Source organism: Triticum aestivum, chromosome 4B, assembly GCF_018294505.1.
Source record: "Triticum aestivum cultivar Chinese Spring chromosome 4B, IWGSC CS RefSeq v2.1, whole genome shotgun sequence".
NCBI lineage: Eukaryota > Viridiplantae > Streptophyta > Magnoliopsida > Poales > Poaceae > Triticum > Triticum aestivum.
Genome location: NC_057804.1, coordinates 189,607,056 through 189,679,144, shown reverse-complemented (window position 1 = coordinate 189,679,144; position 72,089 = coordinate 189,607,056).

Sequence of the window (72,089 nt, the reverse complement as noted above, 5' to 3'; positions counted from 1 at the left end):
CTATGCATAGGGATTTTGTGATCAAACAACTTATGGGACCAATAATCAACTTGCATAGGAAGGTAAAACAAGCATAACTTCAAGATTTTAAGCACATAGAGAGGAAACTTGACATTATTGCAACTCCTACAAGCATATGTTCCTCCCTCATAATAATTTTCAGTAGCATCATGAATGAATTCAACAATATAACCAGGACCTAAATCATTCTTTTCATGATCTACAAGCAAAATTCTTCTCATCAATAGTAGTGGGAGCAAACTCAACAAAATAACTATCATATGATTTAAAATTAGGATCAAGATGACATTTTCATGGTTATCATTATTCCTTAAAGCATATGTGTCATCAAAATAATCATCATAGATAGGAGGCATGCTTTCATCATAGTAAATTTGCTCATCAAAGCTTTGGGGACAAAAAATATCATCTTCATCAAACATAGCTTCCCCAAGCTTGTGGCTTTGCATATCATTAGCATCATGGATATTCAAGGAATTCAAACTAACAACATTGCAATCATGCTCATCATTCACATATTTCATGCCAAGAATTATATGTAATTCTTCTTCTAGTACTTGAGCACAATTTTCCTTCCCATCATACTCACGAAAGATATTAAAAAGGTGAAGCGTATGAGACAAACTCAATTCCATTTTTTGTAGTTTTATTTATAAACTAAACTAGTGCTAAAACAAGAAACAAAAAGATTCGATTGCAAGATCTAAAGATATACCTTCACTTACCTAGCCTCCCCGGCAACGGCGCCAGAAAAGAGCTTGATGTCTACTACACAACCTTCTTCTTGTAGACGTTGTTGGGCCTGCAAGTGCACAGGATTGTAGGACAGTAGCAAATTTCCCTCAAGTGGATGACCTAAGGTTTATCAATCCGTAGGAGGCTTAGGATGAAGATGGTCTCTCTCAAACAACCCTGCAACCAAATAACAAAAAGTCTCTTGTGTCCCCCACACACCCAATACAATGGTAAATTGTATAGGTGCACTAGTTCGGCGAAGAGATGGTGATACAAGTGCAAAATAGATAGTAGATATAGGTTTTTGTAATCTGAAAATATAAAAACAGCAAGGTAACTAATGGTAAAAGTGAGTGTAAACGGAATTGCAATGATAGGAAACAAGGCCTAGGGTTCATACTTTCACTAGTGCAAGTTCTCTCAACAAAAATAACATATATAGATCATATAACAAGCCATCAACATGCAACAAAGAGTCACTCCGAAGCCGCTAATAGCGGAGAACAAACGTAGAGATTATGGTAGGGTACGAAACCACCTCAAAGTTATTCTTTCGGGTCAATCTACAAAAGAGTTCATACTAGAATAACACCTTAAGACACAAATCAACCAAAACCCTAATGTCACCTAGATACTCCATTGTCACCTCAAGTATCCGTGGGCATGATTATACGATATGCATCACACAATCTCAGATTCATCCAACCAACATAAAAGTACTTCAAAGAGTGCCCCAAAGTTTCTATCAGAGAGTCAAGAACGTGTGCCAACCCCTATGCATAGGTTCCCAATGTCACGAAACCCGCAAGTTGATCACCAAAACATACATCAAGTGGCACATGATATCCCATTGTCACCATAAATAATCACGGCAAGACATACATCAAATGTTCTCATAGAAGACTCAATCCGATAAGATAACTTCAAAGGGGAAACTCAATTCATCACAAGAGAGTAGAGGGGGAGAAACATCATAAGATCCAACTACAATAGCAAAGCTCGGGATACATCAAGATCGTGCCTTCGAGGGAACATGAGAGAGAACATGAGAGAGAGAGAGAGAGAGATCAAACACATAGCTACTGGTACATACCCTCAGCCCCGAGGGTGAACTACTCCCTCCTCGTCATGGATAGCACCGGGATGATGAAGATGGCCACCGATGGTGGGATCCCCCTCTAGCAGGGTGCCGGAACGGGCTCCCAAGAGGTTTTTGGTGGCTACAGAGGCTTGCGGCGGCGGAACTCCCGATCTATCTTCTGTTTTGGAAGTTTTAGGATACAAGAGTATATATGGGTGCAGGGGGTACGTCGGAGGAGCTACGGGGGCCCCACGAGGCAGGGGGCGTGCCCGGGGGGGTGGGCGCGCCCCCCACCCTCGTGGGCAGCCCGTATCTCCCCTGACGTGCACTCCAAGTTCCCTTGGTTGCTTTCCTTCCAAAAATAACTTCTCCAGTTGATTTCGTTCCGTTTTGACTCCGTCTGATATTCGTTTTCCTCGAAACACTGAAATAGGCATAAAACAACAAGTTTGGGCTGGGCCTCCGGTTAATAGGTTAGTCCCAAAAATAATATAAAAGTGGATAATAAAGCCCAATATTCCCTAAAACAGTAGATAAAGTAGCATGGAGCAATCAAAAATTATAGATACGTTGGAGACGTATCACCCTGTCCATTGTGTTCCTAAAAAGGGAGGTATTACTGTCGTTCCTAATGACAAAGATGAATTGATCCCGCAAAGAATTATTACAGGTTATAGGATGGTAATTGATTTCCTTAAATTAAATAAAGCTACTAAGAAAGATCATTACCCTTTACCTTTTGTTGATCAAATGCTAGAAAGATTATCCAAACACACACATTTCTGCTTTCTCTCAAATACCCGTGTCAGCGGGGGATCAATCAAAAACTACTTTTACTTGCCCTTTCGGTACTTTTGCTTATAGACGTATGCCTTTTGGTTTATGTAATGCACCTCCTACCTTTCAAAGATGCATGATGGCTATATTCTCTGACTTTTGTGAAAAGATTTGTGAGGTATTCATGGATGATTTCTCCGTTTATGGATCCTCTTTTGATGATTGCTTGAGCAACCTTGATTGAGTTTTGCAGAGATGTGAAGACACTAGTGTCGTCTTGAATTGGGAAAAGTCCCACTTTATGGTTAATGAAGGCATTGTCTTGGGGCATAAGATTTCTGAGAGAGGTATTGAAGTTGATAAAGCTAAAGTTGATGCTATTGAAAAGATGCCATGTCCCAAGGACATAAAAGGTATAAGAAGTTTCCTTGGTCATGCCGATTTTTATAGGAGGTTCATTAAGGACTTTTCTAAAATCTCTAGGCCTCTGACTAATTTATTGCAAAAAGATATTCCTTTTGTCTTTGATGATGATTGTGTAGAAGCATTTGAAATACTTAAGAAAGCTTTGATCACTGCACCTATTGTTCAGCCACCTGATTGGAATTTACCCTTTGAAATTATGTGTGATGCTAGTGATTATGCTGTAGGTGCTGTTCTAGGGCAAAGAGTTCATAAGAAATTGAATGTTATCTAGTATGCTAGTAAGACTCTTGATACTGCCTAGAGAAATTATGCTACTACTGAAAAGGAGTTTTTAGCAGGTGTGTTTGCATGTGATAAGTTTAGACCTTATATTGTCGATTCCAAAGTTACTATTCACACTGATCATGCTGCTATTAAATATCTTATGGAAAAGAAAGATGCTAAGCCTAGACTTATTAGATGGGTTCTCTTGATCCAAGAATTTGATTTTCATATTATTGATAGAAAGGGAGCCGAGAACCCCTTTGCAGACAACTTGTCTAGGTTAGAGAATGTTCTTGATGACCCACTTCCTATTGATGATAGCTTTCCTGATGAACAATTAGCAATCGTTAATGCTTCTCGTACTGCTCCTTGGTATGCTGATTATGCTAATTACATTGTTGCTAAATTTATACCACCTAGTTTCACATACCAGCAAAAGAAAAAGTTCTTTTATGATTTTAGACATTACTTCTGGGATGACCACACCTTTCTAAAGAAGGAGTAGATGGTGTTATTAGACGTTGTGTACCTGAGCATGAACATGAACAGATCCTACGCAAGTGTCACTCTGAATCATATGGAGGACACCACGCTGGAGATAGAACTGCACATAAGGTATTGGAATCTGGTTTTTATTGGCCTACTCTCTTCAAAGATGCTCGTAAGTTTGTCTTATCTTGTGATGAATGTCAAAGAATTGGTAACATTAGTAGACGTCAAGAAATGCCTATGAATTATTCTCTTGTTATTGAACCGTTTGACGTTTGGGGATTTGATTATATGGGACCTTTTCCTGCCTCTAATGGTTACACACATATTTTAGTTGCTGTTGATTACGTTACTAAGTGGGTAGAAGCTATTCCAACTAGTAGTGTTGATCATAACACCTCTATTAAGATGCTTAAAGAAGTTATTTTTCTGAGGTTTGGAGTCCCTAGATATTTTATGACTGATGGTGGTTCACATTTTATTCATGGTGCTTTCCGTAAGATGCTTGCTAAGTATGATGTTAATCATAGAATCGCATCTCCTTATCACCCGCAGTCTAGTGGTCAAGTAGAGTTGAGCAATAGAGATCTCAAATTAATTTTGCAAAAGACTATGAATAGATCTAGAAAGAATTGGTCCAAAAAACTTGATGATGCATTATGGGCCTATAGAACTGTATATAAAAATCCTATGGGTATGTCTCCGTATAAGATGGTTTATGGAAAAGTATGTCACTTACCTCTTGAACTTGAACATAAAGCACATTGGGCTATTAAAGAGCTCAACTATGACTTCAAACTTGCCGGTGAGAAGAGGCTATTTAATATTAGCTCACTTGATGAATGGAGAACCCAAGCCTATGAGAATGCCAAGCTATTCAAAGAAAAAGTCAAACGCTGGCATGACAAAAGGATACAAAATCGTGAGTTTAACGTAGGTGATTATGTGTTATTATTCAACTATCGTTTAAGACTTTTTGCAGCAAAACTTCTCTCTAAATGGGAAGGTCCTTACGTTATCGAGGAGGTCTATCATTCCGGTGCCATAAAAATCAACAACTTCGAAGGCACAAGTCTGAGGGTGGTGAACGGTCAAAGAATTAAGCATTATATCTCAGGTAATCCTATCAATGTTGAAACTAATATTGTTGAGACCGTAACCCCGGAGGAATACATAAGGGAAACTTTCCAGAATGATCCAGACTCCGAAAAGGAATAGGTATGTGGTACGGTAAGTAAACCGACTCCAAAACAATTCTAATGGCAATTTTTATCAGTTTTGGAATATTTAAGAATTTTGGAAAGAAAGAAGTAGTCAGGGAAGGACAAGAGGCCTCCACGAGGGTGGAGGGCGCGCCCACCCTTCCTAGGCGCGCCCCCCTATCTCGTGGCCACCTTGTGTGCCTCCCGGACTCCGTTTTCTTGCACGTTATGTATTTTCGTCGGTAAAAATTCATTATATAATCTCCCAAAGGCTTTGACCATCGTATCACACAAATGTCCGCTGTTTTTGTTTCAGTTGTTCCTGTTGCAGATTAAGAGCAAGATGTCTTCTCAAGAGTCAGTCAGGGAGAGTCGGGTGTCTCACCCGACACCAGGTCCAGGAGCAAATAGCGATGCTTAACACTTTGGACCATCAACGGAGGTTTAGATGGAGGCCGACTTGAAAAGGATAGATGCCATGGAGGAAGATCAAGAAGTTACTTCTCGCTTCTGTCGGATTTTGGGTTCCGGCAGACCCTCAAGGTTCGAACACCGGGGTGCACGCGGAGATCACACCTCTAGCCTAACCATGTCTCACCGCCTCGCCAGGATCTAAACTACACAAAGAACAACACAAGGGACACGAGATTTATACTGGTTCAGGCCACCATTGTGGTGTAATACCCTACTCCAGTTTGTGGTGTGTGGATTGCCTCTGGGGCTGACGAGGAACAGTACAAGGGGAGAACAGCCTCGCGAGGGTCTGTTCTTGGCTGGTGCGATGAACTGCTAGGGGGAGTTCAGTCGCTTCTCTCTCTCTCTCTCTCTCTCTCTCTCTCTCTCTCTGTCTTTCTATCCTTGTTCTTTCAATCCGGATCCCCCTACCCTGTGGGTGGCTAGTCCTATTTATAGGCGGAGGCCCTGGGCCTCTCCCCAAATATCGAGCAGGAAGGGCGCCAAAAATTGGTCATTTTGAAGGGGAACATCTAGTACACTTATCCTGAATAAAGTTGGTCCTCGCCTGCCAAAGACCCTGACGATGACGCCGTCTTGGGCTCCACGATGACCTCCGTTCTGCCATCCTACTAGTCTTGGTCTTGTTGCACCGAAATGGTTGCCTTTGCTTGATACCCTTGCCTGCACTTGCCCCCTTTGCACCAAAGAGGAAACAAGGACTCTGCGCAGGCCGGCGCCCGCCTAGCCTTGGTCGTCATGGCTTGCATCACGGGCACCTCGTGAGGTACCCCGCCTTGATCTCTCCGCCTCCTCACGAGCCAGCCTGACGAGGCCGCGCCTGAGGAAGCCTCATGTCGTCCGCCCCGCGAGGCTTGGCCTCCCGGGAGGGTCTTGAGCATGTGCTGATGAAGATGGCCGTACCGGGCCACTCCTTGAGCCACGCCGCAGGCCGCAAGCAGGCAAGTCTAGGTACCCCCATTCCCAGAACGCCAACAAAGCCCCCGGGCCCTAGGCATGTTTGGACTTGGCTTAGCAGAGAAGCGAAGAGGCAAGTTCGAAGCGCCGCGGGCCCCAATAGCCTGCGGCCTTGCACGCCGCGAGGCGGTTGATTGGACATGGGCATCCCTGTTCCCCCACGCTTCCTTATTTTGCGCCCAGCTAGGCGGACCCGCGGTTGCACACAGTCACCCCTCTTGTCGCCGTGCACGCGCCTCCTGCTCTTCCTTCTCTCGAGCTTCAGTCTCCACTTCCAATCCTATCTCGAATCCTCCCCCTTCCTGCCGCCATGGCTCCGACGAAGAAAGGGAAAGGGAAAAAGCCTATGCCCTCGCCCCGCCCGTCGCCGTTGGCGGCTCCTGCTGTCGACCGGTCGATCATACTCAACCGGGAAGGCTCGGACAAGGTCAGTTCTGCCATCTCCACCATCTTCAAAGAGTGCGGGAGGACGACGGTCTAGCCCGCGTCTCACTTCTCCATTGACAGAACAATCACCGAGGTCTGGTACTTTGCCGATGCTCTATGGGCGGGACTGGTTCCCCCCTTTTCCGATTTCTTCAATGCCGTGCTTTCTCATTACCAGATCCACATGATGCATTTGGGTCCCAAATCCATTACTCTTCTTGCCGTTTTCACTTTTGTCAGTGAGGCGATGATGGGCATTCCTCCTTCAATTGCCTTGCTGCGCCACTTCTTCTCTTTGCGTCTCAGCGATCCCACCCAATGCTCGGGGTGCTTGAGCTTCCTTGCCGCACCAGAAACAGCGGCTTCGGGAATCGATTTAAGCCTTCCTCCGCCTGCGACCGGGTTTCGTGAGCGGTGGCTGTACATGGATGCCGAGGTGCCGAGCCCCCTGCTTTTGGAGCTAACCATGCCCGCTATCCCCAATTCGGGCTGGGGCCAGGAGATGCTCACGAGCCCCCGGCTCTTCTTCGTTTGCCATCGCTTCAAGAACTTGAGGGCGCTCGGTGTGACGGCACCCAAGGTGGTGAAGGAGTTCCTCCTATGCCGCATTGCCCCTCTCCAGCGCCATTCCCGCCGGATGTGGTCCTTTGGGGGGCGTGAAGACCGCACGAGGCTCCAGGAGGAAGATCTGACGCCTGAAGTGCTGAGGAAGGTTCTCATGATCCTAACTGGGGCCCCTTCCCCTGGCAGCGTCCGGCATGGGGGCGCCCTGCTGTACCTTTGCTCAAACAGGGGTGATTTTGTGAAGCAGACGCCCATCTTCGACGAATGGGGGCTGCGCCCCGCAGGCCTCGTGGGACCTCGTGAGAACCCAGTTGTGGTGGTTGCCCTTCCGGTTGCCCGCGACGGCCCTTCCTCGAGTGGTGGAGCTGGGAGGCAAGGGCCACCGGGGGCTGAGAGGGCCACCGCCGGGATGATGACTCCATGCGGCACTCCTGAGGCGGCAGCTCCTGAGGCCTGCCCTGCGGCGGCTGAAGGTGTTGAGCTGCGGCCCACGGCAGAGGACCCTGAGGCCCCGACCACCCTTCTTGGCGTGGCGTCGGCGGCATGCGCCACGATGATGTCCTCGACACCGGTCACCTTGGCGCTTCTTCCTCGTCGCAAGCTGACCCCTGTGCCGAGCTCCTGGGTCGCTTCCGTGTGGACTTCGAGGCTCTCTGAAAGAGAAGGGAGGCCTTGGGTGATGATTACCCTTGCCGCCTATTGAAGCGCAGGAAGTACTTCGCCACTAATGAGTAAGCCTTTCCCTTTCTCAATTCCTTACTTCCCTGCTGCTTCAGCTGATCATTGCCCTGCAGGGCCCTTCCCGCCGAGTTCACGGAGATGGCTGAGGAGCCATCCTTCCAGGCCATGCCCTCTCCACCTTCCCCGAGCGCCCCGAGCTCCAGCACTGCCCTTGTGGTGAGGCCGGTTGGAGAGGCGGGCCATCCTGTGATGCATCCTAATTCTGCGCACCTCGCGACCATCCTTCGCGAGCCCTCCCGGGTAATAGCCAGCCTGCCCTGGGCTCTTCAACTGGTTGTGGACGGCGACTGGCTGAGGTCGGCCTTGCGTTCTTCCTTGGAGGGCGAACCGGCTCTGGGCCAGGCTTCTGGCGAGGCGCGTTCAGCCATTGCGAGGGCGCCAGCCCCCAGCCCCCTGCCTAGAGGGGGAGTGCTAGTTCGTGGCCCTCCTCGCGCGCCCGAGGCGGAAGGTGATGTGGAAGACATGCTCGAGCGCGCTCGGGAGTGATGTGCCCTCCACCAAGGGTTCCTCCGGAGGGCGGCAGACGCGGTGATCCAGCTTGGTGTAGAGGTCGCTGACGAGGACGCATGCCTTGAGGCCGAGGGCCTGCGCCTAGCTGAGGAGAGGCGCAAGCTGAAGGTGGCCGTTGCCCTTGCGCGCCACCAGCGTGACCTCGACAATGAGAAGGCCGAGGTGTCACTAGCAGCTTCTCGGGAGGCCTGCTCCCGGGCCGTCTTGGAGGCTTAGGAGGCTGACTAGCAGCACAGGGTCGCAGAAGAGCGGTCGTGGGAGTTCCGGGCCTGGAGTAGCTCTCTAGAGCAACAGGTGGAGTTGCGTGAGGTGGCCCTTGCGTCGATGAAGGGGGGCTCGGTCGATCGGGCGGAGCTTCAGAAACGTGAGGAGGCACTGACGCTGGAGGCCACCGAGCGCACCCTGGACCTTGAGCGATTGGAGACGAGGGAGCGCCTGGTGGCACAGGCAGAGGATGATGTTGCCACGAGGGAAGCCTGAGCCTCAGAAGAGGTTGATCGCCGGGTGTCGGCGGCCCGCTCGAACCTTGAGTGCGAGTTCGAGGAAAGGCTGGAGTTGATCAAGGTCGAAGCAGAGGGCAGGACCGCCGCCCTGAAGGCCAAGCTGGATGAAGAGACGCGGCGTGCGGACGCTGCCGGGGCCGCCCTTCATGCGGCACAGGCGGAACTGGCTTCCTCCTATGCTGAGGTGCTTCTTCTCCATCAAAGGTGGACACGGCTGAGGCCGTTGCGCGGCGGAACGAGGACGAGATACGCTAGCGGCAGACCCTGGAGCACATGCACAGCCCCATGCTCCGTGAGCTCCGGGAAAGAGCTAACACGGCCTTGGGCATCATCTGCGAGGCAGCTATTGGGGAGCCTCGTGTGGTTAACTATGCTGGTAACCTTCAGTTCTTCACTGACGTGGTGACGCAGCTGGAGACTCGTTCGGGCAGAGTCGACAGGTTGGTGGAGGAGAGGAGCCGTGCCCTACTTGGGCGTGCTTTTTCTCGTGTCTTCAGTCATCTTCAGAACATGGACTCCCACTTCGACTTTGATGCCGCCATCGCACCGGTACCCCTGGCAGTCCGGGACAATCTGGCGCGTTGGGTGGAAGACAACATGGACGCCCTTGTTAGGGCCTTCACCGCTGATGACGACGGTGTGGTCGTAGCTGCTGATGAGGGCGGAGTGGTGAATGGCCCAGGTGCTGGTGAGGGCGGAGTGGTGAATGGCCTAGGTGCTGATGGCGGCGGCGTAGAAGGCGATGGCGAGGCCAGCGACGCCAGTGGCAACTCCGGAGGTGCCCCCGAGGATGCATTGGGGGATTTATCCGATTGACCGCATGTTGTTCCTGCTTTTACCCTGCGCAGAGAGAGTTCGGGCTCGACCCAGAAGGTTGTAAGAGCATTTTGGGAGGGGGAGCCCCTCGTGTAAAAACTTGCAGTTAGCGTATTTATAGACATGATATCATCTGTGTGCCTGCGCCTGACGACTATTTCCTCGCGAGCCGACTGGCTTGTTTACCTTCGACCCGCATGGGCCCTGAGCAAGCCTACGGAGGGCCGTGGTGTCCTGAGTGTCTCCTGAATGAGCCTGTTGAACCTGCAAGGAGAACCTCCTGAGATGGCGTGGCGATGGCAGTCTGGGCTGCGCGCATGCTGGGCCTGGCCCGGCTCGCGAGGGGCTCACAAGGGGAGGCGAATGAGGCCGGATGGACGCAAAGCGGTGACCAGAGCACGAGAGATTGCTCGAACGAGACTAAACACCCCTTCCCCGAACACACGCAAGTCTCAAGCTCAAATCCAACTTAAATCTGAATGGGGGGAAAACGACAACCAAAGGCAAAAAAAGTAGAAAGGCCGCGTCCGGCACCTAGTCTAGTCTTCGACGTCTTCTCACCAGCGCGGAGCTAAGTGCTGCGATTGGGCGTGGGCGGGAGCCCCCGAGGCCCGAGGGTGGCTCTCCGGAGACTCCGGGGCGTGTACAGCCCCACTCATTATTACGTGAGAGTGTCACGGGGCGGCGAGCTTCACAGGCACTGGGCCTTCTTCACAGGTACCGGCCTTGCTTCATATCGCCAGACAAGGGCCCCGCCTTGCACCACACTCTATTGCCATCAACGACGGACGGAGACCGAGGACGCCGCCGATGGGATAGAGCGGTCGCCAGCGGTTCCCCCGACGACCACGGGTCCTCTACAGGGGGTAGGCCCTGGGGCACCTCCCCGGCAGAGGGCCTACCTCCTAAGGACGCCTTGGTCCGAGCGCCGCGTGGGCGAGGCCGGATCTCGGCCCCTCTCTTGCAGCCCCCGGTGCCCTCCTCCTAAGGGGTGGGGAGCTGCTGGATTGGGGCAGCCACCCGCTGCGACGACCTGTACCTCCTGCGATCCATGGTTAGCGTATGCCTGTTCCTAAGGGATTAGCGGTACCTGATAGTCGCTACCTCCAGCGCGGTCGATGGGGCCTTCCCTGGGCTCCTGAAAGAGCTCAGCCTCGGGTGTTTCTTCTCCCCAGCCTGGGCTGAGGAACGAGCCATGGTCTTCCTCCTGCGTGTGTCCTTGATCCACCATGTGGGGCACATACGCTTTCGGGGCCGCCGCCCCGAACGCCTCGCTGTAGTGCCCAGTGTGCCGCGCAGCCTCGCTCGAGGTGCCTACCTGGGGGTGGTAGTGCGGCGGCCCACCGGGTTCGTGGGTTGTAGTGGATCCCCCTTCGCTGGTCGGAGGCGAAGGCGGCAACATCGGCAGCCAGGCACCGACGGCCGGGTTGGCTTTGGAGTGGCCCTGGAATCCGCTCGGAGCTGTGCAGGCACGTGTGGGGCCTCCACGCAGTCCACCTTGGGCCTGAAGCGGTGGCTGGGCGCCGAAGGGGTGAGCCCCCGAGGCGGCGGAGCCCAGGAGCTCCGCCACCCGCTCCAGAAGCACGTCGCGGCCGCCCTCCAGCAGCCTGCATCGCAACAGCTCTCGGGCCATAGTGAGTGCGGCCTTTGAGTTTGCCTCCTCCCGCCGAGTGTACGGCGCCGTGGCCGCGGCGTGGCTTGAGGCCCTCGCTGCCGACCGCACCTGCCACGGCGTGAGAGCTGGCGCCGTCTGGCCGCGTCTCCCACGGCCCGCAGCGCCCTGCAGGACACGGGCTACCTGGGGCACAGGGTTGAGGTCGCCTGGGCAAGCGGCTCTGCACGGGTGGGCCAGGCCGCCCAGGGATCGGGATTGCTCGTTGGGTCACCGGACATGATGATTATGATGCGATGGGCGGCGAAACACGAGGCGATGGAAGGCGGATTCCGGCGCACCCCTACCTGGCACCCCAAATGTCGGATTTCGGGTTCTGGCAGACCCTCAAGGTTCGAACACTGGGGTGCACGCGGAGATCACACCTCCAGCCTAACCATGTCTCACCGCCTGTCCAGGATCTAAACTACACGAAGAACAACACAAGGGACACGAGATTTATACTGGTTCAGGCCACCATTGAGGTTTAATACCCTACTCCAGTTTGTGGTGTGTGGATTGCCTCTGGGGTTGACGAGGAACAGTACAAGGGGAGAACAGCCTCGCGAGGGTCTGTTCTTGGCTGGTGCAATGAACTGCTAGGGGGAGTTCAGTCGCTTCTCTCTCTCTCTCTGTCTTTCTATCCTTGTTCTTTCGATCCGGATCCCCCTACCCTGTGGGTGGCTAGTCCTATTTATAGGCGGAGGCCCTGGGCGTCTCCCCAAATATTGAGCGGGAAGGGTGCCAACAATTGGCCATTTTGAAGGGGAACATCTAGTACACTTATCCTAACTAAAGTTGGTCCTCGCCTGCCAAAGACCCTGACGATGACGCCGGCTTGCGCTCCACGATGACCTCCGTTCTGCCATCCTGCTAGTCTTGGTCTTGTTGCACCGAAATGGTTGCCTTTGCTCAATACCCTTGCCTGCGCTTGCCCCCTTTGCACCAAAGAGGAAACAATGACTCTACGCAGGCCGACGCCCGCCTGGCGCCCGCCTGGCCTTGGTCGTCATGGCTTGCATCACCTCCTTGATCTCTCCGCCTCCTCGCCAGCCAGCCTGACGAGGCCGCGCCTGAGGAAGCCTCCTGTCGTCCGCCCCGCGAGGCTTGGCCCCTCGCGAGGTTCTTGAGCATGTGCTGATGAAGGTGGGCCGTACTGGGCAACTCCTTGAGCCACACCGCAGGCCGCAGGCAGGCAAGTCTGTGTACCTCCGTTCCCAGAACGCCGACAACTTCCAAGCAGGATTCATGATGGGGGAACTACATAGCTCGGTCCTCCCAAATTCGGTCATCCCTTCCGATGTTAAATTTCTTTCTTATGAAAATATGAAAAAGGGCGTCACTTGTTCTCCAGAAGCTATGCAGCATCCTTGGATAAAGGGAGCTTTAGCCGTTACGGGCAAGCTCCGCAAATAAATCATGGACCTCAAACAACAATTCAATAAGCTCGAGGAGGAGAATCGTATCCTGAGGGGCATCATCGCCAAGAAGATCACAACACCAACTATGAAGAAGGAGACATAATCACATGGGTATGGGCACCCCCCTTGGCAACTGCCAAGCTTGGGGGAGGTGCCCCGGTATCGTATCACCATCACACTCCTATCTTTACCATTTTACTTAGTTCGATCCTTTTAGTAGTATCTTGATCTAGTAGATTGAAGTTTTAGTATCAATTAGTTTTGAGTTTTGCTTTGTGGTCTCTTTATGCAATTGAGTCCATGAGCTATCTGTAATAAAGATTAGTGTTGAGTCAAGGGCTTTTCTATCTTGCCATGATCTTGAGAAAGTAGAAAGAACAAAAAGAATAAAAGAGTTCATATTGATCTTATGGATAGTAATGACTTCACACATAAAAAGTATGAGGCATAAAAGTTGTTGAGAGTTGACAAATGTAGTTTTGGTCATCGTTGCAATTAATAGGAAGTAATAAGGAAAGAGAGGTTTTCACATATAAATATACTATCTTGGACATCTTTTATGATTGTGAAGCACTCTGTCGGCGTTCTGGGAACGGGGGTCCCCAGACTTGCCTGCCTGTGGCCTGTGGTGTGGCTCAAGTGGGGGCCCAACGCAGCCCAGCTTCATCAGCTCAAGCTCAAGACCCTCGTGAGGGGCCAAGCCTCATGGGGCGGACGACAGGGAGCTTCCTCAGGAGCAGCCTCATCAGGCAGGCTCGCGAGGAGGCGGAGAGATCAAGGCGAGGGTACCTCGCGAGGAGCTCGTGACGCAAGCCATGACGATCAAGACCAGGCGGGCGCCAGGTGGGCGCTGGCCTGCGCAGTGTCCTTGTTTCCCCTTCGGTGCAAAGGGGGCAAGCACAGGCCAAGGCATCAGGCAAAGGTTACCGTTTCGATGCAACAAGACCAAGACCGGCAGAATGGCAGGATGGAGGTCATCGTGGAGCCCAGGACGGCGTCATCGTCAGAGCCTTTGGCAGCCGAAGACCAACTTTAGTCAGGATAAGAGTACTAGATGTTCCCCTTCAAAATAGCCAATTGTTGGCGCCCTTCCCGCTCATTATTTGGGAAGAGGCCCAGGGCCTCCCATTATAAATAGGACTAGCCACCACAGAGTAGAGGCATCGAGAAACGAATCGATCAAAGAGAGAGAGAGAAGCGATTGAACTCACTCAAGCAGTTCATCGCACCAGCCAAGAACAGCCCCTCGCGAGGCTGTTCTCCCTTTGTATTGTTCATCATCAGCCCTTGAGGCAATCCACCAAACCACACACTAAAGTAGGGTATTACACCACAATGGTGGCCTGAACCAGTATAAATCTCGTGTCCCTTGTGTGTTCTTCTTTTTAGCCTAGATCCTTGTGAGACTTCGAGACGTGAGCTGGTAGGGGAAAGATCTTCGCGCGCACCCTAGTGTTCGAACCTCAAGGGTCTGCCGGAACCCGAAATCTGACACACTCATTAAGTATGACATGCTAAAAGAGTGGACGTTGGACAAGGAAGACAACGTAATGGTTTATGTTTTCTCACATCTCAGTTAAAGTATATTGTCATTGATCTTCCCAACATGTTGAGTTTGCCTTTCCCCCTCATGCTAGCCAAATTCCTTGCACCAAGTAGAGATACTACTTGTGCTTCCAAATATCCTTAAACCCAGTTTTGCCATGAGAGTCCACCATACCTACCTATGGATTGAGTAAGATCCTTCTAGTAAGTTGTCATGTTGCAGGCAATAAAAATTGCTTTCTAAATATGTATGACTTATTAGTGCAGAGAAAATAAGCTTTATACGATCTTGTTATGGAAGCAATAAAAGCGATGGACTGCATAATAAAGGTCCATATACAAGTGGCAATATAAAGTGACGTTCTTTTGCATTAAGATTTTGTGCATCCAACCCTAAAAGCACATGACAACCTCTGCTTCCCTCTGCGAAGGGCCTATCTTTTAGTTTATGTTTTTACTTTACGCTTGATTCAAGGTGATCTTCACCTCTCCCTTTTTCATTTTATCCTTTGGCAAGCTCCTCGTGTTTGAAAGATCTTGATATATATATCCAATTGGATGTAAGTTAGCATGAATTCTTATTGTTGACATCACCCAAAGGTGAATACGTTGGGAGGCAACACAATAAGCCCCTATCTTTCTCTGTGTCCGCTTGAAACTCCATAACCACAAGTATTGCGTGAGTGTTAGCAATTGTAGAAGACTATATGATAGTTGAGTATGTGGACTTGCTGAAAAGCTCTATTCTTGACTCTTTCTGATGTTATGATAAATTGCAATTGCTTCAATGACTGAGATTATAGTTTGTTAGTTCCCAATGAAGTTTCTGAACCATACTTGACATTGTGAATTGATTGTTACTTGAGCATAAGAAATCATATGATAACATCTATACATGTTGTTGTTATAAGAATGATCATGATGACCTCATGTCCATATTTTATTTTTTTATCGACACCTCTATCTCTAAACATGTGGACATATTTTTCGATTTCGGCTTCCGCTTGAGGACAAGCGAGGTCTAAGCTTGGGGGAGTTGATACGTCCATTTTGCATCATGCTATTATATCAATATTTATTGCATTATGGGCTTTTATTACACACTATATCTCAATAATTATGGCTATTCTCTCTTATTTTACAAGGTTTACCATGAAGAGGGGGAATGCCGGCAGCTGGAATTCTGGCTGGAAAAGGAGCAAATATTGGAAACCTATTCTGCACAGCTCCAAAAATCCTGAAACTCCATGGAAGTCAGTTTTGGAATTAATAAGAATTATTGAGTGAATAAAACACCAGAGGGGGCCCACACCCTGGCCAGGGGGGTGGGGGCGTGCCCACTGAGGGAGTTCTGGATTAGGGAGTATCCGGACAGCCGGACTATACTTTGGCCGGACTGTTGGACCGTGAAGATACAAGACTCAAGACTTTGTCCCGTGTCCGGATGGGACTCTCCTTGGCGTGGAAGACAAGCTTGGCAATCCGGATATTATGTTTCCTTCTTTGTAACCGGCTCCATGTAAACCCTAGCCCTCTCCACTGTCTATATGAACTGGAGGGTTTAGTCCTTAGAGACAGAATCATAATCATCATAGGCTAGCTTCTAGGGTTTAGCCTCTACGATCTCGTGGTAGATCAACTCTTGTAATACCCATATCATCAATATCAATCAAGCAGGAAGTAGGGTTTTACCTCCGTCGAGAGGCCCGAACCTGGGTAAAACATCGTGTCCCTTGCCACCTGTTACCATTAGCATTAGACGCACAAATCGGGACCCCCTACCCGAGATCTGCCACTTTTGACACCAACATTGGTGCTTTCATTGAGAGTTCCTCCGTGTCGTCACTGCAAGGCTTGATGGCTCCTTCAATCAACAACAACGTGGTCCAGGGTGAGACTTTTCTCCCCGGACAGATCTTCGTGTTCGGTGGCTTCGCACTGCGGGCCAATTCGCTTGGCCATCTGGATCAGATCGATAGCTACGCCCCTGGCCGCCAGGTCAGGTTCGGAAACTTGAACTACACGGCCGATATCTACGGAGATTTGATCTTCAACGAGTTCGGGCCTGCGCCAGGAGCATGCTACGTCTTGAGCTTGCGTTGGTTTTCCTCGAAGAGGAGAGGGTGATGCAGCAATTGTAGCGTAAGTAGTTCCCTCAGTTTTTGAGAATCACGGTATCAATCCAGTAGGAGGCTCCTCAAAAGTCCCACGCACCTACACAAACAAACTGAGAACTCGCAACCAACGCAATAAAGGGGTTATCAATCCCTTCACGGCCACTTGCAAAAGTGAGATCTAATGAAGATAGTATGATAAGATAAATATATTTTTGGTATTTTATAATATAGATGCAAAAAAGTAAAGATGCAAATAAAAGTAGATTGATAGCAAATATGATAAGAGATAGACCCGGGGGCCATAGGTTTCACTAGTGGCTTCTCTCAAGATAGCATAAGTATTACGGTGGGTGAACAAATTACTGTCGAGCAATTGATAGAAAAGCGAATAATTATGAGATTATCTAGGCATGATCATGTATATAGGCATCATGTCCGTAACAAGTAGACCGACTCCTGCCTGCATCTACTACCATTACTCCACACATCGACCGACTCCTGGCTGCATCTAGAGTATTAAGTTCATAAGAACAGAGTAACGCATTAAGCAAGATGAGATGATGTAGAGGGATAAACTCAAGCAATATGATATAAACCCCATCTTGTTATCCTCGATGGCAACAATACAATACGTGCCTTGCAACCCTTTCGGTCACTGGGTAAGGACACCGCAAGATTGAACCCAAAGCTAAGCACTTCTCCCATGGCAAGAAAGATCAATCTAGTAGGCCAAACCAAACTGATAATTTGAAGAGACTTGCAAAGATAACTCAATCATAGATAAAAGAATTCAGAGAAGATTCAAATATTATTCATAGATAAACTTGATCATAAACCCACAATTCATCGGATCTCGACAAACACACCGCAAAAAGAGTTTACATATAATAGATCTCCACAAGAGAGGGGGGGCATTATATTGAGATCCAAAAAGAGAGAAGAAGCCATCTAGCTAATGGAGCCGTAGGTCTGTGGTAAACTACTCACAACTCATCGGAGGGGCAAGTATGTTGATGTAGAAGCCCTCCATGGTCGATTCCCCCTCCAGCAGAGTGCCAGCGAAGGCTCCAAGATGAGATCTCGCGGATACAGAAGGTTACGGTGGTGGAAATTGTGTTTCGTCCTTCTCTTGGATGTTTTCGGGGTACGTAGGTATATATAGGAGGAAGAAGTACGTCAGTGGCCGCCCAAGGGGCCCACGAGTCAGGGGAGTGCGCCCTATAGGGGGGCGCCCTCCTATGTCATGGGAGCCTCGATAGCTTCTTGGCTTGCACTCCAAGTCCTCTGGATCACGTGTGTTCCAAAAATCACGCTCCCGAAGGTTTCATTCCGTTTGGACTCCATTTGATATTCCTTTTCTTCGAAATACTGAAATAGGCAAAAAAACAATATGGGTTGGGCCTCCGGTTAGTAGGTTAGTCCCAAAAATTACATAAATGTGTAAAATAAAGTCCATAAACATCCAAAAGGGGTAATATAATAACATAGAACAATCAAAAATTATAGATATGTTGGAGACGTATCAAGCATCCCCAAGCTTAATTCCTGCTCGTCCTCGAGTAGGTAAATGATAAAAAGAGAATTTTTGATGTGGAATGCTACCTAGCATAATTCATAATGTAATTTTATTTATTGTGGCATGAATGTTCAGATCCAAATGATTCAAAATAAAAGTTCATATTGATAAAAGAAATAGTAACACTTCAAGCATACTAATCAAAGTAATCATGTCTTTTCAAAATAAAATGGCAAAAGAAAGTTCATCCCTACAAAATCATATAGTTAGGCTATGCTTCATTTTTGTCACACAAAGATGTTCCCAACTTCTATACCCCCGATGACAAGCCAAGCAATTGTTTCATACTTAAATAATCTCAAACTTTTTCAACCTTCATGCAATACATGAGCGTGAGCCATGGATATAGCACTATGGGTGGAATAGAATATGATGATGGGGATTGTGTGGAGAAGACAAAAAAGGAGAAAGTCTCACATTGACGAGGATAATCAACGGGCTATGGAGATGCCCATCAATTTATGTCAACATGAGGAGTAGGGATTGCCATGCAACAGATGCACTAGAGCTATAAATGAATGCTCAACAAAAGAAAACTAGTGGGTGTGCATCCAACTTGCTTGCTCACGAAGACCTAGGGCATTTGAGGAAGCCCATCGTAGGAATATAGAAGCCAAGTTCTATAATGAAAAATTCCCACTAGTATGAAAAAGACAACTTATGAGACTCACTATATGAAAAACATGGTGCTACTTTGAAGCACAATATATGAGACTCACTACATGAAGAACAAGGTGCTACTTTGAAGCACAAGTGTGGAAAAGAGATAGTAACATTGCCCTTTTTATTTATTTCCTTTTTCTTTTTTTTTCTTTTTTTTTCCTTTTTTTCTTTTTCTTTGGGCCTTTTTTTTGGCCTTTTTTTTCTTTTGGGAAATGTTCTAATAATGATGATCATCACACATCTATTGATTACAACATAAGAATTACAACTCGAAACTAGAACAAGATATGACTCTATATGAATGCCTCCGGCGGAGTACCGGGAAGGTGCAATGAATCAAGAGTGACATTGTAACGCCCCGATTCCGATGCGCCAGGTGTCTGCCAGTTATTCGCCATCGTTGCCATGTCATTTGCTTGCGTGTTGCATTTTGCCATGTCATCATCTGCATTTTATCATGTCATCATGTGCATTTCATTTTGCATACGTGTTCGTCTCATGCATCCGAGCCTTTTCCCCGTTGTCCGTTTTGCAATCCGGCGCTCCTATGCCCTCCGACGTTCCCCTTTAGTCTCTCGTTGTGAGCGGGTGTTAAACGTTCTCGGAATGGACCGAGGCTTGTCAAGTGGCCTTGGTATAGCACCGGTAGACCGCCTGTCAAGTTTCGTGCAATTTGAAGGTCGTTTGATACTCCAACGGTTAACCGGGTAACCGTAAAGCCCCCCTTCACTTTGCAGCCCAACACCCCTTGCAAAGTGTCCCAAAACCCACCTAACTCCCCTCCATGCTCTCTGTCGTTCGATCACGATCGCGTGGCCGAAAACCGCTCCTCATTTGGACTCTCCGAGCTCCCTCTATCTATAAATATGTGCATCTCCCCCGAGATCCCGGTCTAACCCTAGATCAAACCTCCCTCTCGCCCGCCGGACATGTCCACCCCGCCGCCGGACACGTCCACCGCCGCCAGCCACCTCACCCCAGCGAATCACGCGCCGCCACCTCAGCTCTGCCGCCACCTTCAACCAATCCCCCGCCGCCACGTCATCACCCGTGGCTCCCTCTCTCTCTCCTCCCACCCGCACGGCCCGCGGACCCGGATCGGGCCCGCCCGGCCCACGCCGCCGCCGCCGGCGCCCCCGCAGGGTCCCTCCGCGCCCTGCGCCCCTCCGCACCCCGTGCCCCGCGCGCCGCCCCGCCGCCGGCCGGCCGCCGCCTCCCCGAGCCGCTCCATGCCCCTCCAGCCCCGCCGCCTTTCGCCTCGCTCGCCGCCGGCGAGATCCCGGACGGGGAAGGACCCCGCCAACCGGATCCGCCACCCGTGCCGCTGGATCTAGGCTCCGCCGCCCTGGAGCTCGCCAGATTCCGCCGGCCTCGCTGGAGCTCTCCGCTGCCGGGTCACGGATCCGCGACCTGCTTCGTCCCCGACCCGATCCACGTCTCCGACCCGATCCGCATTGTTTTTTTCCGCGAGGTTGACCCCGAATTCCACAGTCCCGTATATTTTGTTATTATCATGCCATGTTCGTCATGCCGTATCTCTGCATTCGTAGCTCCGTTTCGTGCGTGTAATATGTCAAATTGTTCGTCTCGACGAGTACATCATTTTATTCCATTGCATAATATTCATTTGAGGTCATATAGATGCCTGAATCATCGTTATAAGAGTGCTTCATGATGTTTTCTGCTGTCTATTATCAGAACGAGCTCTTTTGTCATTTTTGTCATGATTGATGTGTGCATCCTATGAGGTTGATGTCTTCATGTGTTTTGATCTATGCTATGTCTTCTTTACAGAGGTGCTTACCATGTATTTTTGTGATCAATGTGGTGACTAGCACAAGCATGCAAACTAGTCTTCGTGATATTGCTGATTTTAGTCTCTGTTCTGCTGTTATTTTGATGCCATGTAAACTTGATGCTACAGAGAGATCCATGCATATTTTGAGATACTTCAGTAAGGGTGTTTTGAACAATAGGTTATTGTATATCCATTCATGCCCTTTGTTGCAATTATGGAGTAGTCTAGCATGTCACTTGAGTGCTCTACTTTTGCTTCAAAATGTTTCCTGGCAGATTGTTTACATGTTATTCAATTTGGCCAAGCTTGCTATAGTTGATCCTTGCATACTATAGACTTGTTCTTGACTTGGTTTGTTACACAAACATGTCTTCTTTATGATGCTATGCTTATCTTCTCATGCAATGACTTGTGGTGAGTGTATCGAGCTTGTTAAGTAGTGTTCATGATGTTGCTGTTTTGCTAGGCTGAATCTGTTATTTCGTGATGCTATATAAACATGTTGCTACTAGTCATTCTATGCATAATCTGGAGATGTTCTATAAACATGTTTTGATATACATGTCATCCTCTAACCATCCATGCCCCTGGTTGCATTTATAGGTTACTGTAGCTTGTTCCTATCTTGCTCCAAAGTTGCTTCATAATGTTGCTGTCAGCCTGTTTACATTAAGTTCAGTTGTTTCCATGTGTTTTCCTAGTGTTCCATGCCCCCTATGACCTTGCTATTGCCATGCTTAGCTTCACAAATATGCCTTCGTACTGTTGGTTGCCTTGCCATGCCATGTATTGCTCTGTAGTGAGTTGCACAAGCTCATCTACATGCCTTCATAATTCTGTTTCTGCCATGTTTGAATCTGTAATATAACTTGCCATGTTTCCATGGGTGCCATCATATTTTCTGATCCTTTTTGGCTCATGGTCAGTAAGGGTATTTTGATCTATGCAATTAGTAGATTCATGCCGTGCCTTTGTTTGCCATGATAGTTCCTGTGACATGTTGTTTGGTAGCTCTGAACATTGCATCGTGATGTTATTTTCTGCAAAGTCTGAAATTGTTATAACTTGCAATCTTACCATGTGTGTTTGAGCATGTTCTAGTGATTTCTGGAGATAGCTCAGTCTTCATTTTTTGTAATGCTTTACCTGTACATAATGCCCATGTCTTTTGTTCTCATGTTGGGGTGCTGTAGTATGTTGTTTTGATGCTTGCAATATGCCCAGTTGCTGTTTTGGACAGCTTGTCCTTTAAACTTGTTTCATGTGTGTGTGTTGAACCGTTGCTCCGTTTTGAGTGTGCTCTATATGAAACTTGCTTGATTTTGCATATAGTTCCATATTATCATGTTGCATCCTTGTTTTGAGATGTTTGCTTGATGTTTGGGTGCCTTTTGCATCAATGCCATGTTTAACTTGTTTTGCTCATATCTTCTAGGCCGTAGCTCCAAACTAAATGGACTTTATATGTAACTTGAATAGAATCTCTTGTAGATCATTCTTGGTGCATCTTAACTTGATGTTTAACAACTTGAACATAAGGTTTATTCAGATCTGGACCAATTTCAAAATATGCATATGAGGACTTACCGGAATTGTTATATGTTGTTCCTGGCCTCATTTAAACTTGTCTTGATGTGTTTCTCTTGTTTGCATCATCTCTTGCCATGAGTAGCTTCATGTAGCTTTGTCATGCATCATGCTTGGTTGTGCATCATGCCTTGTTCATGTGTGGTGTGTTTACTATGTTGTGTGCTTCTTTTCGATAGTTCCTGTTTCCGTTGCGATCGTGAGGATTCGTTCGTCTACGCTTGGTTCGGCTTCATCCGTTCGTCTTCTTCATGGACTCATTCTTCTTCCTTGTGGGATTTCAGGCAAGATGACCGCTACCCTGGATCTCACTACTATCATTGCTATGCTAGTTGCTTCGTTCTATCGCTATGCTGCGTTACCTATCATTTGCTCTTCAAGCCATCCCAAATTGCCATAAACCTCTAACCTTTGACACCTTTCCTATGCAAACCATTGCTTGGCTATGTTACCGCTTTTGCTCAGCCCCTCTTATAGCGTTGCTAGTTGTAGGTGAAGTTGAAGATTTCTCCATGGTGGACAGGATTTTGGTTGGGATATCACAATATCTCTTATATTATTAATGCATCTATATACTTGGTAAAGGGTGGAAGACTCGGCCTTTTGCCTAGTGTTTTGTTCCACTCTTGCCGCCCTAGTTTCCGTCATACCGGTGTTATGTTCCTGGATTTTGCGTTCCTTACGCGGTCGGGTGATTTATGGGACCCCCTTGACAGTTCGCTTTGAATAAAACTCCTCCAGCAAGGCCCAACCTTGGTTTTACCATTTGCCTCACCACCACCTACCCTTTCCCTTGGGTCGGCCAACCCAAGGGTCATCTTTATTTTAGCCCCCCCGGGCCAGTGCTTGTCTAAGTGTTGGTCCGAACTAGAGCCGTTTGCAGCGCCCCCTCAAGGAAACATGAGGTCTGGTTTTAGTTGTATGGACTGCTCATCCGGTGTTGCCCTGAGAACGAGATATGTGCAGCTCCTATCGGGATTGTCGGTGCACCGGGCGGTCTTGCAGGTCTTGTTTTACCATTGTCGAAATGTCTTGTAAACCGGGATTCCGAGTCTGATCGGGCCTTCCTGGGAGAAGGTCTATTCCTTCGTTGATCGTGAGAGCTTGTCATGGGCTAAGTTGGGACACCCCTGCAGGGTATAATCTTTCGAAAGCCGTGCCTACAGTTATAGGCTGATGGGAATTTGTTAATGTCCGGTTGTAGATAACTTGACACCAGATCCGAATTAAAACGCATCAACCGTGTGTGTAGCCGTGATGGTCACTTCTCGGCGGAGTCCGGGAAGTGAACACGGTTTCTGGGTTATGTTTGACGTAAGTAGGAGTTCAGGATCACTTCTTGATCATTGCTAGTTCACGACCGTTCCGCTTGTTCTCTTCTCGCTCTTTTTTGCGTATGTTAGCCACCAGATATGCTTAATCACTTCTGCAACCTCACCACTTTACCCCTTCCTTTTCCCATTGAGCTTTGCTAGTCTTGACACCCATGGTAATGGGATTGTTGAGTCCTCGTGGCTCACACATTACTACAACAACAGTTGCAGGTACAGGTTGTGCGATGATCATGATGCGAGAGTGATGCTTGCTTGCGTTGAGTTCTTCTTCTGCTTCTTCTTCGATCAGGGATAGTTTCCAGGTCGGCACCCTGGGCTAGCAGGGTGGATGTCGTTAGAGTTTCTGTTTGTGATTCATCCGTAGTCGGATGTTGCTCTGATGTATTGTGATGTTGTATTCGTGTGGCATTGTATGTCGTATGTATGTATCCCCACCTATTATGTAATGTTGATGTAATGATATCCACCTTGCAAAAGCGTTTCAATATGCGGGTCTATCCTTGATGGGACCTTCGAGTTCCTTTTGGATAGGGTCGCATATTGGGCGTGACAAGTTGGTATCAGAGCCTTGACCGACCCTAGGATCCCCCTTGATTGATTGTGTAGTTTGGCCAATGTTGAGTCTAGAAAAAAACTGTTTTCAGAGTCTAGTTATATCGTAGAGTAGGAATTATTTTTACTCCTCAGCCCCTTTCTCGCTCTGGTAAGGAATCTTGACGTAGGTGTTTTGAATTACTTCTCTTCCCCTTCAAATTTTTCTTTAGGATCACGTAGTTGGCTTTCCGATCGTTGGTTCTCAGCTCTTTTCATCCGGTGCATTTCTCGTCAAGTTGATTCGACCCTCTTCATCTTTGCCAAGTTCAATCCTCAGTTGTTTTCTTTCCCACCCGCCCACCCCTTCTTCTTCTCGGAACCGGAGTCCGTAATCGAGTATCCATCCTACTCGTGTGAAGCCTTTGCTGTTTTCAACCGGTGTTTTCTCTTCAAGATATTCTTTGGTTTTCCCTTCCAAGTTGCCTTTGTTTTCCCGCCCTCCCACCCTTTTTCTTTCCGGAGCCTGACTCTCTCTCGACCATCAATTTTCATTCGTGTGGAGCCTCTTCAGTCTTTCGTCAATTATTTGAACCGGTGAATTCTCGTCTCGGTGGACATTCTTCATCTCTTTTCTTCTCCGATGGATTCAATTCAAGTTTTCGGTTGATCATATCATTTTCCTTCGATCAAGTGTTTTCCCTGCTCGTTCGCCTCTCGCCAGTTTATCCTTCCGGAGTGCTCAAGATATCTTAGCAGATTTGTCTGTGTGTCAATTAATTCGAGGTGGTCACCTCATTCGAATATTTCAATTATTCCGGTGCTTCATTTATCTGTTCATCATCCTTTTCAATGGTGTTCTCTCTTTAGTGGGCCCTAACCCACAGGTTTTTCCTAGGATCTTACCTGACTCTTCTAATTCCGCCGGAGTTATTCTCAATTCTTTTCAAGCGTGGCGTAAGAATGGATTTCATCAGTCAGATGCCTTTCCAAGATAGCTTTCAAATTCTTTTCATTGTTGGCTCAACCTCTTCGTTTTTCATTCTTCCGGAGTATCCCAGTAATTTTGGTGGTTTTTTTCTCGTCGTCTTTCGAAGACCGAAGAAGAGTTTTTCTTCTCAATCTTGTCCGTTCTATTGAAGTTTCATGGTTCTAGCTTCATGTTATCCTCTTGAATCATTTCAAATTGTCAGATATTCTTTCTTATCCATCCGGAGTATGTCAGGAGTTGTTTTTCCATAACTTTTCACCGGAGGCCATCGTTCCAGAAGAATTCTTCGTCCTCAGATTTCAGCTCTTGATCTCTTCGTTCTTTGGCATCTAAATTCCCTTAGGCATATTTGACCGTCCACTTCTTCCCGGTGATTCATCCTCTTTCGTCAGTCATTTCCGAATTCTTACGGTGGTTCGTTCAAGATTCTTTTCCTAGATCACCATTTTAATCCATTCGTTCTTTCAATCCTACCGGTGGTTCATGAAGACTTTCTCAAGTTTTGCGGCTTATCCCCCCTTTTTCTTCGGAGATTGTTCATGTTGAATAATTTCTCGATTCCAAGTTTTTCACCTTTTCTTTTCCGGAGTTCAAACTTCTTTAGCCATTTCGTCAGAACCCCCATCTAAATCATCGCAAGGCTCATCTTATTCTTTCTTCCTTTATTCTATCTCATCATCCTTTTGTTTACCGGAGTTCTTCATGGTGGTTCTTCATGATTTAATCTTTTCTTCAAGAGTTCATCAAGATTTTGTTGGTGAAATTCAAGTATCTTTTCTTCTCGCATCTCGAAGCGTAATTAATTCTTCGTATTCTTTTGAATTGGAGTTTTGCATTTCTTCGTTCTTCTTAGATATTCAAATCCATCCAATCCTTCCTTCTAAATTCTTTTCATTCCATTCTTTTAATTCTTCCGGAGGCTTTGCATTGTTCATCTCATCAAGTATCGTTCCATCTTCTCGAGTTCGTGTTCTTTTCCTTCCATTTTCAAACGGAGTTCTGCCTAAATCCTTTCAGTCTTATTCGTTTCTTTTCTCATTCTAACCACTTCGGTTAGAACGAGTGCTTTCTTAGTCTATCTGATTCAGTGAGCTTTCGATTCTCGTCATTCTCATCGTTCCTCTCTTCTTCTCGAGTGCTCTCGATTCTTTGCTTCTTTTATTCAGTTCTTGTTTGACCTCATCCCTTTTCCCTTCCGTCTCGGTCCTAAGATCTCGGGACGAGATCTCTTGTTAGTGGAGGAGTGTTGTAACGCCCTGATTTCGATGCGCCAGGTGTCTGCCAGTTATTCGCCGTCGTTGCCATGTCATTTGCTTGTGTGTTGCATTTTGCCATGTCATCATCTGCATTTTATCATGTCATCATGTGCATTTCATTTTGCATACGTGTTCGTCTCATGCATCCGAGCCTTTTCCCCGTTGTCCGTTTTGCAATCCGGCGCTCCTATGCCCTCGGGCGTTCCCCTTTCGTCTCTCATTGTGAGCGGGTGTTAAACATTCTCGGAATGGACCGAGGCTTGTCAAGTGGCCTTGGTACAGCACCGGTAGAGCGCCTGTCAAGTTTAGTGCCATTTGGAGGTCGTTTGATACTCCAACGGTTAACCGGGTAACCGTAAAGCCCCCCTTCTCTTTGCAGCCCAACACCCCTTGCAAAGTGGCCCAAAACCCACCTAACTCCCATCCATGCTCTCGGTCGTTCGATCACGATCGCGTGGCCGAAAACCGCTCCTCATTTGGACTCTCCTAGCTCCCTCTATCTATAAATATGTGCATCTCCCCCGAGATCCCGGTCTAACCCTAGATCAAACCTCCCTCTCGCCCGCCGGACATGTCCACCCCGCCGCCGGACACGTCCACCGCCGCCAGCCACCTCACCCCAGCGAATCACGCGCCGCCACCTCAGCTCCGCCGTCGCCTTCAACCAATCCCCTGCCACCACGTCATCACCCGCGGCTCCCTCTCTCTCTCCTCCACCCGCGCGGCCCACGGACCCGGATCGGGCCCACCCGGCCGCGCCGCCACCGCCGCGCCCCTGCCGGGTCCCCTCCGCGCCCTGCCCCCTCTGCACCTCGCGCCCGCGCGCCGGCGCCGGCGCCCGCCGCCGCGGCGCCCCGCGCCGCCCCGCCGCATGCCCCGCGCCGCCCGCCGCCATGCGCCGCCGGCCGGCCGCCGCCTTCCCGAGCCGCTCCAAGCCCCTTCGCCCCGCCGCCTTTCGCCTCGCTCGCCGCCGGCGAGATCCCGGCCGGGGAAGGACCCCGCCGACCGGATCCGCCACCCGTGCCGTCGGATCTGGGCTCCGCCGCCCCGGAGTTCGCCGGATTCCGGTGGCCTCGCCGGAGCTCTCCGCCGCCGGGTCACGGGTCCGCGACCCGCTTCGTCCCCGACCCGATCCACGTCTCCGACCCGATCCGGATTGTTTTTTTTCGCGAGGTTGACCCCGAATTCCACCAAGTCCCGTATATTTTGTTATTATCATGCCATGTTCGTCATGCCGTATCTCTACATCCATACCTCCGTTTCGTGCGTGTAATATGTCAAATTGTTCGCCTCGACGAGTACATCATTTCATTCCATTGCATCATATTCATTTGAGGTCAACTAGATGCCTGAATCATCGTTGTAAGAGTGCTTCATGATGTTTTCTGCTGTCTGTTATCAGAACGAGCTCTTTTGTCATTTTTATCATGATTGATGTGTGCATCCTATGAGGTTGATGTCTTCATGTGTTTCGATCTATGCTATGTCTTCTTTACAGAGGTGCTTACCATGTATTTTTGTGATCAATGTGGTGACTAGCACAAGCATGCAAACAAGGCTTCGTGATATTGCTGATTTTAGTCCCTGTTCTACTGTTCTTTTGATGCCATGTAAACTTGATGCTACAGAGAGATCCATGCATATTTTGAGATACTTCAGTAAGGGTGTTTTGAACAATAGGTTATTGTCTATCCATTAATGCCCTTTGTTGCAATTATGGAGTAGTCTAGCATGTCACTTGAGTGCTCTACTTTTGCTTCAAAATGTTTCCTGGCAGATTGTTTACATGTTATTCAATTTGGCGAAGCTTGCTATAGTTGATCCTTGCATACTATGGACTTGTTCTTGACTTGGTTTGTTACACAAACATGTCTTGTTGATTATTCTATGCTTATCTTGTCATGCAATGACTTGTGGTGAGTGTATCGAGCTTGTTAAGTAGTGTTCATGATGTTGCTGTTTTGCTAGGCTGAATCTGTTATTTCGTGATGCTATATAAACATGTTGCTACTAGTCATTCTATGCATAATCTGGAGATGTTCTATAAACATGTTTTGATATACATGTCATCCTCTAACCATCCATGCCCCTGGTTGCATTTATAGGTTACTGTAGCTTGTTCCTATCTTGCTCCAAAGTTGCTTCATAATGTTGCTGTCAGCCTGCTTACATTAAGTTCAGTTGTTTCCATGTGTTTTCCTAGTGTTCCATGCCCCCTATGACCTTGCTATTGCCATGCTTAGCTTCACAAATATGCCTTCGTACTGTTGGTTGCCTTGCCATGCCATGTATTTCTCTGTAGTGAGTTGCACAAGCTCATCTACATGCCTTCATAATTCTGTTTCTGCCATGTTTGAATCTGTAATATAACTTGCCATGTTTACATGGGTGCCATGATATTTTCTGATCCTTTTTGGCTCATGGTCAGTAAGGGTCTTTTGATCTATGCAATTAGTAGATTCATGCCATGCCTTTGTTTGCCATGATAAGTTCCTGTGACATGTTGTTTGGTAGCTCTGAACATTGCATCGTGATGTTATTTTCTGCAAAGTCTGAAATTGTTATAACTTGCAATCTTACCATGTGTGTTTGAGCATGTTCTAGTGATTTCTGGAGATAGCTCAGTGTTCATGTTTTGTAATGCTTTACCTGTACATCATGCCCATGTCTTTTGTTCTCATGTTGGGGTGCTGTAGTATGTTGTTTTGATGCTTGCAATATGCCTAGTTGCTGTTTTGGACAGCTTGTCCTTTAAACTTGTTTCATGTGTGTGTGTTGAACCGTTGCTCCGTTTTGAGTGTGCTCTATATGAAACTTGCTTGATTTTGCATATAGTTCCATATTATCATGTTGCATCCTTGTTTTGAGATGTTTGCTTGATGTTTGGGTGCATTTTGCATCAATGCCATGTTTAACTTGTTTTGCTCATATCTTCTAGGCCGTAGCTCCGAACTAAATGGACTTTATATGTAACTTGAATAGAATCTCGTGTAGATCATTCTTGGTGCATCTTAACTTGATGTTTAACAACTTGAACATAAGGTTTATTCAGATCTGGACCAATTTCGAAATATGCATATGAGGACTTAGCGGAATTGTTATATGTTGTTCCTGGCCTCATTTAAACTTGTCTTGATGTGTTGCTCTTGTTTGCATCATCTCTTGCCATGAGTAGCTTCATGTAGCTTTGTCATGCATCATGCTTGGTTGTGCATCATGCCTTGTTCATGTGTGGTGTGTTTACTATGTTGTGTGCTTCTTTTCGATAGTTCCTGTTTCCGTTGCGATCGTGAGGATTCGTTCGTCTACGCTTGGTTCGGCTTCATCCGTTCGTCTTCTCCATGGACTCGTTCTTCTTCCTTGCGTGATTTCAGGCAAGGTGACCGCTACCCTGGATCTCACTACTATCATTGCTATGCTAGTTGCTTCGTTCTATTGCTATGCTATGTTACCTATCATTTGCTCTTCAAGCCATCCCAAATTGCCATAAACCTCTAACCTTTGACACCTTTCCTATGCAAACCATTGCTTGGCTATGTTACCGCTTTTGCTCAGCCCCTCTTATAGCGTTTCTAGTTGCAGGTGAAGTTGAAGATTTCTCCATGGTGGACAGGATTTTGGTTGGGATATCACAATATCTCTTATATTATTAATGCATCTATATACTTGGTAAAGGGTGGAAGACTCGGCCTTTTGCCTAGTGTTTTGTTCCACTCTTGCCGCCCTAGTTTCCGTCATACCGGTGTTATGTTCCTGGATTTTGCGTTCCTTACGCCGTCGGGTGATTTATGGGACCCCCTTGACAGTTCGCTTTGAATAAAACTCCTCCAGCAAGGCCCAACCTTGGTTTTACCATTTGCCTCACCACCACCTACCCTTTCCCTTGGGTCGGCCAACCCAAGGGTCATCTTTATCTTAGCCCCCCCCCCCCGGGCCAGTGCTTGTCTAAGTGTTGGTCTGAACTAGAGCCCTTTGCAGCGCCCCCTCGGGGAAACTTGAGGTCTGGTTTTAGTTGTACGGACTGCTCATCCGGTGTTGCCCTGAGAACGAGATATGTGCAGCTCCTATCGGGATTGTCGGTGCATCGGGCGGTCTTGCTAGTCTTGTTTTACCATTGTCGAAATGTCTTGTAAACCGAGATTCCGAGTCTGGTCGGGTCTTCCTGGGAGAAGGTCTATTCCTTCGTTGATCGCGAGAGCTTGTCATGGGCTAAGTTGGGACACCCTTGCAGGGTATAATCTTTCGAAAGCCGTGCCTGCGGTTATAGGCAGATGGGAATTTGTTAATGTCCGGTTGTAGATAACTTGACACCAGATCCAAATTAAAACGCATCAACCGTGTGTGTAGCCGTGATAGTCTCTTCTCGGCGGAGTCCGGGAAGTGAACACGGTTTCTGGGTTATGTTTGACGTAAGTAGGAGTTCAGGATCACTTCTTGATCATTGCTAGTTCACGACCGTTCCGCTTGTTCTCTTCTCGCTCTTTTTTGCGTATGTTAGCCACCAGATATGCTTAGTCACTGCTGCAACCTCACCACTTTACCCCTTCCTTTTCCCATTGAGCTTTGCTAGCCTTGACACCCATGGTAATGGGATTGCTGAGTCCTCGTGGCTCACACATTACTACAACAACAGTTGCAGGTACTGGTTGTGCAATGATCATGACGCGAGAGTGATGCTTGCTTGCGTTGAGTTCTTCTTCTGCTTCTTCTTCGATCAGGGATAGGTTCCAGGTCGCCAGCCTGGGCTAGCAGGGTGGATGTCGTTAGAGTTTCTGTTTGTGATTCATCCATAGTCGGATGTTGCTCTTATGTATTGTGATGTTGTATTCGTGTGGCATTGTATGCCGTATGTATGTATCCCCACCTATTATGTAATGTTGATGTAATGATATCCACCTTGCAAAAGCGTTTCAATATGCGGGTCTATCCTTGGTGGGACCTTCGAGTTCCTTTTGGCTAGGGTCGCATATTGGGCGTGACAGACATGTATGAAAAATAATGCATGGTGACTTTGCCACAAATACGATGTCAACTACATGATCATGCAATGGCAATATGACAAAAGTAAAGTATGTCATGATGATGATGAACGGAACGGTGGAAAGTTGCATGGAAATATATCTCGGAATGGCTATGGAAATGCCATAATAGGTAGGTATGGTGGCTGTTTTGAGGAAGGTATAGGGAGGTTTATGTGTGATAGAGCGTATCGTATCACGGGGTTTGGATGCACCGGCGAAGTTTGCACCAACTCTCAAGGTGAGAAAGGGCAATGCACGATACCGAAGAGGTTAGCAAATGCGGAAAGGTAAAAGTGCATATAATCCATGGATCAACATTAGTCAAAAGAACTCATATACTTATTGCAAAAATTTAGAAGTCATCAAAAACCAAGTACTACACGCATGCTCCTAGGGGGATAGATTGGTAGGAAAAGACAATCACTCATCCCCGACCGCCACTCATAAGGATGCACAAGCCAGGTACACTTCATGTTTCAAATTTGTTACACAACTTTAACCATACGTGCATGCTACGGGACTTGCTAACTTCAACACAAGCATTCTTTAAATTCATAAACACCCAACTATCATGACTTTAATATCACTACCTCCATGTTTTCAAAACAATTATCAAGTATCAAATTGATCATAGCATCCAATTCACTTCCTATGATAGTTTTTATTATACCCAACTTGGATGCCTACCATTCTAGGACCAATTTTATAACCATAGCAAATACCATGCTGTTATAAAAGACTCTCAAAATAATATAAGTGAAGCATGAGAGGCTAGAAATTTCTACAAAAATAAATCACCACCGTGCTCTAAAAGATATAAGTGAAGCACTAGAGCAAAAACTATCAAGCTTAAAAGATATAAGTGAAGCACATAGAGTATTCTAGAAAATTCTAATCAAATAGTCTTATCCCAAAAGGTGTGTACAGAAAGGATGATTGTGTTAAACTAGAAAGCAAAGACTAATATAATACACGTCGCTCCAAGCAAAACACATATCATGTGGCGAATAAAAATATAACTCCAAGTAAAGTTACCAATGAACGAAGACGAAAGAGGGGATGCCTTCCCGGGGCATCCCCAAGCTTAGGATTTTGGCTATTCTTGAATATCCTGGGGTGCCATGGGCATCCCCAAGCTTAGGCTCTTTCCATCCTTTATTCCATAGTCCATAAACGCTTTACCCAAAACTTGAAAACTTCACAACACAAAACTCAACAGGAAATCTTATAAGCTCCGTTAGTGAAAGAAAACAAAACCACCACATAAGGTACTGCAATGAACTCATTTTTTATTTATTTTGGTGTTAAACCTACTGTATTCCAACTTCTCTATGGTTCATAAACTATTTTACTAGCCATAGATGCATCAAAATAAGCAAACAACACACGAAAAACAGAATCTGTTAAAAACAGAACAGTCTATAGCAATCTGTACCTAACGCAAACTTCTGGAACTCTAAAAATCGTACCAAAATAGGAAGTCCTGGACCATTTGTCTATTGAATGCAGCAAAAAGAATCAACGCAAAATAATGTTCCTGTGATTTAACAAAATTATATTCGTGCATGCAAAGTTTCTGTTTTTCAGCAGAATCAAATCAACTATCATCATTGGTTAAGCTATAGGTTCTACTTGGCACAAACACTAATTAAAAGATAAAAACACATATAAACAGAAGGTAGATGCAAGATTTATTACTAAACAGAAGCAAAAACAAAAAACATAAAGAAAATTGGGTTGCCTCCCAACTAGCGCTATCATTTAACGCCCCAAGCTAGGCATAAAAGCAAAGATAGATCTAATGAGTGCCATCTTTGGAAGTAAATTCATAAGTAGCCCGCATGATAGATTCATAAGGTAATTTGACTTTCTTTCTTGGAAAGTGCTCCGTGCCTGTCGGTGTCAAAACCGGGAGATCTCGGGAAGGGGGTCACGAACTGTGCGTCTAGGCGGATGGTAACATGAGACAAGGGACACGATGTTTTTACCCAGGTTCAGGCCCTCTCGATGGAGGTAAAACCCTACTCCTGCTTGATTAATATTGATGATATGGGTAGTACAAGAGTTGATCTACCACGAGATCAGAAAGGCTAAACCCTAGAAGCTAGCCTATGGTATGATTGTTGTTCGTCCTACGGACTAAAACTCTCCGGTTTATATAGACACCAGAGAGGGCTAGGGTTACACAGAGTCAGTTACAATGGGAGGAGATCTTCATATGAAATTGCCAAGCTTGCCTTCCACGCCAAGGAAAGTCCTATCCGGACATGGGACGAAGTCTTAAATCTTGTATCTTCATAATCCGGGAGTCCGGACAAAGGTCATAGTCCGGCCATCCGGACACCCCCTAATCCGGGACTCCCTCAGTAGCCCCTGAACCAGGCTTTCAATGACGACGAGTCTGGCGCGCAAATTGTCTTCGGCATTGCAAGGCGGATTCCTCCTCCAAATTCTCCATAGAAGATGTTTGAACACAAGGATAGTGTCAGGCTCTGCAAAATAAGTTCCACATGCCACCATAGAGAGAATAATATCTGCACAAATCTAATCTGCTGACGTATTCCGCAGCGTGACATCACACCACAGCCAGGCCTTTATTCGAATTGTTTTACTGTTCCACCTCAGCGCGTTTAGCGAGGCGGTTTCCTTGGCACGTCTTATCAAAGCAGAGATCATGTCCCCTTATTCCGGGATTCTCATCAATACGGGCGTGGGTAACCCAACCGCACCATTAACCGCGGCACTTGGGAGAAAGCGAGTTTTATTAGGCTGGTGGGGGCTCATAGTCTTGGCCGCCCATATAAGGGGATAAGGATCTACCCTTTCTATTCACGCCTTCTTCCTCCCTTGCTTGTCCATCCGTGCACTCGAACTCCAGCGCCCAAGTCCGCACTTCCCACCTCGACCTTTCTCCAATCATGTCCGGAGCGGGAGGTAGATGGATGGCCTCCTCCGTCACGGAGGGGCAAATCAAAAAGTTGAGGAAGGCCGAATACTTGTCCCACGACATCGCGCACCGGCTTCCCGAGGAGGGGCAACTCGTCCCCACCCCTAGGCCCCATGAGAGGGTCGTGTTTCTCCCCCATTTCCTCCGCGGACTGGGCTTTCCCCTTCACCCGTTTGTCCGAGGGCTCATGTTCTACTACGGCCTGGACTTCCACGATCTGGCCCCGAACTTCATCCTCAACATTTCGGTGTTCATCGTCGTATGTGAGGCCTTCCTCCGCATCCAGCCTCACTTTGGCCTATGGCTGAAGTTCTTCAGCGTCAAGCCGAAGGTCATGGGCGGACGTCAAGCGGAGTGCGGAGGCGCCATGGTGGGCAAAATAGCCAACGTCACATGGCTCGAGGGTGCCTTCGTAGAGACCATCAAAGGATGGCAATCAGGGTGGTTCTATATCACCGAGCTGCGTGACCCTGAATGGGCAGCGGCCCCCGAATTTCGATCCGGCATCCCCACTTGGCTCACATCTTGGAAGGAGACGGGCCTATTGTGGGGTAGTCCGGAAGAGGTGACCGGACTCCAAACCTGCGTCCGAGACCTGGTGAACAAGAAGGTTAAGCTCATCAACGTAGTCCAGGTCATGCTATTCCGCTGGATTCTTCCATGTCAACGACGGGCCTTCACCTTGTGGGAGTTCGACCCGGCCCAGCACCAGACTCTGTCCCGGCTTTTCGACACAAAGCACGAGGACGCTTGGAAGGTGCTATTCAAGAGCTCCGAGGTTTCCCCACCCATCACCGAGGACCGCGGATTTTGCGCCAAGCGCCAAGCCACCGAAGTAAGCTCGCTTTTAGTCTTTCTCAGGACACTTGATTTTCATGGTTCGATTCCATGCAGGATCTAAACTCCTGCTCCTTTGACATGACTGGAAGAGGACATCCGGGCAGTTTGACTGCCCGGCCCCTTTGCCCGCAGGCCCAGCAGACACGCGCTTGACGAAGCTGCTGGTTCCGGTACCTCACGTGGTGCCGGAGAAGAAGGCCAGGGGGACCCGAAAGAGTTCCCGGCACATGGTGGTGTCGGATTCATCGCCCAACAACCCTGAAGCACCCTCCGCCTCTGAGGACGAGGAGGAGGAAGAAGAAGAAGAAGAAGCCTCTCCCCCTCCAGCGAGGGGAGGAAACAAAAGGAAAGCCGCCCCAACTGGGGGGGGGGGGGCGGAGGGTCCAAGAAGGGGAGGACCCTTCTGCCGGACTACGCCTCCGATGCTGAAGACGGCGGGGAGGAATGGCCATCCAGGGTCAAGCCCCTGGCAAAATCGTAAGTATCCGGATACCAAAATAACTTATGGCGCTCCTCTGATGTATGGTACCTTCTGATGCTAAATTCAATTATGCAGTCCGCCCCGGGCTCAGCTCGGCGATTCGTCGAGTGGCTCCCTGGACTCGTCGGATGTGAATAGCGCTTCACTTCCGACGGCCTCCTCCCCTCTTCCTACAGACGATGCTGAGGTGGAGTCCCAAAAGGGGCTAAACCAGGAGGAGGTGGTCCTGGAGGCGCCACAAGGCGACCTCCCAGACTCAAGGCCCAAAGGGGGTAAAACCCCAGAGGGATCTAAGTCCGGCCCTGGGCCGGACACCGCTTCGGAACCAATAACGGTTCCAGAGACCGACAGGCGGCGCCTTCGTAAGAAAGGCGTGCCTACGACACCAGCGGCCTCCGTCCAACCGGAGACGCCGGACAACTTGCTGGAGGTGCTTAACGGCGCCTCCATCGACGAGGAGCATCGCGCAGTTATGAGTGCGGTGATTCAGAAGGTTCAGTCCGCCAAGAGCAGACTGACAGAAGCCTGTACCAGCCTGCTAACAGGCTTCGAGGTATGTAAAACATATAAAAATGTTACCGCATAGACAGTAGCCCCTGATTCTTAGTTCGGCGTTCGAAAAGAAAAGCCGAGCTGACGATCTAAAAAGATATATGCAGGAGTCTAACATAAATGTGTCAATATGGGAATGCAGGCTGCGCTGCTAACCTCTGCCGCACTGACTGCGGAGGTCGATACATTGAAGAAGAGCCTCGAGCGGTCCGAGAACGAGCTCAGCCATGCCAAGAAGCAGCTCGGGGACAAGGAGGGTACGTAATACCTTAAGTAAATGTATATAGAAATACCTGGTTGCAAATAATGGCAGGACCAACGTGAATGTTGCAGGGACCACAACCGAGGTGGCGACCCTGAAGGAGGCGGTGTCCAAGGCCGAAAACAGTGCGGCCTTGGAGCGCACCGAGCGAGAGAAACAGGAGGCGCGGGTGGTGGGGGTGCGGCTAGAGCTCCAGGCTCTCGTGGAGAAACACGAGAGTTTGGAGCGTGACTCGAAGACTCGAGAGTCCGAGCTTGCCTTGGCTCGTGAGAGTGCCAAAACCGCTAAGGCCGAAGCCCAGAAAGCCCTCTAGGAGATCGAGGCGATAAAGAAGATAGCGGCGGGGAAGGCATTCTTTATGCAAAGCAAGCATATAAAAGTGAATTATCTGTTACTTACCCGAATCCGGAGCTCTCGAGGAGCGTTCGTCGATCTGCCCCGTAGTGTGTCTGATGCTGCCGCATTCTATTGCGCCAAGGAGGGGAGATTGACGGAAAAGGTGTTCTGGTCTCAATATGCTGAGGCCGGACATCCGGTGCCCCTGAGCGACCAGCTGAAGCAGCTGGTCGAGCTCCACAAGGTGGCCGAACAGGCCATGAAGGGCCTCATAGTTCGGCTATGGGCAGGAGAAGCCACACCTGGGACCTACTTCGGTCAGGTGCGGCGGCTGGTGGACGCTTGTCCCTGGATTGAAGTCATCAAGCGCTCCGTCTGTATTGAAGGTGCCCATCAGGCCCTTGCCCGTGCTAAAGTGCACTGGGGGAAGATGGACGCTGAGAATCTTGTGAAGGACCCGCCACTGCTGGGCAAGGAGTATCGCAAGCCCGAGATGTATTATGAGGGCGTCCTGAAGGGTCCCCGCATTATAGCGGGTGAATGCTCCAAAGATGTAATTTTTGAGTAGACTCGCATCTGTTATCCTGTGCGCTGAAAACTTTGTTCATATGCGCTAACCAACGCTTGTTAATTTTAAATATTACCTTCTGTCCGGCCGTTTATTAAATCTGAGAGATGCAAGTCGTCGGCTTCTACCCCCATGCCACGAGTGCTGGGGTGTTCGGGACAAACCTGAGCGCTCTTGTTCCCATTCTTGGGTCCATCTAGGGAGGCGCTCAGCACAACGAACAAGGCCATTGGGCTTATAGTGCTTTATCACTCTCACTTAGCCATAGAATTCTATAATTTTAAATTTTGGCGAAGCCCCTAGTATTCAGAAGACCGAGTTCGGGGCGCTATCCACGCCTGGGCCGGATAAATCAGGCTCCTTGCTCGAAGCGGCATAAGTCTTTAAGGACTAGAAAAACCTCGCGAACAGCGACCGGTCTCTCGCATTATCACGACGGTCAGTTTTAGCTTTCACTACTGAGGTGTTAACCCAGCTCAACTGGGGCACAATCGCAGTAGTTCTCCCAGCGCTACCTTAGCCAACATTGCGGAACATAAGGTACCAAAACATGGGAGCCGGGCAAACCCAACTATTGACCGAAGACATGATTCGGAGCCGATGCATATACTGCTATAAGTTTGGGGTGCCGCACTCATGAGAGTGTTCGGTCTTCTCACACCGTGTTATGGGGTGCTGAAGCCCCTGGTGTATTGGCCGTACCAGAGTGTACGGTTGCAAAATGCCATGACTGAACATATTTGTATAAAAATAGATGAATACAATAATAGATAAGAGCTATATATTGTTTATTAAAGGGGGCTGCTATGAAAGCAGAACGATACAAATAGTGCGGTAAGCAAGGGGTGGGATTATTTGTCATATCCCCCTCCAGGGGCAAGCTGTCAGACCTTTAAGTAAAACGGGTATTTAGCTTGTTATGGAGACCACCTGGACATTTGACGTGGCTTGTGCTCTCCTTGGCTGTTGCATCGTGTGTTCGGCGAGTGTATTGCCGGACAGGCCTTCCGGATAGTTGGGTCCTGAAATAAATAAATAAAAAGGAAACGGCAGAATAGGGAGCCCCTAGTGCGGTTAAGCCGCATTCTGGGAGTGTCATAGTTGTGCCCCTCCCCTTATGCCCATGGTATTTTCCAAAGCGTAGTTATGTACGAGTGGTACCGCTATCGCCATCTGGCGAGGGCTGGGGTTGGGGCCGCACTACTATGCTTGCTCGGAGCGTGCCAGCCGGTTTTGTTGTAGTTTACTTCGGGCGCGCTTGACGTTGTCCGGACGCTTGACACCCGGATTGGGGAATTGCCATGATAGGCTACTTTGAACTTCCGCCGTCAGGGCCGCCATGTGCTCCTCCATTCCGAGGGAGCGTTCGGTGTTTCCATTTACCGTAATGACTCCACGAGGGCCTGGCATCTTGAGCTTGAGATATGCATAGTGCGGCACCGCATTGAATTTCGTGAATGCGGTTCGTCCGAGCAGGGCATGATAGCCACTGCGGAATGGGACTATGTCGAAGATTAACTCTTTGCTTCAGAAATTATCCGGGGATCCGAAGACCACTTCGAGTGTAACCGAGCCTGTACAGCTGGCTTCTACACCTGGTATGACTCCTTTAAAGTTTGTCTTTGTGGGTTTAATCCTTGAGGGATCTATACCCATTTTCCGCACTGTATCCTGATAAAGCAGGTTCAGGCTGCTGCCGCCGTCCATGAGGACTCTAGTGAGGTGAAATCCGTTAATGATTGGGTCTACGACCAATGCGGCGAATCCACCGTGACGGATGCTAGTGGGGTGGTCCCTTCGATCAAAAGTGATCGGGCAGGAGGACCATGGGTTGAACTTCGGGGCGACCGGCTCTAACGCATAGACGTCCTTGAGAGCATGCTTCCGCTCCCTTTTGGGGATATGGGTTGCGTATGTCATGTTCACCGTCCGCACTTGCGGGGGGAAACCCTTCTGTCCTCTGTTGTTCGGCGGCCGGGGCCCCTCCTCGTCATCGCTATGCAGCCCCTTGTCTCTGATTTCGGCACTTAACTTGCCTGCCTGCTTGAACACCCAACAATCCCTGTTGGTGTGGTTGGCTGGTTGTTCGGGGGTGCCGTGTATCTGGCACGAGCGATCAAGTATCCGGTCTAAACTGGATGGGCCCGGGGGGTTTCTTTTGAATGGCTTCTTCCGCTGACCGGGTTTAGAGCCTCTGAATCCGGCATTAACTGCCGTATCCTTAGTGTTGTCGCTGTTAATGCGGCGCTTGTGCTTGTTGCCACGTGACCTGCCGTTGTTGTCCTTGGTATCCGAATTGCCAGGGCTCTTGGTTATGTTATTGCTACGAGCTAGCCAGCTGTCTTCTCCCGCGCAAAAGCGGGTCATGAGTGTCGTGAGGGCTGCCATTGATTTTGGCTTTCCCTGTCCTAGGTGTCGGGCAAGCCATTCGTCTCGGATGTTGTGCCTGAAGGCTGCAAGGGCCTCGGCGTCTGGACAGTCGACTATTTGATTTTTCTTGGTTAGGAACCGTGTCCAGAATTGTCTGGCCGATTCCTCTGGCTGCTGGATTATGTGGCTGAGGTCATCGGCGTCTGGTGGTCGCACATAAGTGCCCTAGAAGTTGTCAAGGAACGCGGATTCTAGGTCCTCCCAGCAACTAATTGACTCTGCTGGCAGGCTGTTAAGCCAATGCCGAGCTGGTCCTTTAAGCTTGAGCAGGAGGTATTTGATGGCGTGTAGATCGTCACCACGGGCCATGTGAATATGAAGGAGATAATCCTCGGTCCATACCGCGGGATCTGTTGTGCTATCGTATGATTCGATGTTTACGGGTTTAAAACCCTCGGGGATTTGATGATCCATTACTTCGTCTGTGAAGCATAGTGGGTGTGCGGCGCCCCTATGCTGGGCTATATCGCGACGCAGCTCAGATAAGCTTTGTATTCTGTGTTCGGCCTGGCCGTATTTATCATATCCGGTGTGACGGTTATCGTCACGTGACGTGGGGGGCCCACATGATCCGTAGATCGATCTTGTTTGCCTTGCCTTATTCTCCAATATGTCTCGCAGGTCTGTTGCGTCTCCCCGCACTCTGGTATTTTTTGAGCGGTGCTGGGGTGCGGCTTGGGTCGAGGGCCGGAAGGCCTCTCTGTCGCGGCCACGGGGTGGACGATCGGGCGCATCGTACGCTGGTGATGTAGGTTTAGTTGCTTCCTCCTCAAGTTGGGGTAGCAGCCTGCGCTTTGGGTAGCTCTTGGAGGGGCGTTCGAGTTTATACTCTTCGGCTGCCAGGACTTCGGTCCATCTGTCGGCTAGCAAGTCTTGGTCAGCTCTAAGCTGCTGCTTTTTTTTTCTTGAGGCTCCTTGCCGTGGCCATAAGCCTACGTTTGAAACGCTCTTGTTCGACGGGATCCTCTGGCACGACAAATTCGCCGTCGTCGAGGCTTGCCTCTTCTTCGGAGGGAGGCATATAATTGTCGTCCTTGACCTCCCTGTCCTCAGCTCTCTCATGAGGGCTGGCTCCTTCGTTCTCCTGCGCTGAATCCTGCTGGAGGGGGTTGTCTTCGGCACTGTCCGGCGTGTTATTATCTCCGGTGCCGGACTCACCGGTTTTGCTTTGGCGGGATTTAGAGCGGCGCCGCTGACGTCGGCGCTTGGGTTGCTTCTTGGAGGGGTCGTCCTCCGTTTTTTCATCGCCATCCCCTGCTTTGGGGGTGTCCACCATGTATATGTCATATGACGAGGTGGCTTTCCAGAGCCCTATAGGTGCTGGTTCTTGGTCATCTCCTTCATCGGCATCCATACCGTCGATGTCTTCGGAGTCGAAGTCGAGCATGTCGGTTAAATCGTCGACAGTGGCTACGAAGTGGGTGGTGGGTGGGTTTCGAATTTCTTCGTCGTCCGCATCCCAACCAAGCTGACCATAGTCCGGCCAGGGCTCTCCTGACAAAGAGAGAGACTTTAGTGAATTCAGGATATCGCCAAAGGGCGAGTGCTGAAAGACGTCCGTGGCGGTGAACTCCATGATCGGAGCCCAATCGGGTTCGACCGGAAGAGGTGTGGAGGATTCGGAGTTCAGAACGGAGTCCGACACCCTGGAGTCATAGGCCTCACAAAGGACTGGGCTGGTGTTCGGCTCTATCGCCATAGAGATTGCGGCTCCTGGTGCAGCGTCCAACCGTCCGTCCCCAATTGGCGCAGTCGGCTCCGAGCTAATGGTCGGAGCGGACGCCTGAGCGACGCTCTGGGCGTTGTCCGGCGGCAGAGCTAAATCATGCCCCTCGTGACAGTGCGGCGTGCTCGGCCGTGGCTCAAATCCGTCGAAGATCAAGTCCCCGCGGATGTCGGTCGTGTAGTTCAAACTTCTAAACCTGACCTGATGGCCAGGGGCGTAGCTTTCGATCTGCTCCAGATGGCCAAGCGAATTGGCCCGCAGTGCAAAGCCGCCGAATACGAAGATCTGTCCAGGGAGAAAAGTCTCACCCTGGACCGCGTCGTGGTTGATGATCGAAGAAGCCATCGGGCCTAAAGATGACGACACAGAGGAACTCTCAATGAAAGCACCAATGTCGGTGTCAAAACCGGAGGATCTCGGGTAGGGGGTCCCGAACTGTGCGTCTAGGCGGATGGTAACAGGAGACAAGGGACACAATGTTTTTACCCAGGTTCGGGCCCTCTCGATGGAGGTAAAATCCTACTCCTGCTTGAGTAATATTGATGATATGGGTAGTACAAAATTTGATCTACCACGAGATCAGAAAGGCTAAACCCTAGAAGCTAGCCTATGGTATGATTGTTGTTCGTCCTACAGACTAAAACTCTCCGGTTTATATAGACACTGGAGAGGGCTAGGGTTACACAGAGTCGGTTACAATGGGAGGAGATCTTCATATCAAATCGCCAAGCTTGCCTTCCACGCCAAGGAAATTCCTATCCAGACACGGGACGAAGTCTTCAATCTTGTATCTTCATAATCCGGGAGTTCGGACAGAGGTCATAGTCCGGCCATTCGGACAACCCCTAATCCGGGACTCCCTCAATGCCTTTCTTTAATGGAAATTGGAATCTAATATCCCCTTCCTTCATATCAATAATCGCACCAATCGTTCTTAGGAAAGGTCTACCAAGAATAATAGGGCAAGAAAGATTGCAATCTATATCAAGAACGATAAAATCCACGGGCACCAAATTTCTATTTGCGACAATAAGAACAACATTGATTCTTCCCATTGGCTTTTTAATGGTGGAATCCGCAAGGTGGAAATTTAAAGAGCAATCATCAAGATCATGGAAACCTAGAATATCCCATAAAGTTTTCGGAATCGTGGAAACACTAGCACCCAAATCACACAAAGCAAAACACGCACGATCATTAGTTCTAATCTTTATAGTAGGTTCCTACTCATCATTAAGTTTTCTAGGTATAGATACTTCCAAATTAAGTTTTTCATCATAAGATTGCATCAAGGCATCAACGATATGTTTGGTAAAAGCTTTGTTTTGACTATAAGCATGAGGAGAATTAACAATGGATTGCAACAAGGAAATACAACCTTTTAAAGAGCAATTATCGTAATCAAATTCCTTGAAATCCAAGATAGTAGGTTCAACGTTATTAGAAGTTGAGGACTCTCCAATCTCACTTTTACCAAATTTAGCATTAAGATCTAAAGACTCCGAATTCTTGGGACGCCTTCTAGGCAAAGTTGATTCATCATCAGTCCCATAATCATCAAAATTCATATTGCAAAACATAGATCTAATAGGAGACGCATCAATAACATTAAGATCCTCATCATTATTTTCATGTAACTTTTCTGGTTTAGCGGCCATCTTATTGACTAAGGTGGCTTGCTTATCAGAAATTTTGGCTATAGCATTTTCCAGACGGGTAATTTGAGCATTAACACCATAAAATTCTTTATTCATATCATCAAGCTCTTTGTTCATAAACCCCAAAAAACCTTCTTGTTCCTTAAGCTCTTTTCTAAAGAGATTATTATGCTCAAATTGTAAATTCATAAAGCTTCTAATATTTAATTCAATCTCTTCCATCCTTCTGAGAAGGTGGTCAGGACCCTTAGGCGAAGCCATAAGGACAAACAGGCACACAAGCAAGCAGAAAAAAAGGGCAAGCGAAAAGAGAGGGCGAATAAAACGGCAAGGATGAAGTGGGGGAGAGGAAAACGAGAGGCAAATGGCAAATAATGTAAATGCGAGGGAGCTTGGTTTGTGATGGGCACTTGGTATGTCTTGACTTGAAGGAAGACCTCCCCGGCAATGGCGCCAGAAATCCTTCTTGCTACGTCTTGAGTTTGCGTTGGTTTTCCTTGAAGAGGAGAGGGTGATGCAGCAATAGTAGCGTAAGTATTTCCCTCAGTTTTTGAGAACTAAGGTATCAATCCAGTAGGAGGCTCCTCAAAAGTCCCACGCACCTACACAAACAAACTGAGAACTCGCAACCAACGCAATAAAGGGGTTGTCAATCCCTTCACAACCACTTGCGAAAGTGAGATCTAATAAAGATGGTATGATAAGATAAATATATTTTTGGTATTTTATAATATAGATGCAAAAAAGTAAAGATGCAAATAAAAGTAGATTGAAAGCAAATATGATAAGAGATACACCAGGGGGCCATAGGTTTCACTAGTGGCTTCTCTCAAGATAGCATAAGTATTACGGTGGGTGAACAAATTACTGTCGAGCAATTGATAGAAAAGCGAATAATTATGAGATTATCTAGGCATGATCATGTATATAGGAATCACGTCTGCAACAAGTAGACCGACTCCTGCCTGCATCTACTACTATTACTCCACACATCGACCGACTCCTGCCTGCATCTAGAGTATTAAGTTCATAAGAACAGAGTAACGCATTAAGCAAGATGAGATGATGTAGAGGGATAAACTCAAGCAATATGATATAAACCCCATCTCGTTATCCTCGATGGAAACAATACAATACGTGCCTTGCAACCCTTTCTGTCACTGGGTAAGGACACTGCGAGATTGAACCCAAAGCTAAGCACTTCTCCCATGGCAAGAAATATCAATCTAGTAGGCCAAACCAAACTGATAATTCAAATAGACTTGCAAATATAACTCAATCATACATAAAAGAATTCAGAGAAGATTCAAATATTATTCATAGATAAACTTGATCACAAACCCACAATTCATTGGATCTCGACAAACACACCGCAAAAAGAGTTTACATCAAATAGATCTCCACAAGAGAGGGGGAGAACATTGTATTGAGCTCCAAAAAGAGAGAAGAAGCCATCTGGCTAATAACTATGGACCCGTAGGTCTGTGGTAAACTACTCACAACTCATCGGAGGGGCAAGTATGTTGATGTAGAAGCCCTCCGTGGTCGATTCCCCCTCCGGCAGAGTTCCGGCAAAGGCTCCAAGATGAGATCTCGCGGATACACAAGGTTACGGTGGTGGAAATTGTGTTTCGCCCTTCTCCTGGATGTTTTCGGGGTATGTAGGTATATATAGGAGGAAGAAGTACGTCGGTGGCCGCCCGAGGGGCCCACGAGACAAGGGGCGCGCCCTACAGGGGGGGCGCGCCCTCCTATCTCGTGGGAGCCTTGGCAGCTTCTTGGCTTGCACTCCAAGTCCTCTGGATCACGTTCGTTCCAAAAATCACGCTCCCGAAGGTTTCATTCCATTTGGACTCCGTTCGATATTCCTTTTCTTCGAAATACTGAAATAGGCATAAAAACCAGCAATATGGGTTGGGCCTCCGGTTAGTAGGTTAGTCCCAAAAATGATATAAATGTGTAAAATAAAGCCCATAAACATCCAAAAGGGGTAATATAATAGCATGGAACAATCAAAAATAATAGATACGTTGCAGACGTATCAGAGCACCGGATAGTCACGATGAGCACGACCTAGACCTGCTGTCGGACAATGCTCGGGATATCGCCCGTGCAGAAGCCCCGGACCTAAATCCAGATCAGATTGCATCGCCCGAGGACAGATGGATGCACCCCACCTTGGAGCCCGCACACTCATCGGCGGTAGAACCGAACACTAGCTTCACCCCAAGGAAGCCTGTGACACCGGACCCCCGGACTCGTATCCGGTTGTAGGTTCTAGTCCGCGCGCCTCCGAGCCCGTCGAATCTGGTTGGGCTCTGATAATGGAGTTTACAGCTGCGGATATCTTCCAGTACTCGCCCTTTGGCGACATGCTGAACTCATTAAAGTCTCTTTCTTTGTCAGGAGACTCTTGGCCGAACTATGTCCGGCTCAAAGGGGAAGAAGGCGACGAAGAAATCCATCACCCACCCACCACCCACTTCATAGCCACTATCGACGATGTATCAGACATGCTTGACTTCGACTCCGATGATACCGATGGTATGGACGTCGGCGCAGGAGACGACGCAGAACCAATAGGGCGCCAGACTGCCACCTCGTCATATGATATTTACATGGTGGATACGCCTAAAGAAGACGACGGCGACAAACTGGAGGATAAACCCCGGACAAAAGCCAAAACGACGGCGCAGACGCCGCTCCAAGTCCAGCAACAGTAAAAATAGCGATAACAGCGCTAGAAAGATCGACACCCCAGTCAACTCCGAAGGCAACAACGACCAGATGGACCCAGCAATGAAGCAGGATGAACCAGGTCACGCCGAACACAGCCCAGAGCAGACGCCCAATCACAATGATCCCAATGGACGAATTCATCAAACCGCCCCGGGACAAGAGCATAGTCCGGATGATGATGCATTCATCATCCCGGAAACACGCTTGGAACGAGATAACCTCCACAGAAGGCTTATGGCCACTGCGAGAAGTCTAAAGAAGCAGAAGCAAATGCTTAAGGCCGCACAGGAAACACTCAATCGCAGGTGGAATAAAGTGCTAGACACTGAAGAAAAGTGCGGCGACGATTGCCACATAAAGAGCTATCCAAAATGCAAGCTGCTGCCAGAATTCGACGATGAGGCCGTTTCGCCAAAGAACAATACGGCCAGGAGGCCGGACGGACCACTTCGTAACCATAATAGAGCAGCTACCGACGCCGCACATGATTTACGCGAGCTCCTGGATAAAAAGGTCAGCGCGGCTAGGTCCATCTATGGATCTAAAAGATACACCCCGACGCAGGACAATGGTCACCAAAACGATCATACCAATCGGATACCAGTTCGGAATCAGCACCGGACACAACAACAGCCGATGGCATGCCACAGCACGTCCAGATATAGAGGGGCTGCTCACCCCCTGTGCTTCACGGAGGAGGTGGTGGACCATGAATTTCCACAGGGTTTTAAACCTGTGAACATAGAGGCCTACGATGGAACAACAGACCCCGGGGTCTGGATTGAGTATTTTATCCTGCATATCCACATGGCTCGTGGGGACGACCTCCACGCCATCAAATACCTTCCCCTCAAGTTGAAGGGACCAGCTCGACACTGGTTGAAAGGCCTCCCCGAAAATTCAATTGGAAGTTGGGAGGAACTCGAGGATGCTTTCAGGGCCAATTTTCAAGGGACCTATGTCCGGCCTCCAGATGCGGACGATTTAAGTCACATAATTCAACAGCCTGGAGAGTCCACCCACAAGCTTTGGAACAGATTCCTCATTAAGAAGAATCAAATTGTCGATTGTCCGGATGCCGAAGCCCTAGCGGCCTTCAAGCATAGCATCCGGGACGAGTGGCTCGCCATACACCTCGGCCAAGAAAAGCCGAGGACAATGGCATCCTTAACAAACCTTATGACCCGATTTTGCGCAGGCGAAGATAGCTGGTTGGCCCGTAAAGGCACCAGCGACCCAAGTACATCCGAAATCAGGGATGGCAACGGGAAGCCATGACGCAATAAAAACAAACGTCAAAACAAGGAAGAAAGTCCAGACAACACAACGGTCAACGCCGGATTCAGGGGCTCTCGACCCGGTCTGCAAAAGAAGCCACTCAAAGGTGGCAAAGAAGGACCGTCCGGCCTGAACAAAGTCCTGGAAAGACTATGCCAAATTCATGGCACCCCCAAAAAACCTGTGAACCACACTCACAGAGAATGCTGGGTCTTCAAGCAGGCCGGCAAATTAAATGCCGAACACAAGGGAAGGGAAACACCAAGTGAAGACGAGGATGAGCCTCGCCAGCCGAACACTGGGGGACAGAAAAAATTCCCACCAGAGGTAAAAATAGTAAACATGATCTACGCGACTCAAATATCCACGAGAAGGCGCGAATGCGTGCTCAGAGACACATACGCTATAGAGCCCGTCGCACCCAAACTTAACCACTGGTCGGCCTACCCGATCACTTTCGATCACAGGGACTACCCGACTAGTATTCGGTATGAAGGATTAGCTGCCTTGGTGGTCGACCCAATAGTCGACGGATACCATCTTACTCATGTCCTCATGGACGACGACAGTAGTCTTAATCTAATATGCCAGGACACTATTCGCAGGATGGGGATAGACCCATCCAGAATCAACCACAGTAACACCACCTTTGAAGGGGTGATACCATGCATCGAAGCCCACTGCAGGGGCTCCCTCGTACTGGAGGTAACATTCGGTTCCCCAGGCAACTCCAGAAGCGAGGAACTACTCTTCACCATCGCCGCCATCCAAAGCGGCTATCATGCATTGCTTGGGAGAACGGCTTTCGCCCGCTTCAACGCAGTACCACACTATGCCTACCTTAAACTCAAGATGCCCGGTCTACGTGGCATCATCACCGTTAATGGAAACACAGAGCGTTCCTCACGCGCGGAAGAGTATGCGACGGCTCCAGCCGCTGGACTCTAAGCGGCCTCTAATACCTGAAAACATGACTGGTTGTTAACACCACGGACACGGTTAGACGAGTCCGGCAGCCCAGATAAACCTTATCTAGGCGCCACACATGTAATCCCATAGAGGACACCAGGGGCTATAGATAATTAATAAAGCCCAATTTTTGGCCTGACCTTATTAACAGGCCACTGTCTTACACTTTTACTATCCATTAGTGATAGCCAACTTTTCACACGCTTACGTCAAACTCTCATACATGTGTTTTTCTTTTTACAGACACCATTCGTGCGACACCCTCCCAGGACACGGCACAACGGAGACAAAGGCACAGACGTGCAACGGGGCCCCGCTCAAAGGTTTTTCTTGAGATTAAGCCCCTGTGTAAACCTTCTTTATTGTCTCTTGTTGCTTACACATCCCACGGGTACTACACCCACAGGGGATACTGCCGTTATTGGCATTTCGCCATGACAGACTAATGCACGTACCTGGGAATACATGGTTCATAATAAAGGGCGTTACTCAACTTAGTATATGTTATAAAGTCCAAATTCCTTCGGGAGTGTTCGGCGTCACGAGTTTGGTCTTATATGCATCAGCTCCGAATCATGTCTTTGGTCAAATGTTGGGTTTGCCCGGCTCCTAGGTTCGCTGCCTTACGTTCCGTTCTTACCGGCTAAGGCGGCCAAAGGAGAACTACTGCGATTGTGCCCTGGTTATTCCGGATGAGAACCTCAGTAGAGAAAGCCGAAAATTGATTGTCATGATATAGCGAGAGACTGTTCAACCACTCGAAGACTTATCGGAATCTTTAGGATTCCTCCGCATTAACGAAGGACCATTTTCTGGTCATGTACACACGCGCCCGTATTCGGATGCACGCAAAGGTACCAGGGGCTACATAGTAGCCCCACCGTCAAACTCCTATGGCTAAGTGAAAGTGTTACAGCTATATAGTTCGGTTGCCTAGCTCGACGTGCGATCACCTCCTTAATGGACCAAGACGTTGGATCAAGTGTGATTACGCATATTTTTCATGAACACCCCCGCATTGTATGCGTGGGGGCTGAAGCCAACGACTGCTAACTTTCAGATTACACATATACATAAAAACGGCCGCACAGGAGGCACAATAATACTTTCCGGCAAAAAGTATAAATATAGCCTCATAACCAAAATAACATTGTTTTTACAATGACACGATTTGTCACTCGAACATGACATTCTTCGAGCACTGAGCCTCTATTAAGCGAGAACCTTCTGCTACCTGCTCCAAGATGTGCTCGGCCGGTTCCTGGCCCCCCACCGGATTCTGGGTCGCAACGATGATGGCCTCCATATCTGTCTAGTATGCTTTAAGATGGGCAAGAGCCATCCGGGCACCCTCTATGCACGCCGACCTCTTCATGGCATCGATCCGCGATATGGCACCAAGGAATTGTTGCACTAAACCAAAATTACTATCCGGCTTCGGCCCCTTCGGCCATAGATGGTCTAGTACAGACCGCATTGCAAGACCGGACAGCCTATGGAGCTCGGCCACAGTAGCCATCTTCTCACTCATAGGCAATTTGCACGTTGGAGCGCTGAACTGCGACCAGAACAGCTTTTCCACTTCATCATCTTTTTGCTCCTCAAAAAACTTGGCTGCATCAGCCGTACTCTTCGAGAAATCCACATAGGCGTCTGCAGGACTCCAGCGTCGATCCAGAGGAGCGTAATTCAGATCTAAAATCTTCAACCGCAACAAATAGGGGTTTCCAGCCATGATTTCTCTGGCCTGTCGAAGCTCCTCCCGCGCATCCCTAAGGTCGGAACGCGGCTCCTTGGCCGCATCAAGGGCCTTTTTCAGGTCAGCCTTATTCGCATGATTTTCTTTTTCGAGAAGCTCATACCGGTTGGCGGCGTTTTCTAGCTCAATAGCCATTTCGGCTATTCTATCTTCGCTCCGGCAACGAGTAGCCTGTTCGGCTCTCAACTCTTTGGCCGCCTTTAGGGCAGCCGCATTGCTCACCCGGGCCTGTTCCTTGGCCAGGGCATGTTCCGCCCTCAGGGCTTCCACGGCAGCAGCACTGTCTGCAGTCCAAGCATATAACATTAGCATTATGCCCTTCTCAGTTTTTCCTTAAAAAATAATAATAAGGAAAGCAGAGCACATACCTTGTGACCCGTTAAGCCGCTCGTTCACCAGTGTGATATCGGCATCAATAGCTCCAATCTGCCTCCTCGGCAACTTCAACGGACCGATCGGCTACCGGATCCTTAGACACCTGCACATAAATACAGTGCAATCATTACTCATACAATATGATCCTCCGTTTGCCGCCTAGGGCAGGCAACCAGAGTCTCAGGGGCTACTATCCATATGGAGCACACCTAGCACGTGCGTCACAGCCAAAAATTATGTATTTTTCATTACATACCTCAAAGCCTCTGAGCAGGCTCGTAAAGGCTTCATTCAACCCGCTTGTGGCGGAGGAAATCTTCTCGAGCACCATGCTCATTAATGAACGGTGCTCCTTCGAGAGAGCACCTCACTCTAGAAGGCCCGTCACTGTGTTCCGCTAGACGCCGAACGGTGTCGGACCCTTCTCATCGCCCCCCGTGGGAGCTGAACGCTCCGGGCTCAGGGCGGCCGAAGGATTAGCTTCTGGCTTCAGTAGATCCGGACTCCTCCGTGATGACACCTCGGGGTCGCCCGCCTCATGAGGCGGAGAGGTTGGTGGGGTCTCACTCTCCATCATCTCCGGAAGGAGATCCCCCGAAGACGAACTCTGTCGAGAAGAGCTGCTAACCGGACTGCAAAAAATGGATCCTGGTTATTGTTCTCAGAGAAAAGCAGTACCTTTGTATTTACGATTAACTTACAGCTCGGCTCAGGGCTGGCTCGTTGGCGGGCATGACGCGGTGAGGACGCCCTTCAGGGGCAGGGCCCCTGGTTAAGCTTTGTTCCCGTGTTTGGGCACCTCCGGCTCCAAGTCTTCGGAGGCGGCCCTCTTCTTCCCGCGAGGGGAGGAGGCCTTAGATTTCCCTTCCCGGTTATCCTCCTTTGGGGAGGTAGCAATTCCACCGGTTTGGATGCATAATGTGTGAAGTTCTGCTTCCCTGTTCTTCCCTTCGTCTTTCCCTAAAGGTATTTTTCTTAGCACACGACCAAGCATCTTGGCTATGGTGGGACTTGGAAAGCCTTCGGGAAGTGGCGCTGGACACCTGATTCTCTCCGCCTTGCTGGACCATTCCTGGCCATGGAAGATTTTTAGAATAATGGCTATGACAAAAATAAACGAAGTATTCGGTTTGTGGGCTACTTACTTGGGTATCTAGGCGATTGCAGCTCAGGCCCGCATCTTCGGTGGTATCCGGACACTTTACTTGTGGTTCGAAGAATAATTTACACATCCCTTCGAGCGTCAGGCTGAAGAAGTGCAGAATAGTCCGTGGACCTTCCGGATTGAACTCCCACATCCGGAGAGGCCGGCGTTTGCACGACAACATCCGTCGGATTAGCATTACCTGAATTATGCTGACAAGGCTAATGTCCCTCTCAAGAAGCTCCCGAATACGGCTCTGTAGTATTGGCACATCACTAGCAGATCCCCAATCCCGTCCTACATTGGTCCATGACTCCAGTTGAGAAGGAGGGCCCGGACGGAAGTCGGGGGCAGCCACCCACTTTGTGCCTCTGGGAGCCGTGACGTAAAACCACCTCCGTTGCCATAGATGGGACACCTCTGGGAAGGAGCCCTCAGGCCATGGGGCGTCGGCATTCCTGCTTATTGCAGCACCTCCACACTCCGCATGTCGCCCTTCAATCATCTTCGGCTTCACATTGAAGGTCTTGAGCCACAAGCCGAAGTGAGGAGTGACGTGGAGAAAAGCTTCACACACAACAATGAACGATGAGATATGGAGGACAGCGTCTAGAGCTAGATCGTGAAAATCTAACCCATAATAGAACATGAGCCCTCTCACAAATGGATCAAGGGTGAATCCCAAGCCGCGGAGGAAGTTGGAAACAAATACGACGCTCTCGTTAGGCTCGGGAGTAGGGATGAACTGCCCTGGAGAAGGAAGCTTGTGCTTGATGTCAGCGGTCAGATATCCGACCTCCCTAAGCTTCGCAATATCCTCCTCTATGACCGAAGTGGCCACCCACTGGCCTTGAAGGTCGGATCTGGACAAGGTTAAGGATCTGAGGTGCTTGAGCTTGGGCTTCGGGTGTTAGAACTCAAGATGCGAAAAGGTGCAAGGGTGGTGTAAAATAGGGATAGGCCTCGGCCCCTTTATATAGGGGGTGAATATCAAGCGTCCTCAGCATAACCGCTCGGGACTTACCTAAAAACACAGAGTCATACCAATAGACGTTGTGGGGACGCTTGCACCTATATTAATGGAAGATCCCGCGCTAAGGGGAGCACGATCCCTGCTCTGGCAAGGCATGCCAGTAAAACCACCTCGCAACGCGTATCAGGGGAGGCCAAGTAAAACCAGTTCGTGTGGGTCCGGGCCACGATGCAGGAGCACGCCGTGCAAAAATTGCCAGTAGATCAGATTTATAAAGTGCTATGCTGTGAAGATCATCTTGCAGATCCGGACACGGTTTAAGTGTTCGACAACTATTTTGGGGTATTCGGAGATGGAACCCGCCTTGCAATGCCGAAGACAGAACTGCGCGCCGGACTCATCGTCATTGAAGCCTGGTTTAGGGGCTACTAAGGGAGTCCTGGATTAGGGGGTATCCGGACAGCTGGACTATACTTTGGTCGGACTGTTGGACCGTGAAGATACAAGACTCAAGACTTCGTCCATGTCCGGATGGGACTCTCCTTGGCCTGGAAGACAAGCTTGGCGATCCGAATATTATGTTTCCTTCTTTGTAACCGACTCCATGTAAACCCTAGCCCTCTCCGGTGTCTATATAAACCAGAGGGTTTAGTCCTTAGAGACAGAAACATAATCATCATAGGCTAGCTTCTAGGCTTTAGCCTCTACGACCTCGTGGTAGATCAACTCTTGTAATACCCATATCATCAATATCAATCAAGCAGGAAGTAGGGTTTTACCTCCGTCGAGAGGGCCCGAACCTAGGTAAAACATCGTGTCCCTTGCCTCCCGTTACCATTAGCCTTAGACGCACAGATCGGGACCCCCTACCCGAGATCCGCCGGTTTTGACACCGACACCCACCCCTACTAGGCGCGCCCCTGTTGTAACGCCCTCAATGGGGCTATATCTCCCACGTGTCGGAGCACGACTTAGAGGCATAACCGCATTGAAAGCAATGTCGCAAGTGAGGTAATCTTCACACAACCCATGTAATACATAAGGGAAAGAGATACATAGTTGGCTTACAATCGCCACTTCACACAATTACATGAATAAAGCATTACATCAAACAGATACAATCAAGGTCCGACTACGGAACCAAAATAAAAGAAGAACCCCAAATGCGACAAAGGTCCCCGATCGACCCCAACTGGGCTCCACTACTGATCAACTAGAACGAAACAACACAAAGGGCAAGATCTTCATCGAGCTCCTCCTGAGCTTGGTTGCGTCATCTGCACGGACTCAACGGCACCTGCAAGCTGGTTTTGGAAGGATTTGTGAGCCACGAGGACTCAGCAATCTCGCACCCGCGAGATCAAGACTACTTAAGCTTATAGGAAGGATGGAGTAATGAGGTGGAGCTGCAGCAAGCGACTAGCATATATGGTGGCTAACATACGCAAATGAGAGCGAGAAGAGAAGGCAAAGCACGGTCGATAAAAGTATGATCAAGAAGTGATCCTATAGCAACCTACGTCAAGCATAACTCCAACACCGTGTTCACTTCCCGGACTCCGCCGGAAAGAGACCATCATGGTTACACACACGGTTGATGTATTTTAATTAAGGTCAACTTCGGGTTTTCTACAACCGGACGTTAACAAATTCCCATCTGCCCATAACCGCGGGCACGGCTTTCGAAAGTTCAAATCCCTGCAGGGGTGTCCCAACTTAGCCCATGACAAGCTCTCACGGTCAACGAAGGAATAGACCTCCACCCGAGACGTTCCGATCAGACTCGGTATCCCGGTACAACAAGACATTTCGACAGGGTAAAACTAAACCAGCAACACCGCCCGAATGTGCCGACAAATCCCGATAGGAGCTGCACATATCTCTTTCTCAGGGCACACTCAGATAGGTCAAGCTACGAGTAGAACCAACCCTCAAGTTTCCCTGAGGTGGCCCCGCAGGCTGCCCAGTTCGGACCAACACTCAGAGGAGCACTGGCCCGGGGGGGGGGTAAAATAATGATGACCCTTGAGTCCGCGAAACCCAAGGGAAAAAGAGGCTAGGTGGCAAATGGTAAAACCAATGTTGGGCATTGCTGGAAGAGCTTTACTTAAGGCGAACTGTCAAGGGGTTCCCATAATAGCCCAACCGCGTAAGGGACGCAAAATCCGGGAACATAACACCGATATGACGGAAACTAGGGCGGCAAGAGTGGAACAAAACACCAGGCATAAGGCCGAGCCTTCCACCCTTTACCAAGTATATAGATGCATTAATTAAATAAGATATATTGTGATATCCCAACAAGCAAATAAATGTTCCAACAAGGAACGGTATCGCCATGTTCCAACAAGGAACAAACTTCAATCTTCACCTGCAACTAACAACGCTATAAGAGGGGCTGAGCAAAGCGGTAACATAGCCAATCAACGGTTTGCTAGGACATTGGTGGGTTAGAGGCTGAACATGGCAATTTGGGAGGCTGACAAGCAAATGGTAGGCATCGTAGCATTGGCATGGCAAAAGAGCGAGCAAACTAGCATAGCAAAGATAGTAGTGATTTCGAGGGTATGATCATCTTGCCTGAAATCCCGCAAGGAAGAAGAACGAGTCCATGAAGAAGACAAACGGACGTAGACGAACGAATCCTCACAACTCCGGAACGAAACCGAAGCTAACGTGAGAAGCAACCCGGAAAGGAGCAAACAACATAGTAAACAACCCACACATCAACATGGCATGATGCAAAAACGAGTATGATGCATGTCCGGTTTAATGAAACATGGCATGGCAAAGTGCACAAGCAATCCTACAAATTAAGTGGAGCATCAATATGCATCGGGATGCATATTGACAAAACACCACGACACGCTATTTAGTTTGATCTCGTTTATGTACTCAACAATATTAAATGTTGGTTAACATGGCAAGAGGGTGAATCAAAGTAAAACTACCTATCTAGTCAAGTTTAAATGAGGCCGGAAGCAACGAACAACAATTCCGGAAACTCCCCATATGCATATTTTAGATTAGGTCCTGTTCTGCCCTAAACACAATTTTAGAGTTGTTTAAAATGCAAATAAAGGTCACCATGATAAACTAGGCAAAATTCTACCCCATTTACATATAAAGTTTATTTAATTCGGAGCTACGGTTATTTAGTTATGAAATAAAGCATTTTAGCATGGCATAGGAGTAAATTAATGCAAACAACATTTTTAACATCTCAAACATAGATGAAAGTTGGATATTATTAAACTGCACAAAATTCTGAGCAAGATTCATATATAATTCATTTTAATCCGATGCACGGTTTGTGAGTCATTAAATGCATGAACTAGGGGGGCTATACTGCAAAACTGCTGTCTCAGGAATAATTGGACAAATTCCCAGGCGCTGAAAAAAAACACATGCGGGCTGAATCTGGGGCAAGCCCAACAGGTGAAAAAAATAAGAGGAGGGGGCGCTTGGGGGCTGCTCACCCTGGGCCTGGCCCGGTAGCAGAGAGGAGGAGGCAGGCCGGCTTGGGGCTGCGGGGATGGGCCGGATCTGGCACGGGAGGAGGCACGCTAGGCCGGCCGGCCTTGGTTCAATCGGGGAAGGGTCAACGCACAGCGACCCACGTACGGCAGCGGTCACCTCGTCTCATCCCGCACGAAGCAGAGGACCATGGCGACGGCGTAGCAAAGCTCCGGCGAGGGAGGGTCCGGTGGCGCTCGCGAGGGCTGGAACGGGTTACTGGGCGGCGGATCCGGCCTCGGGGTGCCAGATCCGGTCGATGGCGAGGCGAGACGGCAGGGAGGCGCGGATCTCCACCGACGACGATGACCTGCGGGAGGGAGAGGATGAAGCAGGGAGGAGAGGGGCAGGTCAGGGAGGAGGAAGAGGGCGACGGGGCTCCTGCCTGGGGTTCACCGGCGAGGGTGGTGGCTTGCGAGGACTTGGCCGGCGAGGAGGGATCGAGGAGCTCGGGCTCCTACCTCCTGGACGAGGGGAAGGATCGGGCGCGAGGTCCCTTGCTCAGCTGCTGCACGCACGGGAGCGAGAGGAGGCTGGGCCTCGGGAACCGAGGAGGTGGCGGCTGGAGGATCTGGATCTCGGTGGGGGTTGGCCGGCTAGGGAAAACGAGGAAGGAGGGAGGCGCAGGTGGATGGCTGGATTTTTGGATCGGGGAGGATCCCGAGGAGGAAGGGACAAGAAGAGTGGCGGCGCTCGGGAGAGGGTGGATGGGACAAGATCCCTAAAATTTAGGGTTGGTCTTTATATAGCACAAGTGAATTTTGGATAGGGGTATTTGGTCCCTCCGATCTTAATCGGATGGTCTAGGAATAAATAGATAGGAAGTCCAAATAGAAAAACGGAGATGTTTTGTAGACGTTTGGGGATGATCCGGACACGACGGTAGCGACAGTCCGGGTCGGGTCCGGGACAACTTTCGGACGCACGTGAGGGGGGTCGCGGGCTGACGAGAGGGGTTAGGCTGGACCTGGCGGTAGGTAGCGGACTGTGTAGACGGTCTCGCACTGAGAGAAGAGAAGAGAGGGAGGCCCGGCGACTGTTTTCGGAGACCGAAAACGTCCGACGTTAGACCAGCTATATTGCCGCTATAGTTAATCGTTGGGGCATCAAACGATCTCCGAATGCGATGAAACTTGACAGGCGGTCTATCTACACTATAATAAGACCACACGTCAACTCTCATCCCATTCCGAGAACATTTCCCAGCCACTTATAAAATAATATTTCGGACATGCCGCGGGCGCGTGCAAGTGTGTCTGGGCTCAGAACGGACAACGGACGGAACGAGGAGACCGGGACGGATGCAAGTTTTAAAACATGATGATTCAATGCACATGATGACATGATGAAATGAAACACACAAGCAAATGACATGGCAACTACAGCGAATAACTGCACGACACCTGGCACATCGGTCTCGGGGCGTTACACCTGTCTCCTGGGCTCCTGGTGGCCCTCCGGTGCCCATCTTCTGTTGTATGAAGGATTTTACCCTGGAGAAAATCAGAGGCAAGCTTATGGGACGAAACTCCGCCGCCACGAGGCAGAACCTTGGCGGAACCAATCTAGGGCTTCGGCAGAGCTGTTCCACCGGGGAAACTTCCCTCCGGAAGGGGGAAATCATCACCATCGTCTTCACCAACAATCCTCTCATCGGGAGGGGGTCAATCTCCATCAACATCTTCACCAGCACCATCTCCTCTCAAAACCCTAGTTCATCTCTTGTATCCAATCTTGTATCAAAACCACAAATTGGTACATGTGGGTTGCTAGTAGTGTTGATTACTCCTTGTAGTTGATGCTAATTGGTTTACTTGGTGGAAGATCATATGTTCAGATCCTTAATGCATATTATTACTCCTCTGATTATGAACATGAAGATGCTTTTGTGAGTAGTTACGTTTGTTCCTGAGGACATGGGTGAAGTCTTGCTATTAGTAGTTATGTGAATTTGGTATTCGTTCGATATTTTGATGAGATGTATGTTGTCTTTCCTCTAGTGGTGTTATGTGAACGTCGACTATATGACACTTCACCATTATTTGGGCCTAGAGGAAGGCATTAGGAAGTAATAAGTAGATGATGGGTTGCTAGAGTGACAGAAGCTTAAACCCTAGTTTATGTGTTGCTTCGTAAGGGGTTGATTTGGATCCATATGTCTAATGTTGTGGTTAGGTTTACCTTAATACTTCTTTTGTAGTTGCGGACGCTTGCAATAGGGGTTAATCATAAGTGGGATGCTTGTCCAAGTAAGGGCAGTACCCAAGCACCAGTCCACCCACATATCAAATTATCAAAGTACCGAACGCGAATCATATGAGCGTGATGAAAACTAGCTTGACGATAATTCCCATGTGTCCTCGGGAGCTCTTTTCTCATTATAACAAATTGTCCAGGCTTGTCCTTTGCTACAAAAAGGATTGGGCCACCTTGCTGCACTTTATTTACTTTCATTGCTTGTTACTTGTTACAATTTATCTTATCACAAAACTATCGTTTACCTAAAATTTCAGTGCTTGCAGACAAAACCTCACTAAAACCGCTTGTCATTTCCTTCTGCTCCTCATTGGGTTCGACACTCTGACTTATCGAAAGGACTATGATAGAGCCCCTACACTTGTGGGTCATCACTCACACTAGAACCCACATCACATAAGCCATGATAACAATGATCTCCTATTTTAGCAGAAACAACATGCATGCCAATAACAGGTCTATGTTTATCTTTAATATCAGGGTTAGCAATTATGGCAGCTTCATCACAGAAATAAATAACATGCCCATCAATATTATCAACCAAGAGATCTTTAATCAAAGAAATACTAGGTTCAACTTTAATTTGTTCAGGGGTGTAGGTGTTCTACTATAACTCTTACGAACCAGAGTTGAAGCTTTAGCATGATCCTTTATTCTAACAGGAAAAGGTGGTTTCTCAATATAAGCAGTAGGAACAATAGGATCAGCATTATAAATTATAGTTTATTCTTTGACTTTAATAGGTTCTACTACTTTCACTTCAATGGGAGGATGATATTTAAACCACTTCTCCTTAGGTAGATCAACATGATTAGCAAAAGGTTCACAGAAAGAAGCTACTATCTCAGAGTCAAGTCCATATTTAGTGCTAAAATCATGAAAAGCATCGGTATCCATGAAATTTAACACAATCAAACTTAAGGTTTATACCTGACTCCTTACCTTCGTCGAGTTCCCAATCTTTAGAGTTGCATTTAATTATTTCCAATAAATCCCATGTGAATTCAATAGTCATCTTCATAAAAGAACCAGTACAAGAAGTATCGAGAATGGATTGATCATTACGAGAAAGTCGAGCATAAAAATTCTGAATAATAATCTCTCTTGAGAGCTCATGATTGGGGAATGAATATAACATTGACTTAAGCCTCCCCCAAGCTAGAGTGATACTTTATCCTTCACGAGGACAAAAATTATATATATAATTCCAATGATGATGAACCAAATGCATAGGATAAAGCTTCTGATGAAACTCCAATTTCAATCAGTTGTAGTTCCATGATCCGATATCATCACATAGCCTATACCATGTCAATGCCTTTCCCTTCAAAGATAAAGGGGATACCTTCTTCTTGACATCATCCTCGGGCAAACCTGCAAGCTTAAATAATCCACAAACTTCATCCACATAGATTAGATGCATATCAGGATGTAATGTTCCATCTCCTGCATAAGGATTAGCTAGCAGTTTCTCTATCATACCCAAAGGAATTTCATAATAAATATATTCAGTAGGTGCAGTAGGTTGAGGAGCAACTCTTTGCTCTACCATTCGAGGTGAAGATACCCCGAACAAGCCCCTCAAAGGATTATTTTCCATAGTGAAAAGCGACAGTAAATTTCAGCACATAATATAAAGGTTTCCTTACCAAATTCCACTCACTAGAGGCGCTTCACTCCCCGGTAACGGTGCCAGAAAAGAGTCTTGATGACCCACAAATATAGGGGATCTATCATAGTCCTTTCAATAAGTAAGAGGGTCGAACCAAGCGAGGAGCAGTAGGAAATGACAAGCGGTTTTCAGCAAGGTGTTCTCTGCAAGCACTAATATTATCGGTAACAGATAGTTGTGTGATAATGTAATTCGTAACGAGTAACAAAAGTAACTAAGGTGCAGAAAGATGGCCCAATCCTTTTTGTAGAAAAGGACAAGCCTGAACAAACTCTTACCGTGAAGTTTCAGAATCTGTCGAGGCAGCAAATGGCTCTCCCACCCACCTGCCTGCCGCCACCCTAAACCCTAGCCCACCCACCATTGGTGATCTCCACGTCTAACCATGGAAAATTGTTTTGCATCTGGCCATCTTGCTCGGTGTCATCTGCTCTCTCTTCTGGTTGGCATCTCAATGGCGGTACATGCCTCCATCTCCCTTGGTTTGGATTTCTCTGCGGGGATGAGCATGGCGCATGAGATCGGTCGCTTGTTTCATTGTTCTGTCTACCCTACGGATCGATCTGGCCACTTTGCCATGGTGGCCTCTTTTGCACGGCACTCTTTTTGTCTGGATGAAGATAATGTTGTCTTGGCCCTTGAACCAGCCATTGGTGGATATTGCTCTGTGCTCAAGGTATCTCAACTCAATGATCGTGTTTTCTCCTTCAATGTTTCTTGCAAGGAAGTGGGTTTTTTCATCCTGCATCAAAGGAGTTTTGTTTCCCCGCAATTTAAATGTTACTTTCATCTCTGGGGTAATGGCGGCCCCGATTGGGAGAAAGAGTTTCGTCTTTGGCAAAAGGAATCGCGTGAGGAGTGGACCTTAGTTAGTCTATATAAACGCCGTGCTGCCGTAGATCTCCTAGCCATGAAAAAACAGCCACCGAAACTAGCACTCAAATCATCTACTTCGCTTAGATCTGCCAAGAGCTTACGTTTCGCCACGTTTCTTAATTATGAGGCATGCAAGGGTTATTGTTATCCGGCCACGTCTAAGGATTTGCGTACTGTCTCCGAAGTGGGATATATTGTTGATTCTCATGAAGGCTTGCCGGCCTCACCGCTGACAGCAGCATCTCCGGTGACGGATCCCATCCCTAACATTCAGTTTGGATCTCTGCCGCTATCTCTGGAAAGTTTGTTCTCGGCTGGCGGCAACTCCGAATCTCCTGGGACATTCAAATCATTTGTTGGGTCGGCCTTTTCTCAGGGTGTTCTGTCAGATGGCTGCTCTAGCCCATCGACTTCTTTGGGATCGGTTACACAGCCCATTATCTTATCTGATGAGGAGGAGGGCAGCCCGCTGGCCACTCGATTAGCCAACCCGGCACCCTCATCCGCCACGGCTCCTCAGATTCCATCCCCTGAGAAAATTATCGAAGATTTGCAGAGTTTTGATGATTTGGTGGAGAACTGGGCTGCTACCTATTGGGACTGCCATAAGTGTCTTGGGATGGGCCACCAGCCAGAGACTTGTACAAGGGTGAGATGCCGTAATTGATTTCGTCTGGGTCACATTAAAAAGAATTGTACTAGGCAACCTCCCGCCGCATCCGTCTGGGTAACTAAAGTCCCGTCGCCTGTCTTTGGGACATGCACCAAGCCAGAGTCCCCCCTTGCCTCTCCAGCTTCTCATCAATTTGAGCAAGCCCAAAAACCCCAATCTCCTCGGCTTTGTCTTGCTCCACCTCCAAACCAATCTACTCCACCACCGTTGCCGACTGGTTCTGGCCCCTCCACAAGCTCGACATTGACCGCTACGCCTTCTCCAAGCTCTCCGTGTGCTTCGGCAATGGCAGCCTACGTCATTGATCCACACCGCTTCCTTCCCGAGGGATACGACATTGTGGATGGTTGTGCAGATCGTCTGCCCCGGACCTTCTACACGTCGGTCGTCCCACCACCCCATACGCACGAGCAGTTCATGGTCGCCATTGTTGAGCCACTCCCAAAGGCTCACCTTGTGGGGATTCGTCGCGAGCAGGTTCTTCAATTTTTGATCCAAACCCTGCATGTTCTTGTGATTTTTGCTCAGACATGGTTTCAAGGCGTGGGTTTATTTGAGATGGAAGATTCAGTTGTCAAAGGTTCCTTTACTCAGCATCCACCTTTCCCACTTGGATTAGATGAAGATGGCAATGAGTTCTTTGTTAGGTTCTTCCCCCACGATGAAGGTGAAGGCTTCCGTGCTATTCATGGCCATCGCACTGGTTGGTTAATGCTCATTGGCGTGCCGTTGGATTATCGCAACACTCAATGTCTGTCAGATATAGTTGGCACTTTTGGTCAGATCCACTATTGGAACAGTACGGATCGACGCAGAGTTCGATCTCTGGTGCTCGCCTCTATCCCTGATAATGCCTTGGTTCCGCGTAGCGTGGTCTTGAGAGAATTTGCTAATCAGGGAGGAACTGTCGTCTCTTGGACAGCTGGATGTTACATCCTAACTGCTGAATTTGCTGAAGCAATGATACCTACTAACGAAGATCCCATGCCACTGGATGGAAATCCTCACCCCATGTCTGGCTTTAACCCACCACATCCGTTTTGGGCGATGCTGCCATATCCTGCCCTCGGGTGGAATGTTGTCCCACCAAACCACCAGGTGAACAGTGATGCTGTCAATGGCAATGCGTGGGGTAATGACATGCAACATGCAGCGGGATGGGAGCCATGGATTGAACCAGAGCAGCCTGAGCAGCAGGTCGAGCCAGCTTTGCCGGCCCAAGACCAAAACTCGATGGTTCTCAACCCATCGCTGGATTCCAGTTAGGACATGGACCTCGACCAGGAGGTCAATCAGCCTATGATGAACAATCTTGCTGCACCTTTGGATCCCATTCAATTGGGCATTGTCAGAGTGGTCTATGGGCCAATGCTTTCTCAGGAGATGATCTGGGAAAGATCCTTTAAATCTCTAATGCCGGACATTCTGTCAGCTCGCATCCCTGCTTATATGCCCACACCATTGCTCCCACCATCTATTTTCCCTATCAGGTTCTGGCCATATACTTTTGAAAGCAAGTTCATCGCTCTGCTCTACAGTTCTGGGGTTATTGCACGTCAAGTTAAAAATTCCTTGGTGGTTATTGAGGAGCTGCCCTCTGAGATGTCCTCACAGCCACATATGCTTCCGAAGGACAACAAGTCTATGTCAGGAAAAGCTTCAGAGTCTCACTCCTTTGAGTTTACTGCCACACCACCTCCTATTCTAGGCAAGAGAACTCGTGGGCGTGGTCGTTCGATCTCTGTGTTGATTGAACCCACGCCAGACTTCAGTAATAGGAGGGTGACTAGGAGTTGTGCCAAGGCAAATGGTTTCAAACCTATCTCTGTTGTGCCTGTCAAGCCATCAAGACTTCGTCGTCCACATGCTAAGAAGAGCAGGATTGTTTCTGCCGTGGATGCCATGATGGAGGAGACCCAAGTTCCCCAGGTGCCACCACCCACACCCATCAGGGCCATGCAAGATCTTGGCGCGTCCTTGGGCATTGCTCCAAAAAAGTTAACGGTGGAGAAGCTTATGGCATCTCCAAGCACTTCTGCATCGGCTGATTCATCTAAATGATGTTGTTGATCTTTATGCTTCTATTATTGTGCCTGCGTTGCACTTGTGTTCTTTCTTTTTACTATCATTTATCCTCTAAACTTGGGCTGGTTATGTCCTGGTTGGCCGTGAACTTGGCAGCTTTTGGGTGCCTGAACTGTTATGCAGTTTGGTAGGTTTATCTTCTGTGCTTGTTGTCTCATGAATAGCTCATATTACCATAATTGGAAAGTGATGTGCTGGAATGTGCAGGGCCTTAATTCAGAAGCGAGACAACGTGATGTACGGGGCAATATCAAAGAAAGTCAATGTTCAATTATTTGTCTCCAGGAAACTAAATTTTTTGATTTTTTACATCCGCGCCATTCATAAATTCTGCCCACGTAGGTTTGATAGTTTTGCTTTTGCGCCCTCTACTGGGGCCTTGGCAGGTATCTTAGTGATCTGGAATTCTTTAATCTTCAGTGGCCAGTTGATTCAAGTTGAGAGTTTTGGCATAATAATTTCATTTACCTCTGTTCATAATGGTGAGAAGTGGACTCTGGTCTCCGTTTATGGGCCATGCGATGGAGAACGCAGAGATAATTTTGTGCATTGGTTGTACCATCTTCAAATTCCCAATGATGAGCATTGGCTGTTACTAGGGGATTTCAACTTTATTCGATCCTTAGATAATAGAAACTTGCCTGGTGGGGATGTTAATGACATCTTTCTTTTCAATGAGATCATTGGACATTTAGGGCTTTTGGAATTACCTTTGAAGGGTTGGCGCTTCACTTGGTCTAACATGCAGGAAAACCCACTGTTGGAACAGTTGGATTGGTTCTTCACAACTTCAGACTGGATCTCTTATTATCCAAATACAGTGGTTCTACCCTTGGCCAAAACCTCTTCTGACCATGTCCCCTGTGTCGTCTCAATTGACACTAACATACCGGCTGCGCGAGTGTTTCATTTTGAAAACTTTTGGGTTGATATGCCTGGTTTCTTTGAGTGTGTCACGCAATCCTGGAATGCACCAGTTTTTGCTGACTTGACAACAACTGCGATCATTTCTAGGAAATTCAAGCATCTCAGGCAGGATCTTGAGAGATGGAGAAAAAACCTGTCATATATAAAAAGGCTCACTCTGGAATGTAATAAGGTTATTTTGTTCTTTGATCAGCTTGAAGAAATGAGGCCTCTCACCACTCCTGAGTTTAATTTTAGGAAGATTGTGAAGCTGCATTATGAGGAGCTCTTGAGGATCCATTACATCTATTGGAAGTAGCGCTGCACAATCCGTTATATCAAGGTGGGGGAGGAGAACTCAAAGTTCTTCCATGCTATGGCTTCAAAACGAATGAGAAAAAAATCTATAGCCAGCCTCACTGTGGAGGGAGGTGTTCCTGTATCTGATCATCAGCAAATGGCTGGAATCCTATGGACCTCTTTTAAAAGTTGAATGGGCCAAGCCGAGGGCATCTCCATGGGCTTTGATCTTCACAGCTTAATTCAGCATGTGCTTGATTTGGATGAGCTTTCCCGCCCTTTTTCTGCTGAGGAGATTGCCAAGGTTTTAAAAGAGTTACCAGTGGATAGGGCACCTGGGCCCGACGGCTTCAATGGCCTCTTTGTCAAACGATGCTGGTCTATCATCGAGCCTGATTTCCTCAGATTAATCAAAGATTTCTATGAAGGAAAACTATCTTTGGAGAACATAAATGGGTCTCTGATTATCCTCATTCCAAAAATGCTCTCACCAGAAAGCCCTAATATTTCAGGCCCATTTCTTTAACCAACACTTGTCTCAAATTTTTGACAAAGCTTCTGGCCAACCGATTGCAACATGTAATCCTCAAATGCATTCACAAGAACCAATATGGATTCTGTCGTGGAATTAACACGTCAGATGTCCTAGTAGAAGGACTTAGTCATGGAGCCATCGCAACGAGATTAGCTTAAAGGGGTTAAACCGGAACAAAGGACCCGGGAGGTTTATACTGGTTCGGCCCCTTGCGGTGAAGGTAAAAGCCTACGATCCAGTTGTTGTGGGATTGATTGATCTCGATGAGCAGGGAGCGAATCCGCTTTACCTATCTCTCGAGCTGTTGTTTCTTGTCCTTGAACCGCCACCGGGTCATCCCTTTATATACACAGGTTGACGCCCGGCCGGTTTACAGAGTCCCGAGGCCGGCTCATACAAGTGTTTGGCTCGGTCTCTTCCTTTCCCTAACTTACAATACAAGTTATACGATTATAGCGGTTTACAACTATGGGCCCTAACCCGCCTTTGGGCTCTGGGCCTTTAGGATTTAATAGTAGAGCGCCATCTTCTTTGTCTTCATGGGCTTCAAGATAGATGAGCATGAACCGGCCCCGCCTGGGCGGTTTACACTCAGTAGTTATATCCTCAACATTAGGCCCCAGATTGATTTGAACCTGTTCATGTCAATCTTCAGTACTTAGAAAAATTCCCTGAACATCTTCTTATGATCCTCGTAAACCGCCATGATATCTTCTCCGTGTAAACTTTGGTAAACCGTCATGACGTCATCTTCTAAAATGGCAGTAAATCGTCATGACGTCATCTCTGTATAAAAAGGTTATAAAGATTCCCTTCATTAATTAACTTCCGAAGATCGAGGCGACAGTTGCGCCCCATTTTGCCGCTTCGGGCTCCTCAATTCTCGCGCCTACCCACTTTATCCATTCGCCCTTTAAATAGGCCCAGGGGTCCTTCCCTTTTCCCCTTACGTACTTCTTCTTCTTCCTCATGATGCTCAAGCCCGACAGCTCCGCCGCCACCGTCGACCTTGAAGCTCTGCATCATCCCTGGCCGTTGCATCAACCTGAACGCACCCGAGATTCGCAGCTCTCCTCCGCTACTCATGTGAAACCGGTAAGCCCTTTTCCCTCAACCCTAGATCTGTGTTAGGGTTTCGGTGCTCATCTGTGTTCATCAGTGTTCGCCTGTGCTCATTGTTTCGCCCTTACAGTCTCATTAAATCCAGATCAACTTGACCTTTTTCTTCTGCGGCCAAAGCTTTTAGTTTATTTCGCCTTCTCATAATATCTTTAGGAGCACGAAAAAACCTCATCTGGCTCCTTTCTGTTCTGCTGTCGCCATTTTAGGGCCTTGATATTTTTCCTTTTCCTGAACTGTGTTAGGTCCAAAATGACAATCCTTAGCTTGTGAAACATGTCTGTGTAGCACTTAGTAATTTCAGATCTGTTGCCCTTCGTGCCCCTGTAGGCGGTTTAACATGTAGAAAACGATAATCCGGCAGGTACCATTAGCCCTTACGTAAACCTCCGTCCTTTCCTGAACATCCATATCTAGTTTAATGTACACGCACGCTTTGATTAGATTCTCCGGTTTGATATCAATTTGTGTATATCAATCTTGAACCGTGAACCGATGTTTGCACTTCCTTTACAGTTTGTCCTCCAAAATGGCCAAGCAATTCTCCTCTTGCAACTGGGTTCCTTCCCAGATCACAGAAACATAACTCAATGGATATGTTTTAACTGGCGCTTTGGCAAAGAAAGAAGTCATTCATTAGAGCGTCCCTAGTGCCGAAAACCCTCCTGAACCTCAAGATGGTGAAGTGGTTGTGTTTATGCAACATCTAGACCGAGGGTTTAGCCCTCCCGTGTCAAACAAATTTCGTGATGTACTTGCCAGCTTCCAACTCCATCCTCAAGATATTGGATTGAACTCTGTGTCCAACATCTGCAATTTCCAAGTATTCTGCGAAGTTTATTTACAAGAAGAACCGAATGTTGAACTCTTCAGAGACTTCTTCCACTTAAATCGCCGTACTGAATTTTCTGACGGCCCCAATACTGAACTTTGCGGAGTGTCGATTCAGAAAAGGAAAGAAGTCGATTTTCCTCATGCCAAACATCACAGCCACCCCAAGGATTGGAAGCAAACATGGTTATACTGTCAGAACACCGCTCCTGCTGATGAAAACCCTCTGCCGGGTTACCGTGCTCACCATCTCAGCAATGGCCATCCACTGGCTCAGCGGCTCACTGCCAAAGAACGACAAATATATGCACCACAACTTTCTAAGCTCCGGGCTCTCCTAGCAAACGGCTTAACCGACATTAACCTCGTTCGTTGCTGGGTTTCGTGGGGTATCCTGCCCTTAAGCCGCTGCACCAGGTTGATGCATGAGTATACCGGGGACGTCAAGGACCCTCAACGGCAGCATGAAATACAGATGACTGATGATGAAGTCACTGAGTCTGTCAAAAAGATGCTAGACGAACCGATCGCTGAGTGCAGCAAGACTGGGTTGCGTCCCTTTTATGCCTCCAACAAACCGCCAACGGTAAGAATTTTATCCTTCTGCTTTTTAATCCGTCTCCGCTTTAACATTTTTCTGACAACCCTTTGTTTATTTTTACAGGCCAAAGATCCTTCCTGGAAGAGGAAAACTCAAGAAAAACCGGCAAAAGCTCAAGACAAACCGGCGAGAGCTCCTCGTGCTAAGAGCAAGGCCACCAAGAGGCCAGCCAAGAAGAAAACCGCCGAGTGCTCTGATCCGCCCGAAGATGTTGATGATTCAGAACAAGAGGTAGAACTTGACTCCCTTGGTTCATTTTTCATACATCTTATTGACAACGACCATTACCAGGACGATGCGGAAGCTAGCCGTGCTGACCATGTAGAGGTAATCTCCCTTTCCTCCAATTCCAATCTTGTGCCAGTAAGAAAAATCCATCGCGCAGTCCGGAAAGTGAAGCGTTCACATCCTTTCACTCATTTGGATCGACAACATCCTGAAGCTCGTCGCACAACCCGACATATTGGCCAGCAAGTCACTTCCTCCGGTTTACCAGACACCCCAATCCGGAAGCGCCATGCAGAGGTCTCTTGTAATTCTAACAAGTCTTATCCCTTGGCAGGTTACTTCCGATACCCTCTTAATCCGTCTGACTCAAATTATCAGGTAACTTCCAGTTCATCCTCTGGCGATTCATCAACCATGCAAATGCCTCCCCTCAAGACCGTCCCTGGGTAAGTATAATAATAATTTTAGCTTTGCCTTCTCGCGCCGGATTACCACATTAACCTCTGCTTGTCATTTTGCAGTGCCAAAGCCCGATTTAGCAAGAAAGCGAAAACAAATGCTCCCACTGATGAGATTGAACTGGATAGGACCTCAGAAGGTGCTGGCGGAGATGCTGATAATGCCATGGATGATCCTGTGCCACAAGGTCAGGGCACTAATGCTGATCCGCCAGAAGCTAACCCGGTGAGCCCTCATGTCGATCCACCAAGCCCGACTGCCAATCCTCCAAATCCAACTGCTGATCCGCCGAGCCAGGCCAAATCCTCAGATAAACCAACAAGCCCAAACAAAACAACTGATGAAGTTGTGATTACCGGGTTTGGCCATACTTCTCCTGGCAATCCTGTCGCTTTGTCAAAGCACAGTGCCAAAGTGGAATCTGCTGCTGAAGAGAAAGGCAAATGGAAGACTGATCTGTCAAGTTATGCTCATCTCCCCACTAAGAACTTCACTCTGGATACCTAAACCGCCTATATACAAGCCGTGACTATGAGGCCGGTTTGGTCAACTTGATGAAGGAGCGTTATGAGGTAATTTCCAAACACTTTATAAATTTTATTTGCACTGTATATCAACTCCATTGTAGCCCCCAAGGGCTGGTTTATCTCTTCAAGATGAACCGGGACTTTAAATAAAAAAACTTTCAACTGTGTATCCCTCAAGGGCCGGTTTACCTTTTCAAGATGAACCGGGGCTTTCTGTTCCAAACTTGTCCTTGTTGAATTCCTGCACCTTTGATTTTTCTGATCAATTATGCATTAGCCCCCAAGTGCCAAGATTAATATTTGTATTGAGCCTTGGGACTTTTAATGATAGTAAAAATAAAAAACAATCCGCATTAACCCCCAAGTGCCAAGTGTATAACTTGTTATGTGCTTGGGACTTTTGAGAAATAAATCTTAACATCTTCGTCATCTGTCTTTTGCAGGCTGACTTAGGCAACAAAGATTCCCAGATTGCCGATCTTCAGGAGAACATCAAGTCCCAGCAAGCAGAAACCTCCAAGGCCAAATATGAACTGAAGGGTGCTTTGACTGCCATGGAGCAATTGAAAGATGGTTTCAAAAGTGAGCTGGCGGATTGGGAAACAAAAAAAACTGCTCTTTTAAAGAGGGCTGAAGATGCCAAAGCAGCTCTTAAACCGGTGGCAGAGGAGCTAATTGGGCTAAAGCATCAAGTCAATGCTATGACTTCAGCAATATTTGGTAAGTACTCTTTGTAAGCATCTTCCTTAAGCATTTTTGAAGTTTCTGGTTTAACAGCAAATTCTTAAACCGTTTGCAGGTAGTCGTGTTGCTCATCTGGGCTCGAATATGCGGATGAAGTTGAAAGCAGCCTACACGTTGATAGAACAATTGTATACTGGTGCTCAATGAGTCATCTGTGCGGCCTCCTTCAACAAACCGACACCAACCTTGATCAGAGATACGTTGACCAAATTATCCATGACCCCGGCCCAGATGGAAGAGGTAAAGCGATCTGCTGCAAGGGCTGGCGCTTTAACGGCACTGACTCGGGCCAAAGCTTGGATTGCTGATCTTGATCCGACAGATATCGCAAAGGGCTATCCTAGCCAAGAAGAAGACGGATCAGACTTTGATAATGAAGCCCTCAAAGTCTTGACAAAATAGATGCGCCCGCTGGCAAGCCAACTGGCCGAAGAGGTTGACTTGTCTGTCTACCGGTCCAGCTATGACGTAGACAACAAGCGGGTTGACGCAGTTGTGAAAGAAGCACAGAATCTTATCCCTCCAATTCTTAAGCACACCTATGCCCCTGACATTGAACCGTCCAATCTTATAAGCAACAAAGTTGTCTTCCAAGCCTTAACCAGGATTGATTGGACCACCCTTGACTTCCAGCCACTGGGTGAGGAGGAGGAGGTTGAACCGACGCGAGATGATCCTTCAACTTCACGTCAACCTGGTGTTGAATCATAATCCGCCAGCCGGTTCACATATAACATTGTGTGCAACAAACAATTATTCTTTTGGGCATCAAAGCGCCTTGTAATAGGCTAGTTGAAATACTTTGATCTTCTGCCATCATGCACTGCTACTTGATATTGTAATCCGGCATGATTGTTGCTATGTTTTCTTTATTTTCCTTGGTACTTCTTATAAAATCCTGCCTTCTGCATTTGTAAATCTTAAACATGTCCTGGCGGTTTATCGCCGGACGGGTTATGATACCCAATGCCGAACCAAAATTCTCATAACCAAGGTTATAAAGTAATGAGATATGGAATATATCATACCTGTGATATTAAATCACCTTCTGTTGGCTTACCAACATTATGTAGTAAGGGTGATAACCCAAACCTTGAGTGTTTGAAAACGCCCACCGCATTGTACTGGTGCGTAATAAGCCATGCCGGGTTATGATAAACACCGGATGATCATCCTGGCGACTTAGAGTCAATGCTAGACCGGATTAAGAGATGCCAGTTCACCATTAATTATGTGCTAATCAGCTGATAACTGGAAGCCACGCTGGGTTAAGAAACACCGGGTTGATGTAATGACATATAGTCTGGCCGGGTCAGGAGACACCGGTTTAACTTAAAACTTGAAAAAGATATGAAACTTTGCAAAAACAAAATCAAATAAAACTTGTAGTCGAGGCTTTTCAAGGGCTGCCAGGCCAAAATTCGAGGCTTTTCGTGGGCTGCCAGGCCGCTGAGTTGAACCATTTGACAAAACCTTTTAAGATGGGCCTCCAACTAACCAATCACCATTTTAACTTTTGACAAGTTCAGGGTTTGTATAAGATTGACTTGTCAAACGTTCGGTGGGTCATGCCAGGATTACCTGGATAGGAGTGGCTTACTTGATGAAGGCAGGTTAACCCGGGGTTTTAGGTGAATACACCAGGCTTCCAAGCCATGGCTCGATAGCCAATTACAAGGGTCCTTTCAAACTCTTTGTTGCTTTGCACAAAGAGCCCCCAAGTAACTTTGTGAGTTGTGCTCAATGGGTGCCTATGTTTGAGTAGTGCCTTTAGCAACAGTACTCTCTTTGGCCCCTTGGGTGTGAAGCTCCCAAGATTTATTGTGGCATGATAGCCGGTTTAATGGATAAACAAGACGTCGCTTTGTAAGCAGAAGCCCCCTTGTAACCCAAGAAATATTGGAAGAACGGCAGAGGGCCCTGCTTGTAGCAAGGATGCCGGTTATTATATTGATCATAATATATACATTGTCAAAATATGTACATAATGAGAGCCTATGGCTCAGGTGTAGTAAGGCCGTAGAAGAGCGATATTCCACGGCCGACGGGTCTCCTCCTCCGATTTGCTTGAGTCTTTTTGCTCGGGAACGTCGATGAGGTAGTATGATCCGTTGTGCAGATTCTTGCTGACCACAAAGGGCCCTTCCCAAGGTGGGGATAACTTGTGCATATCGGTCAGATCCTGGATGAGCTGGAGCCACTAAGTCGCCTTCTTGGAAGGTTCTTGTTTTAACCCGGCGACTGTGA